This window comes from Mercenaria mercenaria, unplaced genomic scaffold (genome assembly GCF_021730395.1).
Source record: "Mercenaria mercenaria strain notata unplaced genomic scaffold, MADL_Memer_1 contig_4158, whole genome shotgun sequence".
Classification (NCBI taxonomy): Eukaryota; Metazoa; Mollusca; class Bivalvia; order Venerida; family Veneridae; genus Mercenaria; species Mercenaria mercenaria.
The window spans coordinates 1,580-69,803 of NW_026462366.1; the positions used below are offsets into that span (position 1 = coordinate 1,580).

A 68,224-nucleotide genomic window follows, 5' to 3' on the forward strand; every position below is an offset into this window, starting at 1 on the left:
GTACATTCTTGTTTGGTGAGTGTAAAACTGCTTGTGCTGGTGGCTACTATGGTACAGCGTGCGATAAAGAATGCGGACATTGTCTACCAAACAACGATGGCATAGCAGAGTGTGATATTTTAAGCGGACACTGCACAACCACTTGTGTCGATGGCTATTTCGGTAAAAAGTGTGATAAAAAATGCAATCATAACTGTATTGATCCTATAACAAACACAAACAAGTGTGATAAAGTTTCAGACAATTGTCGTTATGGTTGTGTATCAGGATGGTACGGGGACATATGCGGAAAAACTTGTAACAATGCCTGTTTCAAAAGGTCCTGCAACCAACAATCAGGCCGATGTGATGCTGGATGTGTCTCTGGTTGGTTTGGTTACACATGCCTAAATTTATGTAGCAAAACGTGTTTTGGTAGGTCTTGTGTTCAACATACGGGACAATGTGACAATGGATGCGCTCATGGTTGGTATGGAAACACGTGCAATAACTCTTGCAGCAACACTTGTTTCATGACGTCATGCAATCAACAATCAGGACGCTGTGATGCTGGATGCGTTCCTGGTTGGTATGGCGATATGTGTGAAAACTCTTGCAGCAACACTTGTTTCATGACGTCATGTAATCAACAATCGGGACGCTGTGATGCTGGATGCGTTCCAGGTTGGTATGGCGACACATGCAAAAAAACATGCAGTTTCAGGTGTTCTAATATATTGTGTAGTCAAGAAACGGGATATTGTGATAGCGGATGTGCTTCCGGTTGGTATGGTAATACATGCGAAGAGACTTGCAGTAATACATGTTCCAACGTTTCATGTAATCAGATATTTGGGCTGTGTGACGTCGGATGCACTTCTGGTTGGCATGGTGACATGTGCAACTATGAATGTAGCGAAAATTGTAAAGCCAGTATTTGTGATAGAGAAACGGCACAATGTTTGCAAGGATGTGAATCTGGATTTGATGGAAATTTCTGTAATAAGAGTAATTAACTATTAATTTTTTTTTCTATGCTTCTAAATGCTCCTTCTTCTCTTTACTAATATTAATGTCAAATTTAGATGGCTATATATCTTTAACTTTTGAATATGGCGAGTGGGAGTATGTACCATTAACCAGTTTATAATCCCTAGTGTTGTTTTGGCAACTGACCGTTTCAAGGTCTGTGTGCCATTATTTGTCTGTTTTTATTGATTTTTGTGCGTTAATTTCAATAATAAGTTAATAACTGATCCAGACATACTCTGCCATGATGGTTTTGTTTTTCAGAAAGCAGCGCCTTGTCCTTGATTTTTTACAGAATACAAAATGTAATTACAATTAGCCGTCCACTACTACTAATTAGCTATACAGGTCTGGAATTTATAATGCATCATACACGAACAGGCTGATGTAAACAACACTTTTATTTTCCAATCAGTTGCAACGCTCACTCATGACAGTAAAGCCAGATTTTGGCGATACAGTTTCTGCTAAATTTGTATTATTTCAGCCGTGAAAACTGGCTTTGATTCTACATTAGTCGGCTTAATTGGCTGTTTGATTGGTGTCACATCATCGGTTATATTAGCACTAGTTGTCGTGCTAATAAGAAGGTAAATACCCAACAGGTCCAAAAGCTATCTTGTTTCCAGTAACTGGCTGATTGGAAGGAAACTGCGAAACAGGTCGACTAGTTTTCATGAATCCAAGTCCTTTTATCAATCGCATGTGTGTAATGGCAGCAGTTTAAATAAATTGTCGTTACATCTGAATCCATGGGACTGATTTTCGCGTTTACCATTAGGTTGTTGATAACCTCACTGAGTTTTGATACTCTCACTGAACTTTGATAACCTTACCGAGCTTTAATACGGGAAAACCGAAGGTTTTTCCGTCTATAGATAATTTGTACGTGTATATATATGTCAAAGTAAACCTATATACCGTTCAACTTGGGAATATGTTCTATACCTTCACCGGTTTTGTTGTTGTTGTTCTCCAATAATTCTACCGGACCTGCTGCCGTGCTTGCGCAATAAATAATTTTCAGGACGACATTTGATAAAATAAATTTTCTTATGAACGATCGGGCGCCGCATTATTTAAACAAATTATTCTATCCAGTTGAAAATTCGCAGTATCAATAGAAATCGGTGTTATTCGGGTTTCTTCATGAAACGAGTTTATGGATGATTCAAGCGGCCCGCTTTTTGTTTCCAATAATGAATTATGATGTAAGCTACATTACTGCACTGTTTGAATAACAAAACCATTGTTTATTTATTTCTATGAATGTAGAAAAGCCAATAATTTCAAAAATGTCAATGTAAAACGAATATAGACACGCTGTCCTAACAAAATTTATTTATATACATAATTTTATCACATATTTATGCCACAAGTCACTGTGGTCCAGTGGTTAGCGCACATATTTTCCATGCGCGAGGTCCGAGTTTGAATCTCGTAAGATGCTTGATTTTTTTTTTTTTAGCTTAGGCCCAATTTAATTTTTTTTCTTTATATTTATCACACTTTTTTCAATTACTGGAACACAAATCAATAATAAGTATAGTTAACCAATGTTCTGTCTGTAAATTTTGAACAAAATATTCGAAGGCATGGAAAAGCATATATCGATATTGCTTATCTCCCCTCCCTTCCGCAATCTTTCACATACATTGCAGCTACTTTCTAAAAGTCAATTCATTGACTAGAGTTTTAGTAAAATTACACTTGGAAAAAAATGTTGGCTATAAACTTGAGAGGCTCACTACGATCACTATCAAGCTAAGAAATTAACCTTAATCATATTCAAAAAAAAGGTCCCAGACTGTTAGCAGTTAGGTAAATTAAATTGAATTTAGACCAAGAGTGTTTGTGTTATATATAAAATTCTGGTCAAGAACTTTTTACAATGAATTTGAAATAAAAATTTCACAAGTAAATGGTTGTTTGTCATTCTCACATACACGAGTTTTACCATAGCTGTATTACAGGAACACAATTTGTCCTAAAAGAGTGTCATTTGACAATAATGGCATTTAAAAGAATTAAAATAGTCCGTGTTTAGGATAGCAGGATTATGTAAGTTCCGGTATCTATACTACAAAAGAATATCAGAACAAGATGATATTGAATGTGATGTTACGCAGGCATAATGTGTAAATTGTTGTGTTTTATTTTTTGGATATTTTTGTCGTTTTTAGAAACTATTTGTTTGTAACAAATGAACTGAAAAGAATATGTGCATTTCCGGATTCAGAAATTTGTATTAGAGAAACAAATTGATAGCAAAGGCATGTTCGTTGTAAACAGAAACAAAATTGGTAATATTATGTATAAATAAATGACTTTCATTTATCTGTATATAATAAAATATTTATCCAAAACTACTGAGGAAGAGTGTGTTTTACGCATGCTCACTGACAACACATAAAGGCCTGATATTGGGTCACTTTTGAATGACTGTTGCACCATATATAATACTATGAGGAAAATTTTGTAAATGACAAAGTGTTCGAATTTATCAATGTTCGTACAGCCCCCATTTTACATACCCTTTCCGGCGCTCACTTCGTGTGAGTTAAAATTTGCTTACTAGATATAAATTTGAATTATGTAAAGTTTTCAGCAAAAGCATTATTTTGATACCAATAAATGATAACAATTTGCAGAAATAAAAAAGTGACAGGTCAAAAACCCCCGTTATCTGTCAGGGTTTATGCAACAGTTTCGTTTTTGTCGTGTTGAGCGACATGTGAAGTTTCCACTTTTCTCTATTTTATCATCAGTACAACTAATGGTGCGTTTTAGGGAGTAGATTCTGTGCACCCAAATATCACTATTATCTTTAACTCATGAACACTATTTTCCATTGTCTGTCTAGTCTTGATACATTTGAAGAAATGATTAGATCCATGTTCATTTAAACAAAACTTTTTAAAACATTTCCCCTTCTTATTTTTATAACAATAGCAAAACCATCAGGCTTACTGTCAAAACTGAAAGCCAAACAAAAAATATCAGAAAGAACAATTTAATGCAGAAAAAAAAGAAAGAATCCGTATCACTATCACTAGGTTTTCCCGTCAGATAGGCAGCGCCTAATTTCATATTAAACCTAAAAGCTTGAAGTTAGCAGGCGTCTCCTTTGTTGATAAGCAATTTGAATACTAGATCTAGTATGGAGTGTGTACATAGGAACTAATTTATTAGTACGTTCATATCATGTCGAATCTATCTATTACGTTTATTGTTATAGCGAGCTCGAGAATCGAGCTTTACGGTAACGCAAGTGTACTTTCACACTTGGTGGTGGATTTGAAAAGTTTCGTCGGAAGTTCTTAAAAAGCGCACCCTAGCGGACAGGTGCTCACAGGAAATACTTATTTCCGGAGTGAATACAGAACTTCATTCAATTGCAAAAAAGTTATTCATCACTCAACAATATTGAAAGAATGATTTCCAGCTGTTTGAAAAAAATATTATTTTCATTTAAAAGATCAAGCATCGGCCAGAAAAACGGAAAAAATGTCATTAATAAGTAGAAAGAAACGGGAACGCGGTAATGACGTCACCGTGACACCGGCTTTCCATAAATTTTGCAACGTATGATATTCACTATTATAGGTATGGTGACACTAAAAGTAGACGTTCTCCTGAATTCTTGTGAGTAGTGAATAGTTTCTTTGTGACAAATAAATGATGCATAATATTTTTAGCTAAATCCGATTTCTTTGAGCTCGCTTTGAGGCTTTGCCTTATATCATATTATACTCATTAAAAAATCGTTAAATTTCAATGGAACCTGAACGTCAATATTTTTACATTTTTAATATTTATGACGTCATTCATGACGTCAATTTCATTTGCGTTTAAAAGTTCTTTAACGGCGATATTTCCATTTCACTTAGGTCTAATGACAAATTTGTATCATTTATATAAAAATTTCAATTGTAGATGCGTAATTAAAAGTTTATTATACTTGCATCGAGGCGTTCTTTTGCGGAATAATAATGCGCAATATTTCCGCTGCAGAACTCATGTATATTTCTCGATACAAATCTGATAACCTATAAATATCGCCCGAGTCCGACGGACGAGTGTGAAAAGTAACAGAACCGGCGAGATGTGATACAAACTGTCCAGATCAACGCACAAGTATGATATTCCTTCTATTACTTTGTCCATCGACGGGTGTGATACGGAGTCGATGATATAGAGAATAATAGGTTAGTGCCGTAGATGAGAAAGTTTATCTGGCGAGATGGAGGAGGTTATCGGGTGAGCCGAAGGCGAACCTGATAACGTCCGGCGCCGAGCCAGATAAACTTTCTCCATATTAGGCACTAACCTATTATTCTATTTATCTTGTCATTACTTCATTTTCCGATATTTGGCAATTTATTTTACAAAAATAAGTGTGCGACAACCGTTTCAATGACGTCATATTCGTACTGACGTCACTTATATAATGACGTAATCACCGGCAAAATCGCAATAACTTCTTCGTTTTTGTAGGGATAATACACGTTTTTTTGTGTATTAACGTCTGCAGAAGCCCGCGGGATTGTTTGTGACCGAGACCGAAGGTCGAGGTCACAAACATATCCCAAGGGCTTCTGCAGACGTTAATACACAAAACAAACGTGTATTGTCGCTATTCTTGCATAAAAAAATATTTCACGACGATTTATGTATTGTTTTCATATGTGATGACTTGACAATTCCGGTACATTTTTTATTTACCATTCCTGTTGTTCTTGGAAACGGTAAACATGTTTTAAATATCCGTATCCAGGGCCCTGAAATAAACAACACTATTAAAAGCACATCCTGAAGGTTTTTAACCGATTTTTTTATCTCTTATTATTACAAACATAAATTACCAATAATTGTTCATATCATTTCACAATTTGGTGGACTCGATCACAATTTCAAGAATAATAACTTTACATTCGAGTTACTTTGAGTACGGACACGCAGTTGGAGTACGGATGAGTACGAACGTAGTGTCAAGTTTCCAAGCTGTTTATATAAATTCTTCGAGAAATTAGATAAAAACACCGACTGATACTTACCAAAATCATAAATATGATACCTAAAAACAAAGAATCACACAGGTAAACACGCGATTTTTTAACATTCACGGTTGTCTACAAAATCTGAATTGACGCCGAGTTCTAAACGGGGAGTAAACAAGGGAAGAAACGAGTACGAACAATGTTGTGGGCAGCGCATTTGGCGTTAGTTACTGATACAGTAAAACATTCTATGGTTTAGATTGCATCTTTAATGCTTCAAGAAGAGGTTTTTTATGAAAGAAACAAGACGCAGATACCAGATGTCAATCTGCGCAGAATTACATATACGTCCCTGGGAAAGCATTTCAAAAATAAAAATCGGGTATTAACAGCACGTGAATTGCCTTGTTTGCACACGATTTTTCTCCCGTTAATACATGGGCGGATCCAGTGAAAAAAGTAGTTTTTATGCAAGAATGAATAAAAACTCATTATTTGACCATTCATTTTCTTAGTTCGGACATTTCCAACACAATGATGATGGTTTCGTTGCAAACTTTCTATGACAACAATATCGATCATAAGTTCACATGATCAACTGACTGTATATCACTGGTCACGTGTCAACTGACGGAAAGATATACGGCACCCTGATATCGGGTCGAAAATACTTCAAGTGACAGGATAAAATACAAGATGGCGTATTAACATATTTGATATAACATGTGATAAAGGATCATATACTGGATTATATACAATTGGACTTTCAATTACTTTTCTATATCCTTTCATGGCTGATATCATGGTACTTTGTGAAAAAAATCGTGTCAGCGTAGTCACTTAATAGAGTGGCATATAGATGTTACATGATTCACTCAAAGGATCATGATTGCATGGCCACATTTTACTTAGAACAAACAAGTAACGGCAGACGTCAACGGCAGATAGATAGATAGATAGATAGAATGAAAAACAAAAACAAACATCACTACACTATGATTCAATAGTTTACATAATTAAACCAAGTCTGCTATTATTTTGCTTCATTGCATTCTATTCTAAGAGTGCAAATGATCTTTTCATAGATTTTATTACATTGTAAAAACATGTGAACTAATTATTTACATTATTTAATGGAGACGAGTGTTGCAAAATGATTAAACAATGCATCTTAGTAGCTTGCAAGAGATAGTTATAAGCATACTTCAAAAAAATTGCATGAATAACAAACTCATTAGTGACGTTAAGGTTAAACGGGACAAACAGTCAATGCTTTAGAATAGTTTTATATTGGTACCAACAAGTTTAAAGAGCTGTTGTTACGTTAGCTTGGTACAAGGTCGTGATTATCGTACGGATAGTTTGTCTTAATATTTATACAAAGATAGTTCTGAATACCGAATATATTTTATCAGGGTAGCACACAGAGAGAAGCGCTATGGTAACCTAGAAACATCTACGCAAGAAATGACCGAGCCAGTATACGATGAAATAGCCGATACTACTGGTAAGGGATTTAGAGAGACTAAAATCGTCACATACTAGTGGGTAAAAATGTAGAAAAACGCATTCAGCGTCAATCTTAAATCAGAGCTGCTGTCGTGGTAAAAAAAAAATGTAAGAAGCATTTATGGTTGAGGAAGACCCCAGGTGCCCCTACATGCATTATTTCATCATGAGAGGCTAGAACCCACATCGATGAGGGGCAAATGATTCGAAGTCCGCGACCTTAACCACTCGGCCACGGAGGCCACTAAAGGTTTAGATGGACAATTTACATAGATATTATATTTTCTGAACGAAATTGAAGTTAACTTTGGCAAGATAAAGTAAATACTTTTTGTCATTTTAAAGACGTAGGATCTATGGGCGAAGAAACTGAAAACCCTTCAAAATATTACGTCTCATAAAACATTTTAGACGTTGAAAAATGGAACTATTACTCTAACCTAATAATGTACATCCAGTAACGGATTAACTTACACCAAAAAAAAAAGTCATGTGAAGTTATATTACGCGAAAACAATTCCTTCTTTATTTTATAAACGATAAAACATCGAGACATTATTTTCAGTACTTTAGAGCATTTCGATGATATAATACCCATACGAGTATTTTGTAGCCATTATAACATGTCTTCCTTCTAAAAATGGAGAACAGATATTGAGAAGGTATATTACATATAAGATAGTATTCGGTTTTGGAAAACATTTCACTCTGAAAAAATGCTCCAAAGAAAATTGTTGTTGAGCAATTAGAGTTAAACATTAGACAATAAATAAAACTAAAAACTGGAAATGGACAATAATTGTGGTCTAGATTAAATCTGGTCTCTATACAGTCAGCAGTAAATCGTAAATCTAAAAAATGAATAGCTGTCACATCATTATATGGCTCATTATACTGGTACCGATGATAAACCCGGACAGATGAGTAAGTCGACCACCTTGGAAATATTTTATTGAAATCGGTTATTTATAAAATTGAACACACCATCTTATAGTTTCCATTTACAACACCAACTGGTGTAAATAAAAACAAATTTGGTAAATATTCTGTATAAATAAATGACTTACATTTATCTGTATAAAAAATATTTATCCAAAATTACTGGGGAAGAGGGTGTTTTTTTGCGCATGCTCACTGTCGCCACAAGAAGGCCTAACATTGGGTCACTTTTCATTACTTGATCAGGAATGACTGTTGCAGCTTTTTTTCACAATTAAGAGCATTTCAATCATACAAAAACTGTATTTAGGCAGTTAATATAACACCTCGTCTTTCTAACAAAAATACTGAGATGTTGTTTACATATAAAAAACTAATCTGTTTAGAAAAACAACACCGTCTGAGTATGCTGCAATGACAACTGCTTTGAGCAATTACGCGTATGAAGACCATTATTCAATGTAGAATTATAACCTGGAAATGGAAAATGACCGTGGTCTATGTCTTTTCTCAGTTCAATCAGCAATAAAACTAAACCAAAAAATTGGTTGTCACATGATGCAATATTTTATCAACAACATGGAACTATGTTCAGGGCTAATCTATATGATTTACTGAGTAGTCACTTTCTATTCGGTGTAAACAGACCTAGATAGTGTTCAGGAATACGGTGACCGGACCGACCTAGAGCTAAACTGTGCGTCTAGAGGTTCGGTAACCAAAGTTATCCATTTTTCTTTTGCAAATAGTGGCCTTCAGGGACAGGTCATGATCCAATTGTCTTAAAGCTATCATTAACTTCGTTTCTTGCAATTTTAGCACTTAGACGTTATTGGAGATGCATCAAAGCAATTTAAGACCTGTACCATTTTTAGTATGATAATGTATTTAAGAGGCTTGACTGTCTGGAAGTAAGTGTAACCCCTTCATAGGTCCATTGAATACAAAGGGCTTGGCAAGTAGATGACACCTTTTTGCAGATATGCTTTGATAAGGCTTATTTTCGTGTAAAACATTTAATTACTTTTTTTTAAATTTATGGTGTCACGAACTGTGTGTACTTATTTTTAACTGCCGGTTTTTATTTTATGCTTGTAGGTACAATAGAAATATGTGCCGATGGTTTGTATTCAAACGCTTCACTCGAAAGTGCAAATGCCCTTGATGTTGACAACCAGTCAAGAAAATATTATGAAATTCATGACATAGATTCAAGCATTCCTCTTAGCACGGAACCTGAAGAACAACATACGAATAAACCACAAAAAGTCCCATTATCTAGCTCAAACATTACTGGAAAGGATGCTGAAGCTACTGATGGTACTGAACCAGATTGTTTAAACATATCAAGTCGATGTCTCGAAAATTCAGATATTGGTATATGTTATATATCTCAATCTAAACAGTTTCCCGAACTTTGCGGAGCTGATATAATTGACATAAGTTCAAAGAACAAAGAAAACAAGAATACAGATATACATAAGGAGAAAAAAAGCTCAGAAGATATAATTCAAGAAACAGACAGTTCTAAAATCGATGAAAACTATTCAATTGAAAATGGCGATCATCAAGAAAAAAGGACTAAACAAATACTGAAAACGGCTAAAGAAACTGAATTAGACATGCAACTGCAAATGTCACAAACACCTGAAAATCAAATTGTGGAAGAGATTGACAGCCCTTACTACTTACACCCAATTGTTTGATGGAATTGATTACAAATGGCATCTTAAAACGAAAACGTTTTGCGTCTACTGGAATGTGGATAAATCGAAAGTGTTATACTGGAAATCGATGAATTAGAGTAACCGATACAAAAATGGATGATTTACTAACTTGCAGTGATACAACAACCATTATCAAATTACAAAAATATATGTAACATTAGTTTAGCTAATATAACAAATTCTCTAACTCTTTGTAGGGATAATACACGTTTACTTGTGTATTAACGTCTACAGAAGCCCTTTTGATATGTTCGTGACCTCCACCGAACATAGAAAAAAAGCCCCAAAACAAACGTGTATTGTCACTATTCTTGCATAAAAATCAAGACACGGCGAATAAATGTATTGTTTTCAAATGTGATGACTTTACTATTCCGGTACATTTTAATTACAATTCTTTTGTTCTTGGAAACGGTAAACATAATTTAAATATCCATAACCGGGGCCCAGAAATCGACAACACTACCAAAAGCATGCATATACTGAAGGGTTTTAATCGAGTTGTTTTTATTTCTTCTTTTGATAAACATTACATTGTCATTTATCATTTTAGGGATAATAAACGTTTGTTTTGTGTATTAATGTCTACAGAAGCCTGAGGAATTGTTGGTGAACGAGACCGAAGGTCGTAGACACCAACATAATCCAAGGGCGTCTGCAGACATTATTACAGATAACAAACATGTATTGTCGCTTTTCTTGGGTAAATATATGGCACGAAGACTAAATGTGTTGTTTTCATATGTGATAACTTTACGGTTTCGGTACAATACTTAATTATCATTCTGTAGTTCTTGAAAACAGTCAACATGTTTTAAACATCAATAACCTGGGCGAACAAATAAAAAACACCATCAAAAGAATGTATTCAAGTTTTTGTAACAATTATTTTTATTTCTCGTTATTTAAAACATGACATTAACAATACTTTTGAATATCATTTATTATTAATAAACAGTCCGGTAAACAGGAACAATGTTCCAAGAATAATAATTTACATATGAGTTGTTTTGAGTACGAACTGTTTCCAACGTGTTGACATGCTTCCAAGTATTAGATATTAAAAATATACTTATTGATATTTCCGAAATCGTCGATATGATTCCAAAATACAAGCAATCGCATAAGTGCGATTCAACACATTGCGGATATCGACGAACTTTTTCCTAACGTCCAATTCAAAAGACAGTAAACAGGGGAGTAAGCGGCACAAGAATAAAAATTCGGCCGTGACACAGCATTTCAAAAATAACAAGAATATCGGTATGGTCGATCAATGCTCCCAAAAAATGATTATTGCATATTAAAATCACAAAATCGGAATATTCATCGAATGGGCACATACTTCTCCTTAGCAGCGAAGCTTCCGAAAACTCCAGCAAGTAGTTAATACGCACTAGATATGCAGATCTCCTCCTGGGAGTAAAGCTTCCTATAGATTTTCGCTAAATTTCAGCGAGTTGTTGCTGAGAAATAATCCGGACAAGGCTGGAAAGAGTAAAGCTTCCAATGAAGAATCGCTGAATTCAAGCCAGGGGTTTCAGTGCATTACTCCTGACAAGAAATGGTGTAATTGTATACTAAAGTTGAATAACCAAACGACCATAACTCAGTGAAAAATCATCCGACCGGAACATGAAGCTAATATGCGCATCTCCTTTTAGTTAAGAGTAAAGTTTCTTATGAAGTTTTGCTGAATTCCCCCCCAGAAGTTGTTTAGGAATACTTCGGGCAAGAAATGGTATTATACTATATGAATTTTGAATAGTCAAAGAGCAAGAACTCAGTGAAAAAAAATCCAGGAAGATAACATGCTCATGTACACTTGCGAATGAAGTTCCTCAATGCAAGCCAGTGGTTGCTGAAGAATAATCCGGACAAGAAATTTTGATGCTATTGTATACTAATATTGAATGATTGAATGGCAGCAACTCCGACCGGAAATTAAGTTACCACTTGCATCTCCTGTTTACAATGAAGCTTCCTTTGACGTTTCACTGAAATGTGATTGATGAGAAATACTCTGGACAAGGATGACATTACAGTATCCTTATACTGAAAAGACAAATGGCAGCAACTAATTGAACAAGCAAATATCAGTAAATTGGTAATAGCCGCCGAACTCACCCTTGAAGAAGCATTATCTGCCTACAAAAACACTTAAATGCAATTGAATTATAGTCTTTTTGAAAGCTATTCACTTAAAATCATTGATCAAAAACTATTTTTGTATATTTAGTAACAGTGACCTTGACCTAAGCTACCAAAAATGAACAAAATAGACCAAACAAACAAAAATAAAAACAACAAAAAACCGTTTCTATGAAAACTACCTATTTACCAGGTTTGGTTTGCTCTCCTCATTTCTGACATTAACTAAATTTATCGTGAGAAAACCACTTTTCCTTTTTTAGTAACGATGACTTTGACCGTGACCTAAGCAACCCAAAATACAAATGTACATCTTAAACCATGTAATGACCTCTATGCAAGCTTTCTAAATTCCACGTTTGGACGCTATACGATATTCCCTACTGGTTATTGATCAGAAACAATTTTCTATTTTTCGTAACAGCTACACCTCAGTGACCAGAACGCATACTGTACGTCAGTTCCCAAGGAATGCAATACATGCACTAAGCTTGCTCACAATATCCCATAGCAAATATGGACCTTAAAAAGACATTGAATTTGCAAAGAAATGCCACATATAGTAAACATTATATAAGGACTAAGGGCCATAACTCATGTGTTACTGAAGCTATTTCACTGAATCTTGCAGGGCAACATTTCCCAACTACAAGTACAAAGAGCCATTAATCTCATTTTCTTCAAACAATCTATCTGAAACTTGTGGGCCGCATTTCTCTAGAATATCTAACATTTTTACCATGTATTATTGAAATCCATTAAAACATTTCTGATATATGACTCCGGACGGACAAAAATTGGACTGTTTGTGTATTATATATACAAAGGACAATAAATCTCGTTTTCACTAAAGATTGCAGGTCCATATTTTAGTTAACATTTCTTCCATGTTTTATCGAAATCCTACAAATCAGTTCTGAGATATGACTCCATACGGACAAAAGTGAAATAAAATCACAATATATGTACTATAGATAAAATAGTTAAGGACCATAAATCTTGTCTTCCTCAATCTAAATGAAACTTGCAGGGCTGCATTGCCATTAAGCAGTTAACATTTCTACAATGTTTTATTAAAATCTTATTGACTATGTCTAAGATATGACTCCAGACGGGCAAAAATGAAATAAAACACAAACTTGCAAGCTGGAATTTGCTCACAGCAGTTAGCATTTCTACCATGTTTTAAGTAAATACTCTATACAATGTCATAGATATTGTTTCAACGAACAGGCGGACAGACGGACGGAAAGACGGAAGGACGGATGGACAACGCCAAAAGCGTTCTATCGCCCCGCCTTCGGCTGGGAATAAAGACATAAGACAACATGCGCATTTTCTCTTTAGAGTGAAGCTTTCTGTGACGTTTCGCTGAATTCTAGCCAGTGGTTACTAAGGAATTAACCGGACGAGAAATGATACTAGAGTATACTAGTATTGAATAATCGAAGGGCAATAACTCAATGAAAATCCGACCGGAACATGAAGATATTATGCGCATCTCCTCTTGGGAATGGAGCTTCTTATGAAGCTTTGCTGAAGTCCGGCGAGTGATCGCTAAGGAATACTCAGAACAAAATTGGTACTATAGTTGTTTTGAGTACTCAAAGGGAAAGAATTCAGTGAAAATCATCCGACCGGAACATAAAGACAATATGCGCATTTCCTATTTATAGGAAAGTTTCTTACGAATTGTCGTTGTACCCCGCCAGTGGCTGCTGAGAAATACAATACTAGCAGGACGGACGGACGGACGGGTGAAGCGGCGGCTAAATGTTCCCCTTCAGAGAGCATAAAAAACATGTGTTAACAGCACTTGAATTGCCTTGAAAATACACGATTTTTCTCAAATTAATACATGCCAGAATTCAGTGAAAAAAAGTAGTTTTCATGCAAAACTTCTTCGTTTATAGATAATCCCTCCAGTGGTCCGGACAAAAGTAAGTGTAACGGAAATTCTGACAGACGGAAAAACTGAATCTTTATATCGCTCTTCCGGGATAAAAATATCATGCAATGTAGTTTTCAATGAACATGTTCTTAGCTGTAAATTTACCTATTCTATCATATGGTCTGTTAAAGTGCTTAATGTGTATTCTAAGACATTTGCTCATGATTGAAGCTGCTTTAGTAACACTTTGAATACTTTCATGTGAAGACGATCTAGTTATTCCGGTCTGTCTCGACGGGTCGGTACAGGATTGTTGGATAAAATCAACAGAAAAGACCAAAGCATTAAAATCCCATGGAGGCTTTTGTACCTTTCTCTCTGTGGGAGCAATTGCAAGTGGATTGGCTAGCTGAGAACTAGCTATAGCAATATATTAACCCAAAAAAGACTATTTTTAGATGAAAGTTGCTTCCTTTTTGCGTAACTGCTCGATGGTATACCAGTATACGTACTTCGAAGATCTTTCAGTCTCAGTTATGTTAAACATCAGCAAAACGGGTCGCTGGCAAGCTTTTTAAAAAAGCTAACCTTGTTTTATGTCATCTTAAGTTGATAGCTCTGTCAGTAAATTTTCCGTATATCGGACCCAATTTTTATTCTAATTCATGCAGATAAGTGTACATCCATCATCGTCTTCAGATGCAACAAATTTGTGAAACTAGCCTTAAAATTGTAATTTTAGATTACTTCCTTGGATACTGTTGTAGTAAGTGAAGTATGTATCAAGAAATCACTGTGATTTTAAATGTAATCAACATACAATATAAAACCAGTTTTATATACATGTATCTATTCTTACATTGTTCTAAAATAGAAAAGTGAGTCGTTCAAAAGTCTAATATGCTTTGTACATGCATAGCTACCAAACAACTTCTAAGACTAAACATAACACATAAAATATATATATATATTAATTGTCCAATTTCTGTTTAAAATGAATTTACATAAATCCAAGTCATACGTTTAGCAATTTTCATTGTTAGTTTATATAATTCATTGAGGACAGTACACAAAAATACTGGAGTAAGTAACAACAATAAAATTATCAGAAACTCGTAATTCAATGGTATGCACAAAGATAAAAATACTCTTCCTTCCAAAACAGATAAACCCCTATTCTAAGACGTTTGCTCATGATTGAAGCTGCTTTAGTAACACTTGAAATTGTTACAAGATTGTTGGATAAAAGCAACGGAAAAGAGCAAAGCTTTAAAATCCCATGGAGGCTTTTTTACCTTTCTCTCTGTGGGAGCAATTGCAAGTGGATTGGCTAGCTGAGAACTAGCTATAGCAATATATTAACCCAAAAAGACTATTTCTAGATGGAGGTTGTTTTCTTTTCGCGTGAACCAATATAGTCACTTCAAAGTTCTTTCGGTCTCAGTTGTGTTAAGCATCAGCAAAACAGGTCTCTAGCTAGCTTTTACAAAAGGCTGACCTTGCTTCGTGTTATCTTAAGACGGTAGCTTTATCGGTAAATTTTCCGTATACTGGACCAATTTTTTAAATTCTAATCCATGCAGATAAGTGTACATCCATAATCGTCTTCAGATGCAAAAAATTGTAAAACTAGCCGTAGATTACTTCCTTGGATACTGTTGTGGTAAATGAAGTATGTATCAAGAAATCAATGTGCAATTCAATTCAAATTCATTCAGGCATAAGATCATGAAACATATCTATATAACTTATACAGTAAAAATAAATGTATACAATGATCAATATAAATTAAAATGCTTTGATTAGCATTTTATAAAAAATTAAAATAGATCTGCTAGTTAATACATGAAAGATTACATCAAGTATATTTCATAATTTATGACATAGAATAAAGATATGGTCTTAACACCTGGGAAGACCCATCAAAGGAAAGTAAATTTATTGTGATTTTAAATGTAATCAACAAACAATATAAATGATAAAATCTGTAATTAAAGGTAAGAGGTAATTAAATATGCAACACCTCTTACGCTCCCCCACCAGTACCAGCATAAGCGGAACTCTATTACACACCAATTGAATGAACTCAGTTGGGAAAGGCTTAATGTAATGTTGTTAGAAGTTGTAGCCCAACCCATTTGCTTTTGTATTTTTGTAATTCTATGTATCTACTTGCATGTATATATGAGCAATAAAATATGGTTAAATCAATGAACTCAATGGTACCAAAGGACCAGTTTTATATATCTATTCTTATGTTGAATTTAAACATTGTTCTTTATTATGATGTGAATTGTATGCTTCTCATCTTATGGTGGAATAAAAGATATATCTATCTATCTATATCTGTTTAAAATGAATTTCCACAAAATCAAAATCATAATCTTAGCGATATTTATGGTAAATTTGTATAATTCATCGAGAGCAGTACACATAAAATATGAGAGAAAGTAACAACAATAAAAGGATAAGAAACTCGTAACTCAATGGTATGTCCAATGGTAAAAATACTCTTCCTTCCAAAACAGATATACCCCTGAACTATTGCGAACAAACTGCATTTAATGCACACGTGTAATCAGTTGGCTGATTGTGTTGATACTAACAAATGCTATGTGTAAGTATTTATTCCAGTCAGATAAAACATTCGATCACGTTGATTGATAGAGCTGTGGAAAATAATCATTAAATTGCATGTTCAAATATTGACCTGTAACAAACCATATGTATATTGACATTATTTTCGAGCAAAATAGAAAATTCAGCAGGTCGCCCCAGACGATATATTTTAAAATGCTGTTAATTTTTTTTAAATTGGAAACGAGGATATAAAATGGTATATTATAGACGATGACACTTTTTACCTATGCATTTATTCATTTTGGAAGCACTTGTTGTATGCTATAACTGATAATGAAATTAAGCATTTTCTGTTATTTGACATATTAAAAACAACTCTCATGTAAATTAATATAAGTTATCTTTAAAACAAAACTTCATTATTGCAGGGACTACACTGAGCCGATAAAAACATTTATTGTTACTTTTATATGCTTATAAATGTACAATATGAATCAATATGAAGATACTATACGTATACATACGATATGTAAACATCAACATCATGTTTTAACTGATTACAATTGTGCATTGAATTGAAGCTTACAAAATTGAGCAAATATCAATTTATTTCGCACTATTTCATAGGTGTATTATTTTTGGAACGAAGCTGTAATGAGTATCATGACCAGATGATACGGTTAATTCTTGTAAAATGTAATGCTTGCAGAGTCTATGAGCAATGATGTATGAACTCGCAGTTTCGTATTGCTTTTCACACCATTTGTAGAAATGAAATTTAATGGAGCTGGGTAAAATGTCTTTAGCAAATGCCTAACACAATGCCAAACGATCAGGAAATGTATGTGTCTGGTAGTTCATATTATGACATACAGCTGTGCTTGTTGTTTACGTTTTCGTTCTGCCATACGGTGTGTTGAATGTATTTAGTGAAATTTATTCCATATTAGTACAAAACACGCAATAAATCGCTATAAATGGACTTAATTCCTCTTAGATATTATAACACAAAACATACAAAATAAAGTTTCCTTCAACATCAAGGTACTAAATCATTTTGACATTAGTAAGTGAAATGTGTTGTTATAACTGTGTTTAACATATCTGTACAATTAGTCTCCTGTTACTGCTGACCACATCCTACCAAAAAATCCCTTTTTCTTCCACTCGCGCGCCTTTTCTTCGAGATCGCCTAATCGACTCATAAGCTGGTTCAGTTTTTGGTTGTCTTTTTCGTTTTGTGCTTTTTGCTCTCGTAATATTTTTGCTTGCTGCTCCTCCATCTCTTTCCTCTGCCTTTCAAGTTCCGCCTTGAATTTTTCATTTTGTTCTTTTGTTAATTTTTCCATCATCTCCTTGTTCTGTTGTTTCTCTTCTACAAGTATATTGAAAACAGAATAAAAGTTATAAGTAAAAATATAAAAGAGACACAAGTCCAGCAGTTAAAAGAAATCATACAGCAATCTGCATTAGAATGCTAACCCGTGCACAAATTTTCACGGATGAAAGATACAACATTTGAAAGAACTATATAAATCAGAGATAAATAAATTTGGTTACAACTTTTTTTCCAATAGTAGATTTTTCAAGCAGAAATGTCAATTTTTATGAATGAAATATAAAAAAAATCATTAAGAATAAATCACAACAATCTTAAAGTAACATTTGACCCATATTAGAAGAAAATCTACATTGACAGTAAATACTGCAGAAATACGGTGCCCGTAAGGTAACATGTGAAACACGAAATGTAATTCGTAAACACGAATACTTATTTCGTAAAAACGAAATGTATTTCGTCAAAACATAATCTCGTAAACACAATACATATTTCGTAGAAACGAAATCTTATTTCGTAAAAACGAAATGTATTTCGAAAAAAACGAAATCTTATTTCGTAAAAACGAAATGGATTTTGTAAAATCATGAAAACGAAATGTTATTTCGTAAAAACGAAATGTTATTTCGTAAAAACGAATTATTATTTCGTAAAAATGAAATGCTATTTCGATAAAACGAAATCTTATTTCGTAAAAACGAAATGTATTTCGTAAAAACGAAATAAGATTTCGTAATATTTCGTTTTTACGAAATAACATTTTGTTTTTACGAATTCTTATTTCGTTTTTTAATACAAAGTGTTATTTCGTTTTTACGAAATATTATTTCGTTTCAAAAAAAGTTTCACATGTCACTTTACGGGTACCTTACAGAATCACGGTCTATTTGTAATAGCTCAATTATATTTATCGTATTCTATAACAGACAAGTAGGTACATTTAAATTGTTTCTACCTTAGTTAAATTACTTTAGGCTACAGAAAATGAAGGAAAGAGCAGACATTTTTTTCAGTAGTGTTTTTATATTTTATTTTGAATGTACTTTACGGATATAGATAAAATCGGCAAAAAGACAGAAATTATAAAGGACAAGCTGTAAACACGCTAAGGTATGTCGGTCACACGAAAATAATGGTTTAGCACGAGCCTTGGTTACGAGTTTCAGGACCATTTTTTTTATTATTCACCGTTATCGAAAAAGAAAGTAGATTGGTATTTCACATAACTGATATGACTGTTCAATATTTAATTTAAAAAGATTATCTGAAATGGCAAAATAAACCTAATGCTTTTTTGCTTTTTTAATGTCACAGCTTTCAAGGTGACCGATTTTTCCACGTCACGGCTTTATGTCTACATAGCATGCAGCGGTGACTTCGAAATAGACTGAACTTATACGTTTTGAATAACGCTTTTACCACATAGATGAAACAGACTATTCAAATCAATATCTAAACTGTTGAAAATGTAATGCTACACACCTAAAAACAAACCATTATTAGAATAAATCTTATTAACAAAGTATAACAGCTGCTGAATCTTGGAAATAGAAACATAACGACATTTATTCCATTTACTATTAAAATAAATAATCCATCATCTTATGATCTAAAGCATCCAAACTCATTTAAATCAACTTAAGCCACCATCATATTTAATGTTTCAGTCATACCTGTAAATTTACTATATATAACTGTCAAGTGACTGTATGACCTGATGGACCCACAAAATTGAAGAAAATCGCGTATCCTGTTCGATCACAGCTTTTACAGCAGCGATGTTTGCCTTGGCAAAAGAGTTTTTAGGCCTATCAGAACGGGTATCATCCTCGACAGATAATTTCCCAGCTTCAAAAACCTAACTCAGCTAAAAACTGTGAGCATTGAAATTACCTGAATTCCATATATATACCACACAATTCATCATATCTGCTTTGAATCTATATCAAGCATAATGCGGCATTTATAATATAGCTACTAATTTCAGTCTTTTCGTTCATTTTACTATGTGACAAGTAAATTGGTCAGTGTATATGACTGCATGTATTTCAATTTAAAATAACTCGTTTATTTGTAAAGCAATTTGCACCAATCAAATAAACGGATATCGTTAGCTATCGGACACACCTTTCAAGTTATAAAATACAAATGTACCTGGGATAAAACTACGGAAGCCAACTAGTGATAGAACTTTTTGCAGGACCCTCGGACGCTACATAACGATTGGCCTCTAAGAGTGACCTTGATCTAGCGACATTGGCGGTGCACTCTGTATGATGTTAACAACTGATGATAATTTTATAAAATTCATTCAAGTCGTTTAAAAGATAAGGAGTAAACACGAATATAAGTTATCTGATTTTTGAGCTTAAGGGTGACCATGACCGTGTGGTGCTTTCTGCACTTGCACGTTGTCTTTAATGAGGTAAATAACTGATGTTAGTTTTATGAAATCGTCCAAACGGTTTAAAGAATATGGAGCGGACATGAAGTCAATCTATTTACCTCCGAGTGTGACCTTGTCATTGGATCTAGTGACCTAGCTTTGCGCTTTGTACGTCGTAGTGCGATGTAAACAACTGATGCTTATTTTACGAGAGGTTTAAAAGTTATTTAGTGGACATGAAGTTAAGCAATTTGACGTTTGAACTGCGCAACATTAACCTGTCAGCTCTGCATAAGTAGTAACAACACCTTTCTTGTAATGTAACATACTAATGCATTCTATTGAAATCAGCCTTTATCGGCATTAAGAAATGTTTGATATAAACTAAATTAGGAATTGGCGATTTATCACATCAAACACTTCTAGTGTCACAAATTGACATACGGGCCTTATTTTAGCTGTAGTGTAAATGCAGGTATTGCATCATCTTTTTGTAAATTTTTGAGTTATTGAGGTAAATGTCAGATTTCACGCATGAAATACCTCTCATGCTTTTCTGTATTTCATAACTTAAATTTTCATGTAAATTTCATTAAATTCTGTTCAGTAATAAGAAAGTTGATATTTTATAAACTTCAGTAATTTATGTTTTTATCCCCAAAACCACTATAATGGGCCTCAAATTGTCAATTTAAATCCGCGCCAAAGTAGTTAGATTCCCCGGCTATATCGTGAATCCCGTGGAAACACAAATAGTCGGAGTCCACGGCTTAGCCGTGAATCCCATGAAATTTAGTATTTGGCGGGACATTATCCTTTAAATAGACTGGACTAGATATGCCTTGCGCACACCACCTTACGACTTTATAGACGAATCTATGTCTGAATTATTTTCTTGCTAGAAATTTATGCTCGATCGAGGTAAGAAATTTATTTGTTAGATTTTTGTATGATTTTTGCATTACGATTTTTATTTGGTAAATTTTTGTTCATTCTACAGAATTCTGTAACATTTACTTTTCGGCACATGATTTTTGCTAGTTTCAGTATGTCAGGATAATTTATTAAATTTTTCAGACTTTTGTAAATTATTTCGAAAGAGGAATCTAAAATGTTTCATTTATATAAGATGTAAAATTTGTACTGAAATTTGTAACATGATATTTATAAAGTACTTTGTTTCAAAAACTTATGTCAAACATTTTTGTTAATTATGGAACGCCATTACTGCATTGTATGGTTATGTATAAATCTATATGGCAAGTCTAGTGCCATGTTTGTAATATATTATTGTAATATGAAATTGTGTGCCAGTCTATAGCACATCTAATTAATGTCCGTTGTAGTGTATGACATTAGATATTATATGGATGCCAACTATAATATAACGTTTGATTTACATTGAATTTTGTTAATTTGTAGTTGTAAATAAGAGCTGCAGTTTATCATGTCCGTATCTATAATGTTTCATCATAAACTTTTCATATCTTTTTCATACTTCAATGTTAGACTTTTAAGTAAGTAATCTTTGTAATAATGGAAGTAATAGGTGACGTATTTTTAAGCATGTGACGTTTGAACTTAGTAGCACATATGTTTTGTATAAGTAGCACGTATTATTTATGGGAGCCTACGGAGGTATGGTGTACCCAAAGGAGCAGTTTTATGCCCTGATTTATTTGTTTTGCTATGGTGCTTACCATATGTTATATATTTTAGCTTCTTCCGCCAGACGATTTTCCTGGTGATGTCATAACCCGGAAGTACAATGCCCGAGGTTCACTTGTCTTCACTCGCCTGGATGTGATATTCCCAGCGCAGAGCTTTCGTCCCATGGTTGTGCCGTAAACCGCAAAGACGATGATTTTTGTTATCCTCTGAAGTCAGCTCAGGGATGCAATCACCTACCACCATAGGGAGCCAACACGGAATCAACGTATTCACGGTTTAAAGGGACTGAATTTAGAAGCTATGTTTTGTTTGTGCTACTTAAAGTTCACAATTAAATTGAAGACCTGTGTCACGTCAGATTAGAATGGACTATAAGAACTTTTGTATCTAGAGATACTGAACTTTCTTTTTTTTCTTTCTTATAATCAGTTTTTTTTTCTTTTCATATCTATTCATTGTTAATAATCATCTTATGTAAATAAATTTGTAAATATTGTAAAGGGTGTTGATTTGTTTTGATGGTTACTGTCGCCGGTACGGCCTTTCCTGTCACATCTAGTACTACAGAAATGCTTTGGTAGCATGTTTTCAAGAATATTGATAGTTTGCATTTACACCCAAGTACAAATTGTCTATATATGATACTCTAATCTTTGCAGATGTAAAATATTTGTTAAGTCAGTAGAATATTCAAGAAGGTTTAATATACTAGTAGTCGGGTATCAATGTTTTTACGTTTACTTTTACTTTGATAAAAAACCGAATCTAGATTTCTAAATATTTAAGGTATCTGATCCGCAAATAGGTAAATTTTGATGTCTAGTGACACGATGTTTTCTTTTTAGTACTATTTGAAAGAGTTGCGTCCGCTGAACAGGAATTACGAGAGGTGTTCAATTTATTATGAAACAGTCTTAAACACAGCTTAATTATTTACTCGCATACGTTTTATTGCAACAGATGCTTAATCTGGGATCCATGGCAATAGTAAATCATTCTGCACCTTCTAGGCCAGCTTTCTTAAGTCCGGTTTATGCACGACTGCTCAAGTTTGTTCAATTCGTCTTTAAGAGCCTTTTTTTTTCGGCGAATGCCGTTATAAGAACGAATTCGTGACCTTGACCGGCCCATGCCACGTGACTTCAGTTTGCAAGTCAAACTACTTGATAACGCATTGTAGATAATTTATTAAAATGAAAGATTTATGCAACTCTCTGTCTGATTGGACGAGAGTGTCAATTTGTTTCACTCTGCTGATCGTGCTACGCTGAGTGAAATGTAGACAAAGCGTTTATCCTAAACGACGCTGTTCGCAGTTTTAAAGCTAACTTTTACTCAGTATATTTAGCAAGAATATTGATATATCTCAAAATGATAAGTAAGTTGAATAAATATGATAAAAACCTGTTCAAATACCAACATATATCAAATTAAAGAAAGAGCTGAATACGGTCTGCGTATTACATGAATAAGTGTGTGATAAGAGTCTTCTATGTAGAGAAGTGCTTTTTAAAAGATTTTCCTTTGTTACAATTGTCGTCTGTATATGAAAAGGTTTCTTGTTTATGTGACTTATTCAGATTGCATATTAAATGAGTACTTGTTTGCTTTGATTTATTTGTTATAAATTATTTAACTTATTTATTATATATGAATAGTATTTTTAGTATGGTATGCAAATATTGAACTCAGTTGAAATTGTTTTATTATGTATATGCTATATAATGACTGAATCTCGTGACATTGAAATGAAGGTACGCTGCATACAGTTTATCTACGTGATATGACTACGGTCAAACTTTGCTTATAAAACAGAAATATTGAATTCAGTTGTATGTGTCCCTTGACCTTCACTTTTTTTTTATAGGTGTGACGTCATTGTCCAAAGATTCATGAATAGCGAATATGCATTTGTTAAAGCGGGATCAGCTGGCCTATTTTAGGGGCCTCTAAAGCTAAAAATAAAAAATCCTTTAATTGATTTTTTCTCATGTATTCTCACCTCATCAAACTTGATTTGTAGCATCTTTATTAGGCCCGCAGCCAACTTTGTTCAGTTGGGACATTTGACCCCTTTTAGGGGCTGCTAGAGCTAAAACTAGAAATGCCTTTAGACAGTGTCTCATGAACAGCTTTATGGACCTTTGTCATACTTGGTCTGGAGCATCATTATAAAGTCCTCTTCCAAATTTATTTATATAGGAACTTGGGCCCTATTAGGGACCACTATAGCTAAAAGTAGATATGCCTTTCTTCGCATTAACCACTAAAATGTAATGGATTGTTATCAAACTTGGTGTGTAACAATATCGTAAGGTCTCCTGCTATTTTGTTACAAATGGGGATAGGGACCAATTTAGCTAAACTATAAACACTTTAAATGACCTCTTCTCATGAACCGCTTGATGAATCTTCATCAAGCTACTGCTGTAATTATTCGTCTAAGGATAAACGAAACAAAATTGCAACCCTACGAAACCTTTGTGAAAAATTAAAAGAGAACCATTTAAATTGTTAAAGTGCGGTGTTTAGTTTTGCAATTTGAAAAATGTTAGATGAAAGATGAATGTTAGATGAAAATTTCATAAACGTCTTTCCTTATTGGAATTCGCTGACCATCTTTTTCAAAGATATTTCTTGTTAAGACTAGTCATGGTATAGATCTTACGTTTTTGTAGCCCACGTTTCAGTATGCCCCAAATACCAAAGTCCATGGGAGCTGCATCTGGGCTTTTGGCATCCATTCTGCAGGAGTTATATAATTTACTTTGTGTTTGTTGAGAAAATCAATGGTCATTTTAGCAGTGTGACTAGAAGCCGTATCATTCTCTCTTCCAGGAAAAAGGCGCGGAACATCTTTTTTCTGAAATGGCTTTAGAACCTTGCCTATGTAATACTTTGCATTGACTTTCGCCCCTTTATTGATAAAAATCAAAGATGTCTTGCCGTAGAAACTAACACCGCCCCAAACCATAAACCCAGGTGCAAATGCATCTCGTTTTAAGAACTCAGTTTGTTTAGGTCTGTCCCATTAGAACGAACGTAGCAAACACGACGTTGACCATAACTACCACCCATATAGAACATAGCCTCATCAGTGGTGACTGCGTTTTTCCATTTTCCACAGTAAAGACGGAGAAATAGACGCCATGATCGAGCACGTCGTTTCAGAATCTGGGCCTCACTAAGCCTATGAACACGGCATTTTTTCCTGATTTTGGCTTTTATAATTCTGGCTATAATTCTGTGCATAGAGACGCTCCACACTTAGCTGCCATTTCTCTTTGTGTTGACGGATTCACCAATTTAATCATATTACGGATTTTCCGTACGACGTCAGCAGTAGCTGCTGTACGACGTTTGGTAAAAGTTCCTGTTTTGCGTACGTTATTTCGAATAACACCTTTACCATGTTGAATGCGATGCACAGTAGCAACATAAACGTTATGTCCCATCTGTTTTACTTGTTTCACAATGTTTCTATAGGACATTTTTTGCCCTAAAATAATGCCCTCAATTAATCATTTATTTTTGGTCTAACCATATTGGATGTGTTGAGTATGTGTACGATATATTACTTTACATTAATTAATCGCTTTACACGAGGTTTTGTAAGCTGAAAGATCTTATAGGTGTGTTTTGATAGTGTTTCATAATAAATTGAACACCTCTCGTATAGGTATCGCACAGTAATAAGGCGTTTTGAAATGTAAACAAACAAAACAATAACATAAATTTAAGTAAAAACACTACGTGTACAATGGAAACACTAATTCCTCGTTGGCCGAGCGGTGACGGTATTCGTGTTACACTTTTTCGTCTGGAGTTCGATTCCCAGACCCGTACAAAATATTTTTAAAACTGGTTTTAATTTTCTTTTCAACAAGATTCAACGAAAGCAATACGACTTGGTTAATCTAGCACTAACTTGTTCACTAACTAAATATGTCACAGCTGTTAACACGTAATCATATTTAAAAACGCTTCGTCTTTAATCACACCCTATTACCTGATGTCCACCACGCCGAGGGATGCGGCTGCCACAGAGGTAGGAAATCAATAACGGTGAATAGTGGTGTTAGTTTTTTGCGCTGTATTTTATCATTTCGACTTTCCATGAAGATATTCTGGTGCAGGCATATGTGTAAATGCCTTAAACATATTATATGATTAATCCTGGTCGCCAACTTTGCGAAATAAAGAAGTATTCAGCTGTTTAAATTGGACGTTTATTAAAACTGATGTGAAAATCATATTCAAAGGCCCAATTCGAAGTGTTTACAAAATAATTTGATCGGGTTTACCTCACACGTCAAACGACCAATCATCTGGGGATAATCCTGGCAAGTTTCAAGTCTGTCCGTACGTCTACACCGACGTTATGACCCCCCAAAGGGACCCGGGTACAGTCACATATGATAAACTTTACCGCAGAGGTCATTTTTAAATGATGCCCATCCCGCCGAGGAGCCAAAATATAGGATATCGTTTACGACAGAGGGAAATTTTGTGTAAAAATGTCTATTTTGGCTATTTGTTTTGCTTTTGAGACCTGGGAGGTCATGGAATTATTTGCAGTATGCATTGTTTATACTTATGTTTAATAATTGGCGATTTTCAATGGCGGACACCGCTGTAACACGGTGTTAATCAGTCTAGATTGAACTTCTATCTATCTCCGACGTTGTTTTGCTACTATAAGTCTTCGTTTTGTAAACTCAATTTTGTTTCAATTTCTTTTATAATGAAATATACAGAAATAATGATATCGTAAGTCCTGATGGTATCGGTACTTGCGTTCTTGCTGGATTCAGTGTTGAATTTACGGTTTATATTAAATGATAAATAGTTTTGCAATCAGTCTAGATTGTATATACATTGCATACAATCTGATACTGTACATGTATAGTGTTGTTTTACCACTGAAAGTCTTCGTTTTGTAAAATCATTTTTGTTTCTTTTTTTATCATAATATACAGACATTTGCTGCCAGCAATGAAATCCTAAGTCCTGGTACTTGCGTTCTTGCTGGTTTCAGTGTTGAATATAGGTTAATATTAAATATCAAATTGTTTTGCATTATCAAGCTTTCATACTAAGAGGCTACTGATAGTAACATAGTTGTACATAAAAGATCCGTTAGGCTAGAAAATTTAAATATATTTGTTGTCAGTGGCATAAGTCAAGTGATCGGTTCTAAATAAAGCTGTTATTCATTAATCGTTTACAGAAATGTTCTAAACAATTTATTTTGTATTCATTTTCAGAACCAAAGATGAAGGCATACACGTGTTATTACTGTAACAATGATTTTGAAGTAAACACTGGAGTGATTGACCATTTAGTTAATTGTCACGTCAAGAGAGATCTATCAAAATGCATTGGAAATAACTAAACCTTCTGTTATTACCGAGTTACTATCTGAAATGAAGATTTCATTCTGATCGATCTCTCTTGAAAACTTTAAAGATGTATTCAATTTTGATATTTTGCCCTGTAACTTCGATACATGCCCACACGCTGGTCACTAGAAATGAATATTTCACCTTCATTTGGAATCACGTCGGTATATATTTTCTGTCCTATATCCAGCATTCCAAATGTTTTCATCTTATTCCAGTTACATGTACTTAAATGGTCAACCACTCTAGCGTAAGCTGCAAATCAGTGTCTTAGCTTTTTTTAAACAATTCTCATGCATTTCAAATATATATGCTTAAATATACTACTCGACAAACTGTGTTTAACTATATGATCTGAAGTGTATTTAAATGAAAGCTGTATATGATAAATGCAAAACGATTTAATATCTAATATTAACCGTAACTTCAACACTGAATCCTGCAAGAACGCAAGTATCATGACTTAAGATATCATTATTTCTGTATATTTCATCATAAAAGAAATTGAAACAAAAATGAATTTACAAAATGAACATTTACAGCAGAGAACCAGTCTATACATGTAGCAGATAGTATGCAATGTCGGAGATAGATAGAAATACAATCTAGACTGATTAACACTGTGTTACAGCGGTGTTCGCCATTGAAAATCGCCAATTATTAAACATAAGTATATAAACAATACATACTGCAAATGATTCCATGACCTCCCAAGACTTAAAAGCAAAACTAACAGCCAAAATAGACGTTTTTACATCAAATTCCCCTCTGCCGTAAACTGTATCCTATATTTTGACTCCTCGGTGGGATGGGCATCATTTAAAAATGCCCTCTGCGGTAAAGTTTATCATATGTGACTGTACCCGGGTCCCATTGGATGGTCTTAACGTCGGTGTAGACGTAATGACAGACTTGAAACTTGCCAGGATTATCCCCAGATGATTGGTCGTTTGACGTGTGAGGTAAACCCGATCAAATTATTTTGTAAACACTTCGAATTGGGCCGTTGAATATGATTTTCGCATCAATTTTAATAAACGTCCAATTTAAACAGCTGAATACTTCTTTATTTCGCAAAGTTGGCGACCAGGATTAATTATATAATATGTTAAGGCATTTACACGTATGCTTGCACCAGAATATTTTCATAGAAAGTCGAAATGAAAAAATACAGCTCAAAAGACTAACACCACTACTCATTGTTATTGATTTCTGACCTCTGTGGCAGCCGCATCCCTCGGCGTGGTGGACATCAGGTAATAGGGTGTGTTAATATGATCTAATACATTTGAAGCTTATTTGAATGAATTAGAAACCAGAGAAAAACAAACTTACACAAAGTATATAAATTAAATGCAAAATTATTGGACGGGTGCGAGGTTCGAACCATCAAAACTATCACTACAAAATAATTACTAGTAAATGTCTGTCCACTCAACCTACTGCGCCATCAAGCCAACTACTGAACTAACTTCCTATATCTTTTGTATTTAAAACAGAGTGCTAAGTACTGACTGTTTATTTACATGTTGCTAAAACAGAAACGCCATAATACTGTGCGGTACTTATAGTAAACAAAATAACTATAAATGATATGCATAGACCGCTATATGTTTATTAACGGCGAAATGACAATTTTTATACTGTTATAACTGACTTTCTATTGGAGTATCATTGAAGAAAATAAAATAAAAATTCTGTAACATATTTTTGTAATTTAATTCATATTTTCTTTTTCAGTAGACGATACACTTTCAAATGATATCAAATTATATGAGCTTACCAGGCATCAATATTTGATATATTTTAATAGCACTGCTATATAGTACTTGCTTATCTATTTGTGGATCGGATGTCTTAAAACCAGTCAATTTACAATTTCTTTGCATTTCAGTGTTGAAATGTTCTACATTCTATTGCGTAAGACTACTGACTGATCCATCTTTTCGGTAACAAGGTTATAATGCAGTAATTCGGCCCAAAATGTGCTTCCGTGGTGTAGTCGAAAGAAGTCCCTAATAAATAGATCCTAATTTTTCCATTTTTCGCGCATTTGCGCGTAAATCGGGGGCCAAATGGGCATTATTTCACTCGTGGAATGAATTTTACATAAAATAGGACACGTTTCATGCTAATACTCGCATGTTTTTGAGTTGTTTACTTGAAAACGAAAGTAGGGTGTTTATTCTGAGGACCGCTTTCTGAAATGCGGCAATATGAGGGTACCTGACTTCAGTTGACTTGCATTTCACTGCATACTATTCAACACCCCTTTTTCTTTTCGTTTTCTTGAAGCAAATGTATGGATATCTTGTGGAAAATAGGTCTACGACGGAGTGAAAATCTAGAAACTTTAACAAAATTGTTCTGAAGTAGCTGAATTTTATATGAAACAAAGAACAATTTCTTTTATTGGTATATAGCCACAAGCTAATATAAGACATTCATAGGTTATTCATATTATATATCATTCTAAAGAACTCCAAAGGTGGTGATTACCTTTATAATTTTTTAAAATATCTTGATACGTGTTGAACTTATTACAAAAAACAGTTGTCAAGGCGAGTTTTTCATTATATTCAGCCATTTTGTTTAAAACGAAATTATTATCTAAAATGTTCAGAATTTTACACAGGGAAAAGTAGATTTTGGTCATTCATTATTATTTTTAAAGATAACAGATCCTAATGTCACTCCCAGAGACCTGTAGATAATGTATTAGGCCGTAACATTTCTATGAAAACAAACAATTTAGATACATTTGACTTACCCTGCTTTTGCTTTTCCGTCAAAGCATCATCTATTCCAATAATTTCGTTTTCGAGATCTCTCATTTGCTTCACAAACCCGAGCCATGACCCAAAGACCTAAAGTTTCAAATTTATATATTTTGTTTAAATACTTTAATTCATAAATATGTGAGCTAAGTCTATGGAATAGCCATATTATTACTGAAGATCAATTACAGATCTTCTTGAAAAACCTATTCGAATATATATAAAATAATTTATATCACATAACTGACTTAAGAAATCTTCTCAAAATGATAATCGATTTACCGTTATTAAATTTTGAACTACATTAACTGATAACTAGTCATGACTAATTTTCTGTAGTGTTTTAGAACTAGGAGTGAACTTTTCCACATCATTGCAAACCTATTGTTTTGGCGTAAAATCTCCTTCAATGCAATAAAACATAATGGGACAGAAACAAACTTTTACTTGACCTTCAATAGTGATCTTGACTTTTGACCGAACATCATGGGCCATGTGCGCGATACATGGTCTAATCATGGGGAACATTTCTATGTAGCACTAAAAATATTTCAATGCAAGTTTTAAATATAATGGAGCAGTAACAAAATTTTACACGACCTTCAATAGTGACCTTGACCTTTGACCGACTACCATGGATCATGTGCGCGATATATAGTCTAATCATGTGGAACATTTCTGTGTAGTACTAAAACATCCTTCAATGTGATTAAAAGTAAAGGAGCCGAAACAATTGTTTTTTTTTTTACCTTGAACAGTGACCTTGACCTTTAACCGACAAGCATAGGTCATGCTTTGACACAATGTCTCATGGAGAACGTTTGTGTATACCACTTAGATAATCCAACAATGCATATAAAAGATATGGGGAAGAAACAAGTTTTATGGAGTGTGTAAGTGTTAAGATGATACAGAATGGAGAAAACTTTGCCTATTTTCCCTAAAGCTTTGAATTTTAGAGTAAAGATATTCAGACAGCAGATCAAGTAATTTACGATAAAGATTAGACGGTTGGTTGTAAAATCAAGGCTAGTAAGAGTGCAATCCTATAATCCTATAGTCCCCGAAACTAGTTTTCAACCAGGTGGTCTCCATACACACAAACCTAAGTAGACAAAAACGAAGCGATCAAAAGACGGACAACACGTTGGAGGTATGCCAGATTTTGTCAGGACTGCCAGTGTCACTGACATGCTGTACAGCCTAAAATGGCGAAGGTTAGATCTCCGGAGTATTGTCACCCGACTCTTTCTATATGAACAAATTCTCAAATCAACTGGTTGCAATTCCCGTGGAAAATCATCTCACCCCACCCCCTAACAAGGCAATCACACCATTATCACCCGATGTCTTACAGGTAAATCTCTGCATTCACTGACTACTAAAATACTCCCTTTTCCCTCGGACTATAGTCCTTCGGAATACTCTTACACCAGAAATTCCCTTCATTCAAAACCCTTAGCAGTTCAATGCATCTAACATACTTTTCCATAAGCTTGCTCTTCACCCTAGTTATTACCTTGACGCGCACGAAAGTGTCTACTTCCCTAATAAGGGACGATAGATAGATAGGATAGGATAGGATAGGACAGGACAGGACAGGGCAGGGCAGGACAGGACAGGACAGGACAGGACAGGACAGGACAGGACTAGACTAGACTAGACTAGATAGATAGATAGATGAAACCCTGCTCATTTTGAATTTCCCAATCAGACTTTCAGCGCTTTGATACTACCCATACAGACTTTCAGCGATTTTATAAAACTCATACAGACTTTCAGCGCTTTGATACACACCGTACAGACTTTCAGCGCTTTGGTATAACCCATATAGACTCTCGGCGCTTTGATACTACCCATTAAGGCTTTCAGAGCTTTGATACAACCCATACAGACTTTCTGCGCTTTGATTATCGAAAGCTGCCTGTGCCAATTTGCCTTAAGGCTACAGCCGTTATGTGCTGACACACAGGTTACGTTTCAAACACTAAACATACAAATCATTAATAAAGATAATAATAAGTGTTATAACTTTTTTATATCTGATTTAAGAATGTTCAATCGGAATGATGGTATCCAATCAAAACACATCTGCGTATTATATTGATCAGACCGTCGTCTTGACTTTATTTATTATACTTTACCGTCGATATTTATTCACTGCCATTTTGGATACCGAAGTGTAAGGATCTGCGCGAGTAATTTGTGTTCAAAGACAAATACCGCTTCCAGTTTTATTGACATTATCTAAATATAGCTTATGAAGTAAAGAGTAGATTACTCACCATGGAACCATATCATCTAAATATAGCTTATGATTCAATAACGAACAAAATATGATAATTAATATTTTTGTCGGTTCAATCATTGTCACGGCGCGTATAGTTATTACTTTAGCTGAAGTTTTCTTGGAAGTCGTGCGTGATACTATATATACGTGTCTGAGTTATATACCTTATGCCTTAAGGCAAATCGGCACAGGCAGCTTTCGATAATCAAAGCGCTGAAAGTCTGTATGGATTATATCAAAGCTCAGAAAGCCTTTATGGGTAGTATCAAAGCGCTGAAAGTCTGTATGGGTAGTATCAAAGCGCTGAAAGTCTGTATGGGTTGTATCAAAGCGCTGAAAGTCTGTATGGGTAGTATCAAAGCGCTGAAAGTCTGATTGGGAAATTTAAAGTGAGTAGGGTTTCATTTCTTATCCGATATTATTCGGATAATGCGGCAAATAGGTTGGCGGGTGGCGGCGGCGGCGGTGGTGCGTGGCAGTGGCGGGTGGCGGTTGGAGGTGGTGGATGGTGGTGTTGTTGGCGATGGTGGTGGCGGTGGCGAAGGGCGGGGTGGTGGCGGTGGCGGGTGGCGGTGGTGGTGGTGGCGGTTGGTGGTGGTGGCGGGTGGTGGTGATGTTGTTGGTGGTGGTGGTGGCCGGTGACTATGGCGGTGGTGGTGGTGGGTGGCGGGTGGTAGTGGTGGCTGTGGCGGCTGTGGCGGGTGGCGGTGGTGGTGGTTGGCGGCGGTGGTGGTGGTGGTGGTGGAAGTAGAGGTGGCGGGTGGCGGTGGTGGGTGTCGGGTGGCATAATTAATTGTCTAAAATACATTTGGATGTTATAAAGTTTAAACAACGTGCTTACATACGGATGAAAAGTAAGATTTCGTAGCTATATATGGTCTATAATGGTATATACACATTAAGATTTTAATTATTTAAAATATTTCCTATTAGAACAAAGAATAAACTCGCTGTAAAATAAAATGTATCACTCTGAATTTTAAAAATAAAATATCAATCAATTTTGAAACCAATAAGGACATGATTATTGGCCCACTAAACCGAGTCGTAACTGTGACAGATTCTCAAAAAATATGTCGAGACCGTGAACGAGCTAGACTTGTAACTATGACGCAAACGAAAAAGCACGGGACTGTGTTTGATAAGAGACTAAGAAATGGGCGTATATCTTACCCGTATGGATATTGAGTATATTTAAATATTGTAATGTATTTTGAAATGCTATTGGTAAAAAGAAATGATAAAAAATGAACAGAGCAGTATTGTTTGCTATCTTTTCATTATTCCATATTCTAAAATGGCGGTTAATTATATGTCATTTCGTTCAAATGAGTCCCATCCTGAATACTGACTGGACCCAATCCAAGATGGCGGCTTTATATAGACAAAAAAGAGAAAAAGTGTTTTAGAGTGCCATCCTCCACTACTTGTAAGAACGCTTCATTTTCTAAACGCTCTGCCAACACAATGCTTTAAAGGCGCTCGCGACAGTTTTTCCGGACGGGCCGATATTTACCGCAACACCGTGCCAATTTGGTTATTCCTAATCGATGTTTCTAATGACAGAGATTGTGCAGCCGTTCTGCGCATGACCGGAATGGTTGTCAACTAGCCGCGCACGGAAAAATCACGCAAGTTTGTGTACAATATGCATAATATACTGACTAAAGGTTAGGGTTAGTATCACTATGGTTACAAAATATATACATTTAAGATATTTTCGTTTAAATTAAGTTAACCGGGTATATACCGGAGTCTGTACTATATCACAGGCGCACCAGCTCTGTTTTTAGTCACAGCGGTTTCTAATTCCGTACCGTACCCATACCGTACATCCGTATTCGTTAACTATGGGTTTTGTTCGGAGTAATGCGGAAACTTACATTATTCTATGACATCTAAAAACTTCAGAAACACGTAAAAATCAGCTTATTAAGAAATCTGCCGTTTGGTAATTTGATATATCTATAAATCATTTGCTAAAACACTGAAAGAGTTTCCGTAGCATTTGTCCAGAAGCCTTTAACCTGCATTGTTCAAACCTAGTGAGATGAATGGCTAAATGGGGTGGATAACACTTATTGCTTCTAAGATCAATATATTAAAGGTAAAGGATGCGGGAGCCGAAATAATTTCTTCCTATAGAAATACAGAAAATAAAGTTTCTACAGTCATACTTTCAGCGAGTTTATTCCAAATGTTACTGAGGTGAGCGACCTTGGGTCATTTAATCCTCTTGTTAAATGTCTATGACTTAATGTCTATGCTAGGGGGCGTGGGCAGTGTTGCTTTTTCCATTACTGCCCATGAACAGACTCAATCAAACCGAGTCTGAAATTTTCACTATTTGCCTTGTTCTCGGTGCTTCCGAGGGATCTACTTTCCAGATTTTAAGCTGTGGACAAATACAGAATACTGTCAAGAGTTTAGCTAAATATATGGCCTTGTTTGAAATAAAAACTGATGACGTATTTCCTACCAGCCTGCGTTGTATAAATGCCCGCCACATCCCATCTCGCTGTAATTTGATTTAAGCCAAATCTAATATGGTGATCTATGAATTTTCTTTTTGTGTTAGATTAGGTAGACAATACCAAACGTATGTGCAGAGTTTGATTTAATTCTATTATGTGAAACTCGATAAAATAGCAGAAATACCAACTTAAAATTGCCAAAAAATATGCAAAAATACCCCTTGGGTCTGCTCAACAAGTATTCCCTTTTTTTACAAAATCATTTTCTTTTGATTTTTCTGAGCATGTTTCAAATAGATATATTGTTTCCGTTATAAAAATGCTAATATATCAAATTTATGCCGGTTATTGTACCTTACTGAAATATATTTTAGGGGTATAGAAATTTTGAAAAATGTTAAAAATAGCATCATATCTAGTGGCAAATAAAATTGAAACAAAGCTGGTGACCTAGCATTTTTATTTTATTTTTCAATACATCATAACATGATCTTGTAATACAGAACATTTCATCAAAATCTATTATTGGGAAAAAAATTACGAAACTGTAGCGAGCGTCCTTAAAGTTGTTTTTGATGAAAGTTGTTTGACTGTTGAATCCATGGAAGCTTTTTGTGTCAAATAATGTCGCCGAGAAAATGCATAGGCATATGCTCTTACAACTCGGAAATGTGTTGTTTTTGAATTTTTTGTTACTCGTATTCAGTTTTATAAAAGTTGATCAACATCTTCTTCCTCAACAATTAGAGTTACTTTTCGACAGTTAAAAAAGGGTACCCAGATATTCCACAAAAATATGCTTCAGTCCCTGTACATAAAGTACGTAATAAAATAATTATCATCTGACACCTTCATTATATACGTATTTTGAAGAAAGAATTTACTATTGCCATTGCTTGAATGTAAAGCTTTTATTTACACTGCCCTGTGACTTGGTTGGGGTAAGAGTGGGGTTAGGTGCACCGTAAACTAGTTTTAGCCTCCCTCCCCACTTTTGGTGATTTTGCCACTGACCGTTTCAATTCTTTGTCCCACTGTGTTCCTTTATTTGTTCGGTTTGTCCTCATGTGTTTGCTTTGGGTATGTGTAGGTGTGTGTGTTGGTTATGTGTCCGTCTGCGTGCTGTGAGATGTGATCTAGTGAGGCCGCTCTAACCCGAGCATTATTGGCTTAAAAAGCTTTTTTTCAAGTATAGCATCAAATCAAAACAATAAATTTCTTTGACATTTTGTCACTGTTTGAACATTTAGTTTCTCATAACCTTTGGTTAGATTTTTTGTTATTGTATCTTTTGTGGATCCAATGTAGTTGTAAGGTATATAGTTTTCATTCATTGTTTTCTCTGATATGCAACATTCTTTTAACTTACTATATGTTATAGAGCGGATTTGTGGCACTATACTAAACCAATTTAAACTGCCAAGTAGGCGCTTTTCCACTGACCATTCCAAAGGGTTGCACTGTTGTTTGTTACTTCTGTGATTATCATTGTTGAATTCATTTGCGTTGATGTAAACATGTGCTAAGTCTTTTGCGAACATGTATATATTTGCACGTACCTATACATTGTATTTCCATATATGGGTGACTGCGATTTTTGAATGTGCCTTTTGTCTTTTTTATACTTTCACTTTTTATATTATTTGTTAGGGATAGCATCTTCTTGTGTTGAACAAGGTTGAAACTTGAAATTTTACAGACCCTATAAATTAGAAATAATCTGTCACAGACTGAGGAAAAATAGAGCCATATCGGGACTCGAACCCGAGTCAGCGTCATACCGTATCGATGCTCTACCGACTGAGCTACCGGGTCACGTTCTCATTTACTCTGCGACTGTTTTAATAATGCTGTGGCATCGCTATTTCTTACAAGTTTGATTCAAGTATATTAGATATGGCCTAGAATTCTTGTTAAGCTTAAATGTATTGTATATAACTAACCTCATGCTCATCGAAATCATTAAGTGTATGAAAGTATTCTTCCCTCATTTGCTCAATATCACGTTTGTAGTGTCTAAATCCTCCGGCCTTATGGTATGCTTTATTTTTGATGTCTGGTGCAAGAATAGCTTCATTCTTCTGTTGTACAGTGATCTCGCATAAATCTCGTAACTTCTTAGTATTTTCTTCCTTCTTTTTATTCCAGATGTTGTCCATTTTCAACTGAAATTTATCAACTTCTTCAGCGGGCACAAAACATTTGACAGACATAATCATTTGCAGGAATTAAGCAGGCATAGACAATGTAACTTAACGATAGAAATATATTGAACTTTTTTCTTCAATGGAAAATTATTAGCATATTCTGTAATTGACTTGCATTCTCAAATTAATGTTTTTAACATTGTACTTTGAGATTTCCTGATTTCATATAAATCTGTCAAGATCAGCTTGGCTTTGTCAAAGAAAAGAAAAATACATATACTTTCTTTAAATGTCACCAGTAATAGAACAAATCAAACAAATAAATTTGCTATTCGACTATTAAGCCACTGTATTGTTAACAGATTTAATTCAGTTTTTTTTTCAATAAAGCAAAAAAAAAAAGAAGATGAAAACTGCAGGAATAAATATTCGTAGCCATGAGGCAAATGAATTAGGAAAAGCATTTGTCGCCCAACATGACATAGTTGTATCTCCCATGCTTTCACTATTTCTCATTGCAATATTTCATTCTATCAAGTTACACTCGAGTTCTTTAAGTGTATTGAAAGGTGTCGTCTAGAATGTTTATTATTTGAAAAACTCAACAACAACAAATAAATGTAAAGCAAAAAGGGATACAATGATAACAGCAGACAAAGAAATTCCACTGTGTATCATTGCTATCTTTCACTGCATCAAGTAACTTTAAATTTCCAGAAATAAAGTCAAAGTTTTATTTATATAATAATAAGATGTTTATCAAAAATGCAATACTTTTAAACGTATCAAAATGTAGGTATGATTCTTGTGCTCTACACTTTCTCACATTGCAATCTATCACTGATTTAAGAAACATTAAAGTCCCTTTTTAATGTTCAAAAAGGTGTATAAAAAGGGAGAAAATTTAACTAAAAAAGCTACCAGCTTAATCGGACTTGTCATGTCAACTTGCTGTATGGTTCCAAAGGTTAATGTTAAGCTCCAACATGTCTTATGATCATAAATGACTGGTTTAAGCTTAAATTTTATATCTGTTTCGCTGGATGGTAAAAATGTCTTGTTTTTAAGTTTCAAAATAATATCTGTATTGGTTCCAGGAAAACGATTTTGAACAGACTGGACTGGACGTTTTAGGAGTGCAAATATGGACAAAATATTGACAAAAGAAAAGTCAGAGTCATATGACCTGCTATATAAACTTCCTTAAAGCATGTTTTAGTCCAAAAATATTTGTATCGGTTTCAGAGATGGTCAGGAAAGCTATGTAAAGGTTATAAGACTTGACATGTTTAGAGTGCTTACAAAGAAAATATCAAAAGAAAAGCCAGAGCTATGAAACCGGGTATCCAAATAGTATATTTTTAAGTTTCTAAATAAAATCTGTTTCAATCCAGAGTTTTGTAATAAATACAACAAAACATGACGGGACGGGTTATTTGTTTAGAGAAAAACCGTGAACAAATTTTGTAAGTTTCAAAATGGTATTTTTGTATTTTTGTCGGTTTCTGAGATATTCAAAAGAAAAAGGATGAGACGGAACATTTTTTGTAGTAAATAAGTGAAATAATTCTAGAAAAGAAAGCTCAAAGTTATGAAATCTTGCATATGAACTTAGTTGATGATCCTTAAGGTCATTTTAAGTTTCAATACCTCATCTCTTTAGGCTACTTTGATAATTAAAGTAAACAGTTCGGGACGGACGGGATAGGACAAAAGTGTTTTTTATTCAGCTTGGCGGAGCTATTTAAAAAGACACACAGTATAAGATGAATGAATGTGTTTTAGTGTAATAATACACTTGATCTAATAGTTGTGTAATAAAGTTCCGTTTATGCTAGGGGGAGGGGGGTGGGGGTTAGGAGAGATGCGTGAGAGATGTTCTACATTACATTACCTCTCATGAACACACTCTGCCATTATTCTGCTTCCAAAGGATCTTTTTTACAGATTCTTTAAACTATCACAACAGTGCCGTGTGTGTGTGTGTGGGGGGGGGGGGGGGGGGGGGGGATTGTGGGGCTGTAAAATGTCTCCCCGTTCTTGGATTCAGTCTTGTTATATTTTCTGGTCCTTTGGGATCATAATGTCCATTCAATAGATGTTTAATAGAGTTTCACTTAAGCCAGTGCTAGTGGGCGTAAGAGGTGTTGCACATTTCATTACCTCTCATGAACAGACTCAATAAAACCGAATCTGCTATAATTGTGCTATTCTATGCCTCTGAAGGAACTTTTTACAGTTTTTATTAGCAATTTTCCTACATGATATATCGTATATCATATTGTTGCACATCTTCAAAATTTATTTCAGACCGGATAATTTACTAATGTGATATCAGTTATACAAACAAGAGATCACAGAGTGATCTTGGCGCCCACCATTGAGCCATTTTTGAATGTTCCAAATTTCATGACTAGCTCAAGGTCAAAATCAAGGTCAAATTTCATTTTGATACACAACACTGTGCATGTGGTCCATGCATGTGGTCCATGCATGTGGTCTAAATTTGAAAGCTGTAGCTTGAGAAATGTGAAAGTAGGTCACTTGATCAATTTCAAGAAATAAGTTCATTTCGGTACACAAAACTATGCATTGCTTCAAATTTGAAGGCTGTAGTTTAAGAAAAGTAGATACTAGGTAAAAATCAGAATCCAAGTTCAATTCAGAACACAAAACTGTGCATGTGGTCCAAATTTGAAGCCTGTAGCTTCAAAAATGTGAAAATAGGTCACTAGGTCAATCTCAAGATCAAAGTACATATCAGTATACAAAAGTATGCATGCGGTTCAAATTTGAAGGTCGTAGCTTGAGAAATGTGAAAGTAGGTCACTAGGTCAATGTCAAGGTCAAAGTTTATTTCGGTACACAAAACTATGCATGTGGTCCAAATTTGAATACTGTAGCTACAGAAATGTGAAAGTAGGTCACTAGGTCAAGATCAAGGTCAACTCATGTTAAGGTTCATCTTGCCACTCAAAACTATACATGTGGTCCAAATTTGAATGTTGTAGGTTATGGACAAGAAGTTTTTAAAAGTTTTTCCCTATATAAGTCTATATGAACAATGTGACCCCTGGGGCGGGGCCATATTTGACCCTTGGGAGATAATTTGAACAAACTTGGTAGAGAACCACCAGATGATGCTACATTGCAAGTATCAAAGCCCTATGCTTTGTGGTTTGGACAAGGAAAGTTTCAAAGTTTTTCCCTATATAAGTCTATATAAACCATGTGACCCCCGGGGCGGGGCAATATTTGACCCCAGGGAAATAATTTGAACAATCTTTGTAGAGAACCACTAGATAATGCTACATACCAAATATCAAAGCCCTAGGCCCTATGGTTTTGGACAAGAGGATTTTCAAAGTTTTTCCCTATATAAATCTTTGTAAATTTTAAAAATAAACAAAGGGCCATAACTCACTCAAAAATTGTTGAACCAGTCTGATTTTCAGGGAGACACAACTAGGGTACCAATACATCATTCTGACAAACTTTAGTCAAAATCCCCCTGGTAGTTTCTGAGGAGATGCAATAACGAGAAATTGTTAATGGACGGACGGACGGACGGAAGGACGACGGACCACGGACGCAGAGTGATTTGAATAGCCCACCATCTGATGATGGTGTTCTAAAAAGACCTTGCTGGAAATGTCATCAAGTATATATAGTGCAGAGGTCGTATCATAAATATCAATGAAATTTCTGTCCAAAAAAAATATTATATCTATAAACACACAAAAGACATACACTATCATCAAATTATGTGAAACACAATGAAACAATTTCAGAGTGGAATATATTTTTAGCCGTGATAATCTATCAAAAGCATTAACAATACCTGGCATTAAAACTAAATCATGCTTGCCAGCGGGTTTGAAATAAAGAAAGTTAAATTGATTTTATTTATGTCTTGAATTACTAATCATTATACGTACTAATGTTCATTGTATTTAATTTTATCATTTTAGATATTAGTATAGACCTTTCTTGATAAATGCCAATAAAAAGAAAATAAAAGATTGAAATGCGATCTATTTTTTTCTGACAGCGTATGATAATGTACGTGTGGTAAAATTGCGAGTAAACGTTTTTTATGCCTACATTTCATCAACTGTAATAAGGTGAACAGTAAGTTTCTTATATTGTATTTTGTAATTTGCACAATCCGATCGGAAATCTACATACACCTGGTTAGGATAGTAACTGATTTTTTTTGGTAAGCTTAATGAAATACTTCGAGTAAATTAGTATCACTAAATGATTGATTTATTTCTTAAAAGGAATCTCTGAACTTGTACCACCTCATCACAATACTGTTATCAATACAGTCCTTCATTACATCAATCAAGTGAAACATACCTTTGTTTTATTTTTACAGATGTTGTTTCCATCAAGCACAACTTTTGGGTTCAAGTAGTTCAACGCCAGTTGCTGAGCGTTTCTGTAAAGATCTCCCAATGTACCTGTTGGTATTGGTAGCTCAACTGATTTCATCTGAGATTCAAATATTTCTAATGCTTCAGCAGCCATTCTAGCATTTTCTTTTTTAGCCACGGCAGTAAAAGCATCGTCTACATTTGGTACTGCATTATTTTTAAGCGCTTCAACATACTTTGTCGTTAGAACTTCAAACACTGAAGAATATGACACAAAAACATGTTGTAATAGTCACTAGTTAAAGAACTTAGTTTATTGCATATTTCTCTTGTTTTACAAAGATATTTCTTTTTTTCTACGGCTTTCTTACATTGTATTTGCTGATATGAACCAAAATGTTAAAATATAACATTTACGATTGCACGGTAAGAAATACTACAAATTGTACGGTAAACAAAAACGATGTTGGACAGTGCATGACGTAAAAGACTGAACAGTAAACAATGCTAGAGATTGCACGGTAAACAAAACATTGCTATTGATTGTACGGTAAACAGAAGGTACTAATTTTTGTTGTCCGTTTTGACAGCAAATTTGACTTTAATGAAGACTCACTAGTGATGATTCATATTCTGTTCAGTTGGTAGTCAGTATACATGTCCGTTTAAAAATTTTACTACATAGGCATATCTTTTTTTCGCATAGCTATATGGGCATTTAGAAAAGCATGTAAAAGTCGTTGTAAACTGACCAAAACTATGACATGAAGAATCCATCCTTAATTAGTAAATATGAAACATAAACTTGAATTACAAAGATTCATAATGTAACTATTTTTGTCTTGTGTCCTGGTCCAAACAAAGTGTACCTTGATGAGTGTAATAGATCAAGTTTACTGGATAAAACATTTGTTTATGATCAAGTTAAATTAACTTTTAGTTTGACTTCAATTTAATAACGTACTGCTTCTAAGCAAGGGAAACTTAATTCAGGAACAGTTTAACAAAAGTTTTGTTTTTGGACCTGGTTTTAAGTCTTTTTTTTCTGAAAATGAAATTCGTTGATCAATATTGGACCAATTATATAAAACGAAGACGGCGATCAAAATGAGTTTTATGTTTATTCCGCGTGGCGGCTGTAAAAAGTCTCCCTCCCCGTATTTGGATTTAGTGTTGTTATATTTTCTGGTCCTTTGGGATCATGGAGTTCATTCAACATATGTGTAATAGAGTTCCGCTCAAGCCGGTGATAGTGGGCATGAGAAGTGTTGCACATTTTAATATCTATCATGAACAGACCCAATCAAACCGAGTTTGCTATTATTTCCTTGTTTGCATTCTTTGCTTCCAAAAGATCTTTTTACAGATTTTATAAACTATCACAACAGCAATCTTTAAGTGCCCTGAGGTGGCTATTAAAAGTCTCCCCGTACTTGGATTCAGTGTTGTTATATTTTCTGGTTCTTAAGGAGCATGGAGTCCATTCAACATAAGTATAATAGAGTTCGGCATAAGTTGCAGGTGCTAGGGGGCGTAAGAGGTGTTGCACATTTCATTGCCTCTCATGAACAGACTCAATCTGCTATTATTCTTCTTGCTTGTATTCTTTGCTACCAAAGTATATTTTTACAGATTTTATCATTATGATATAATGCACTAGGATTGTTTCAAGATTGCATAAACCACCAGGAAAAAGACACGAGTTGTTTAAAGCTGCCAGCTATTGTAGTGTTTGTTTCTGATAAAAGAGCTAAGGATTAATTGATACGCCATGTATTTGATAGCGTTTGTATAATTCCTTAATTAAACATTCCGTTTGCCTTAAATTCAAGTCGTCATTATTGTTATTCGTACATATTTTCTATTTATATATATAATAACTTTCTAAAATGGAATTTTTAATTTAGGAAACGGTAATATAAACACAAAATGTGTGTGTTTACGCGTTTTACATTCAAGAACAAAATAATTTAAAATATTTCACATGCCTTTTCAAAAGGATTTTAAGTAGTTTTGCACCAGTAGTTCTTTCAAATCCGCTTGAAATTTGTGGATCTTTTAAATCATGGGCAATTATCTCAAAACTAAGCACACGAACCTACACATTTTCTTTGACAAATTGACAGTTTACAACTTCTATACTTTAGAAATTTTATATTTGCGAAAATGTCACTGAAACTGTGATTTTCCCATAGACTTCCATTATGAAAACTTGCTTTAAGCTGTAATTTTTAAATCAGTCTAGCACAAGATCAAAAACACAAACTTTCCTTTCTTATTTGTGTTTTTGTCTTGTGAAGTTTTGAAAATCGGTGTTTAATCTAAATCTGCATCTTTGAACGAAATGATCCGAGAAAGCAAAACTACATTAGTTACACGCAATTCCATGTGGTGCCGAGTCCTTTTATTAAGTGTATAATATACAATATAAAACATGGTCATTTCTGATAACGTAAAATGTAAAAAGATACAAAGATTATAATATATCGTTGGATAGATAAGAGCATACTTTTTCCGTTTACGGGTTTGCTCACAATGAGTTCCTTTGGATCTTTGCTGTAGATATAAGATACAAAACGGGCAGTTGCTTCTTGAAAGCTCTTGGAAAGTTGATCAAATTTGCGAGTTTCAAGCTTTGCAAGAGTATCTCCGTCACATGGAAATGGCAGCGTGAAGCATTTTTTGCTCGAAAAGAAGTCTCGAATACACTGTATTGGTTTGTTATAACTTTCATCCATATTTTCTTCATGCTTTAAACAGTATGCAAGATATTCGTCCTCCGTCAGCATTCCCACTCCGTCTACAAAAAGCGAGAAATGGAAGTCTCTTAGACAGAGGACGAATTCTGGAAGAACTGCTTTGAGAGCTTCATTATTTTCATCACATCGACCATCAAAACGTATGTTTCTTGACATTTTGGTAACAAACCTGTGAACGCTACTGTCAAGGACAACAACACTTTTGTCTTATATCGGCAGGAAACAACTCACTTCAGAGAAAAAAAAATTAATATCAACATCTTGCTGATGAAACTGTAATATGAAATTTAAAGAGCATCTTTGTTTTGTTCAATAACTGAGCTTTTTCTGATTTAACGTTCATTTTAACGTTTTTATTACTCAGTGTGTTCTTTGAAATTTGATACTGAAATATTTAGTTTATACTAATTTGTTTAAGCTTGACTGTGATGACAGTTTCAAGCTTATTGTAACCACTCTCGAGTCCGCTTTCTGGAAAAAAACAGTACTGGTGTCATATGAGAAGTCATGGTCGTGACCCAAGCGGCCGACACCTTAACCACTAGACCACCTCTTCCCTTGAAATTTAAGGATCTACGGGCGTGTTTCTCTTGATATCTGCCGTTTTGAAAAAAAAATCATTAAATAATTCTTCCAAACAAACTTTATCCCAAAAATAAATGCTAAATCATCAAAATATGACCAATAATGTAATGAAGCAGATTCTACTTGTAGCGAAACAATCATATTTACTTTTTGCTAGCATCTGCCTTGATCTGTTACAAAATGCACAATGGGGATAGTGATCGGTAATTTCAAATACCTATTAACCTTTAGTCTGCTGGCGGCAAGTTATTCTGCTTTTGCGACCAGTGCAGACCAAGATCTGTCTGCACATCCATGCAGGCTGATCATGGTCCACACTGTTTCAGTCAGTAAATTTTCAGTGAACACCCCTTGGAATAATAAATAATATTTCCCATATTGAATGACGGATCAGTCCATTTTAGAGATTTAGCAGGGTAAAGATTAAAGTCGATTAGGTTTTTTTCTGGTATTTTTCTGACTGATATAATGAAAACCTAGAACTAAAATAAAAGTTTTCAACATAGCACTTATGTATTCTAGCAAGTATCAATAGAAATAAAAAAAGCTAAAGATATATAAGTTTAATCAGCTTTTAATCTTTTTAATATCATATATATATATCTTAAATGCACGGTAACTCCAACCTTTTTGTTTTCCATTTTGAAGCATTCTCAACTTGAGTTATTGTTCGGAAACTATGAGTTTGGCAAATTTTAAGTTGTAAAGTGGCAATATAAGTACGTAAAACTGGTGATTTGTAGGCAAAGTCGAACATGACCAGTATTTTATGATGCTATACCTGTGTACCAAAATTTATCAAAATATGTCAAGCCTTTCATATGTTGTCCGGAAACCATGAAAACCAACAGACCGACAGGCCGACCGATAGACAAGTCCACTCCTATATACCCCCCACAATCTTCGTTTGTGGGGTTATAAATACATGTATAAAAATAAGGAACATTTTTAGTGTTATGTAAATACTTACGGACAATTATTTGCTATAAAAGACGATCAAAACTTAATGGTTTTCATTATCTTTCATTAAACAGGCCGTAAAGTTTACGCTTTTGATGTGGTCCATATTTTACAATATATATAAACCTCCAACGAAATTTATTGATACTGTCTGTGGCAAATAACAGCTTTATGAATCTAACAACCATCCATTACTTACTTTGCACTGGAAATTGATATTTTGTCATAAATTGACTGTGTTTGTATTTAAGTGGGATTCTTAAAACAGTATAACATTTTGTCCTAAATCTCAAGTAAGCGAGACTGGGAATCCCTTTACATGTTATGCGAGGTAGTCTTCGTGATATTAGTACATTATTCATTTAGATCTGAACTGAATTAACACAGAGTCTAGATCGCTCTCTTGATTTTCTACTACTCACCTAGGTATCAATTTTGGTTGAGCGGCATGCAAGAAATATTTTTGCCAAATTACACTGGATAGTGCCTTGCATATTCAGAGGAGAAGATGTATTGAAAACAAGCATCCACATAACAGTCATGTTTGTTTAGATTTCTGTAAAATAATTTTGAAATCCGAACAGCTGTTAACTAGGCGACAAATATACTCTGAAAGGGTTGTTCTTTTTTAAAAATCAGAATTATTGGAATATTATGGTAGACTGTCGGACACAAGGAGCTTTTTTTTTCTAAATTATTTATAAATATGAACTACGGGTGAAGAATAGATGTTTGTTTGAAGGTTTTCTATTTCCAGCTCTAACGAACGTCTGTTTAGACGAACTGGAACGTTAGGATGGAGTTATTTTGGAATTTTGTAAGCAGGTTTTTTATTGGGTTTAACGTATTTTCGACTCGACACAATTATAATCATATGGCTACTTTCCAGCTTTAAAGGTGGAGGAAGACCCAAGCTGCCCCTTCCATGCATTATTTCATCACGGGCGGGCACCTGGGTAGAACCACCGACCTTCCGTAAGCTAGCTGGGGGATGTGATTAAATTCAGAACAGTTCATACGTGAGATCCAAGAGGATACATCTTCGCATTATAAATTATTATATAAGTAGAGAGAACTTAAACGAACTATTCACCACCGCAATATACCAGACCAGTTACGACAAAGCGTTAAGCATTACTAACGAGCTTGGCTTGCACATTTCACATCAAGTCTACTAACCTAGTAAGATTAGTTTCGATGTAAATACTGTAAGGAACGACCTCATCCAAGTAGGTACGTTTTGAAATGGAAGTGTTTGATCAATTCTTGGTAAATTGACACCTGAAGAACAATTCCACGAAATGATCTTGAAATCTGATAAGTATATCCCCGCCTTATTTCAACAATGCTGAATGTTCATTTTGCGAAAATTGTCATTTTAGTGTCATAAGATAGGCTTAATTTTAGTACAACAAGGTTGTAAGTAGTGTAGACATTAACACGCAAATCTATATACGTCATTTCCAAAAACTACCAAAAAGCTAGTTACGGCCTTGTGGAATCAAGGGGACGATATGCCGACAAGAAAAATAGTGCCACCTTTCTGTTATCTATTCAACAGAAGTTGTGGATGGTACAATTTCGTTTGCGTGCAATGCAAGTAACTGCATCATCTTCAATCAAGTGATTTTAAGAGGATACCTTTATTTAGTTTATGACTGTTGACAATTACTCAAAAACTTGAGTTCTTATCATTTTTTTTTAGTATAATGGAATAAAAAACCACAACTTTACCTACACCACATTAAGGCGTAACATTTATTTGCCATTGAAATCAGGCAATAAAAACATACATCGTGTCGGCGTAAATCCGTATCGATCCGTACCTCAAAGTAGTAATTCGTATCAATCCATGCGAACACTCGGTCAAAACGTATTCAAGACTTATCCAAAACTTGCAAGTTTCTCTAAAGCTACAGTCACACATACGGATATTTCCGTGCGCTGAGGTACGGTGCGGATGGGATCGGTCCGTAGGGGATATAACAGATAGTACGGACAGGTGCGGCGTACTACGTTAAACTACGTTTCACTGCGCCTGGCAAATTGCCCAGCGCGTGGACGGGTCTACGGTGAACTACGTTGATCTATTCTTAAGTACGGGCAGCCTCGGATAACTACGTACAGCTACGGATCAATACGCTTGACTATGTTTGCGGCAGGTTTCATATTAATAGGCCACGTGTAGCCAGCGTTTTCATTACGAATATCTTTGACATCATGTTAAACTACGGCAAGGTACGTTTCAGTACGGTTAACTACATTTAGTACGTTTAACTATGGAAATATAACTTTCAACCAAGTTGGACTAAAGTCACGTTCAAATGGCAACGGATCGCTCAAACATTCGTGCATGTTCAAAAGTTGGAAAAACTTGCAAGTTTGAGCCAAGTCTTGAATATGTTTTAACCAAGTATTGGTACGGATTGATACGGATTACTTCTTTGAGGTACAACTCAGGTACGGATCTATACGTATTACTACGTTTCTATCCGTGGCTAGACGTAGCTATCCGCACCGTATGTGTGACAGGGGTATAACTTTTGAACATGCACATAAGTTTGATTGATCCGTAGCCATTTTGAGCGTGACTTTAGTCCAATTTCGTTAATAAATAGGTTCATTACGTTGTTCCATTTGGACTATCGTGACTTTTTATTCGATCCTAAACCGCGATGTACGATGGTACTATGGTAATAATGCAATTGTGCGATGGCACGATGATGAAACATCGATGGTACGATGATGAAAACGCGATGGCACGATAATGAAATTGCGATGATGCGATGGTACGATGGTGAAATGTCAATGTAATATCGCATTTTCATCATCGCACCATCACGTTTTCACCATCGTATCACCGTACCATTGCGTTTTCATCATCGTACCATCATATTATCACCATCGTGCCTTCGCGTTTTCCCCATCGTGCCTTCGCGTTTACACTATCGTGTCATTGCGTTTTCACCATCGTACCTTCGCATTTACACTATTGTGTCATCGCGTTTTCACCATCGTACCATCGTGTTATCACCATCGTACCATCGCATTTTCACCATCGCCTTTCGGTGGTCATGTGCAGTTGTATAGTATATGTGTCAGTAAAATACAGGTTTGATACAATCTCATTTTCACATTGCACTATGTACCTTCTACATCCTAACAAGAATAAGCTGAGTTTAAATAGTACCATGTTACTATTACATCCAGCTTTATATTACTTTCATGCATACACAAACTACAAAGAACGTGGCCTTGACGAAATTTCACAGTTTCAAGAACAGAACACTGAACATTTCGTAAAACATTTGGCTAAACAGCAGAATCTAAATGGTAAAATTCTTCTTACAAAATACATTGAGATATATTCATCTATTGTTGATAAAGATACAAATGCACGAGACTACCATTTCTAATCGGAAAGCTGTGGTACGATGGTAAAAACGCGATGGTACGATGGTGAAACCACGATGGTATGATGGTGATAACACAATGGCATTATGGTGAAAACGCGATGGTACGATAGTGAAAACGCGATGGTACGAAGGTGAAAACGCGATGGTACGATGGTGAAACCACGATGGTACGATGGTGATAACGAGATGGCATGATGGCGGAAACGAGATGGTAGGATGGTGAAAACGCGATGGCACAATGGTACGATGATAAAAACGCGATGGCTCGATGGTGCAATGGTGGAAACGCGACGGTACGATTATGAAAACGCGATATTACACGGACATTTTACCACCGTACCATCGCGATTTCATCACAATGTTATCGCGTTTTCACCATCGTACCATCGTTGTTTCATCATCGTGCCATCGCGTCATTGCGTTTTCGTCATCGTACCATCGTGCTTCGCGGTTTATTGTTAAATGAAAAGTCACGATTTTCCAAACGGAGCACCGTAGTTCAGACCAGTAAAAGTGATCTTACCTTTTATATACTAAGTATACAATACTTAAAAAATGGCGCAAAAACTTTCATCATAAAAATGTGCAGTTATTGTAAACTGAGAATAACATAAAGGGATGAAATCAAATTATTATGTTTTATCTATAGCATATTCATGATTTATTATGAAAATATGAAAAATATATTTAAATTGCATAACCTTCGTCTACATAATCAATTTTAAGATATTATATTTCTCAAGACTGAGTACTCTCTCTTCACTTATGGTTCGGGTGTGAGGTTTCAAAACGTTACGGGAATGTAATAGTAGGCTAACACAGCCGTATAGCCGAGTTGAATCGAAATAACTATTACCAGGTACACTGAAATGTAAAGCCTTGGACTGTAGTGATTACATTAACTTTGCAATTAAGGATACGTTAGTTTATTTACAGCATCCTGGTCAAATGCACCCTTCGTATTGTAGACAAGAGTGTTGCAAAGCAAAACGGCTAAAGTGAAAATTCGGTTGTCGTGGTTGGGATCTCCCTGTTAAAAAGAGACAAGACGTAAGTTAAATATATGACAATATATGTTAATTAATTTAATATCAATTAAATATCACTTCTATCAACAGTTATGTTCATAGCTTCATATCTACTATTCTTAAACTTTGGCTGTTTCAACTTATCACTTTAAATTTTACAAGTAGTATTTTTCACTGCAGAGCCTAAATTGTTCAGCTGTCGTCTTGTAGTGTAGCTAGTATTAGTTACTTTATACTCGTATTATCAGATTGATTTTCATGAAGTTTAGGTGGAGGTAAAATAAGTCACTAGGTTTTGGTGATTACACGTTTTTGCCCAATCATAATTATTAACATACATTGTAATTTATTGAAAATCACAAATACTTCATACTAAGTGTTATTTTGAGTGTTTGTTTAAAAGATAATAGGTAAGGGTAGATTTCTCGGAAGCACAGAACACCAAAAACACAGCCCCAGAGCCAAGCATTTGCCAACAACAAAAAGAAGCTGTAATGGAAAAATATTTCAGACGGGTTGCTTCAAACAACCAACAAGTACATATTAATTCATGCTTAATATTGATAGAGGAGAAGGAAATAGTAAAGGGCGAAATGGAGTCGTGGGGTTGGGGGAGGGGGGGGGGGGCGGGGTGTAAGGAACCCGAAGGGTAAGTTGAACAAGGACGAATGTATAAGGGAATGCCATGTTCTTTAGAAACAGTCGCACTACAACGAAAACACAATAGCGTAGACACTCATGTACCAAAGATAAAAATACAACTATGATCAACTGAATTAGATAGAAAAAACGAACAAACAACACATAAGAAAACTGTAGGGCACCGTTATAGTCTCACAAGTATACAAACGCACCCACATAAGTAGGAAAAAAACAATAAAGTAACGTCTTAGGATTCGGCTGCCAAAACAAAGGAGAGCCACAATAACTTACTAAAGTAAAGGGGGAGGGGATGCAAAAAGTAGCGTAAATGCAAGGGAAAGGAGCGAACAATAAGGGGAGGGAGGCGGAGGACAAACGCTTAATACAAACAAGAAAACATACGCAACAGACAATACAAGATAGACAAAACAACCAGTTGAAAATAGGGGCACCGCCTTCGAACGGTCAGTAACCTATATAAAGGAAACTGGGGGTTTAAACGCGTTTAGGTCATGCCAACTCCGCACTTACCCTATTTATTAAAGCCATAATGATAATCTATGTATTTCATTATGAAAGCGAAAGAAGTGTTCGTTTGATAAGCACTAACTACAGAAGCAGACAATAACAAATTTACTGAGCTAAACTTGAGCTATCTTTAAAGACGATTCATCCCACATTCATAAGGGCTGTTTGATATTTGTCTTGTATAAAAGAACCGCTTGAAATACATTAAATTCCCTCAAGCGTGCCAAAATTTTTATCTTTTATACAAAATTAATAATAACAATTGTTTACCATAGTCCTAGAATATCCATAATAAAAGGAAACATCTACGGTTCAAAATTAAATATCCTTTGAAATTTGACTTATGCTGGCCTTGACATTCCCTGATTATTGATCGGAAAACTTGTACTTTTTAATGCCCTACTAACAACTAACACGATGAAAGTTGTTTAAATACCACGGACAATCATTTTATGAAGTCTGACAGCAGTAGGCTCAGATAATCTGCAGGTATTGATAGGAAACCATTTTAGTCCTAAGACTAATGTGACATCGGCTACTGACATTATTTCGAGCGTCGGTAAGGATATATAATATTCTCATTTTGTGACATTGACAGTTCTTAAAGTAATTGATCAGAAACAAAAAGCGACCAACACACCGACTGGAGCGACATGAGCAAAGCAGTACTAATAAACCTCTTTTCTTCGGAGGTTGGATACATAACCTTTTTAACATCACCAAGTCCTTCAGTGTCAAGCAAAACTAAGACGGTGTTCGGTTTTTTAGGATGAATACGACACCAGACCCATATGCCCTTTGTTTTCGACTGAACGGTATTGCCAAGGGCAAACCCTGAAAAAGAGGGATATTAAGTTTGAAATATCAAATACAGTGAAAATAACCTTATGTATTTATTTTTCACAGAACACAATAGCTGGGAGTGTACAATATGATTATCAACAATTATTGAACAATTTAGGTCTATCTTGTGATGCTACAGACAAAGATTAACGCAGATCAATCAAGTACTGTTTCGCAGAAAATCATTTTTGCGCTTATTTTATGTTAAAGTGGGCAACAGAACTGAGTTTTGCGGGAATCCAGAAGAATTCAGTTAAAGAGCTTCGTTTCTATATTTAGTTCTGGTGGCCTCAATCTGCACTCAACTCAAGCGATTTGCAGAAACGTTAAGGGAGTTCCATATATGGAATATACATCCCACGTTACGAGTAATTCTGACATTTTTTATAGGGAGAACATGTTTCAGTTGAATGTTTCACATAGGACCTTTTACATCGTATTATTCACCTGTACTAAAATCTTATCACAGACCTATAGTTTGGATGAGCAGTGAGCATAAAAGTTTATCTGATAGCGTTGGATCAATTTTTTGTCTATAATGTTAAACAATGTACTCACCTTCATCTGCCTGTGCTAACCTATTCATTAGGTAAGACTTCCCTGTTCGGTAAAGTCCAACAATGGCAATTATAACCAATGGACAATCTATTCTCGATATTTGCTCCAGTACGTCTTCTTCAATCGATAGAACATTCTCCTTCTCAGTACTTATTAAGCACATTGGCCTTTTGAAGACGTCCATTTCTTTATGTGACCAACTTCTGTAAGCATACTGAATAGGTCATTTGCTCTTCTTTTGATATTTAATGGTATTGAGCGTTGGAGAAATTAATCCGTGGTGTAGCATGCATGCACTTCTAGTTTCAAAAACAATATTTGATGATCCAAACTTGTAACACTTATTGGTTATGTTTGGCAATACCTTTAAAATTACAAAAAAGTATATTTTGAAATGTTAACTTGTCCAGGAAAGTCCTTTAGCAAATGTTTCCATTTGCCTTATAGCACAGGTCGTTCGTTTACAGGTCCTTCGTTTACTATAGATATTTCTGACTTTTTTTCCAAGTGGGCAAAGTTTGTAAAATGAATAAAATTACATCTAAGGTCTTTATAGAATTTTCTATACATTGTTATCAACATATGTTTAGAAACGTATAGGAATTTTCATAAATGTATTTCATTACTATTATTGACTTGACTTAAAAGACTTGATTAGATAAGAGTTCTCTTCAAAGTTGAAAGTACTTTACTGGCAAAACTAACTGGTAATTAGGACAATATTATTGTTTTCCTGTATACAAGGTCAAGATGACCACTCAAGGCCGTTGTGAATACTAACGCTTACTACCATTTGGTAATATATATTTCTTCTCAGTGGGGCTCTAAATCACTGCAACCAACTGTTAAATGAAGATACTAAAGCATCTCCATTAGATACAATTATGACTGCGATATTTTATGAATAATTTAGATAACTTTTTATCTTATTGTAAGTTAAATTCATTAGAAATAATCTCAGCACATACGATACGAATTTTTGTTCATCCTACATAATCAAACTTATTTACAGTTTAAACTTATCTAATTGCACAGCTTGTCTGTAGCTGTCTCATATTTACAAACGAGGAATATCGTGTAAATGTAAAAATAATGATATTTACTCACGTGTTCTTTCGACATGATACCTCCTCTATCTTAGCAAGCAATTCACTTTCAAAGGCTCGTGTGATGCTGTAAAAATACGTTTTTATCCGTCACAATATATAGGATAAAACAACAATAACAATTATAATAGTAAACATAGCTCTTGAACAACAAGAATTTGTAAACAGAGGTACTAACGTACCCAGCCTAAGAACATATATATTTAAAAGATAAGATGTAAGGGTAGATTTTCATGAAGTATAGAGCACCCAAAAAACAGCCATAAAGTCATGCATCTCAAAGTAGGCCCACAACAAAAAGAAGCTGTAACGGAAAATTATTGTAGACACGTTGCTTCAAAGAAGAAAGGAAAAATATTCAAAATGGAAAGACACGTGCCTTTAGCGCAGTATGCCTACAATGTCGCGTGCACGCACGCACGCGCGCACACACACACACAACAGCATATACAACACAAATTACGATACGGACTGAAAACAAGTGAAAAATAGTGGCACCGCATTGGAACGGCCAGTACCCTATAAAAGGAAACTAGGGGTCTAAACGTGTTTAGGGCATGCCAACTGACCCTATTTTCAACAAGATAGACATGACAGTGTAAGTAAAATCACTCCCCGCTGAGAAAAGCTCTAACATAAGAGACAAAATACCAGATTATATAAAGTGAAACATAAAACTATGGTCGATCTAAGATATAATTTTACCAACGTACTCAAGAACTTATCTGAAGTTAGAGCATCAAGAGCTTAACTTTCAAGGGCACGACTAAGTAAGCTGCATGACAAAATTCCAATCCCTTCGTCCTTTTTCATAGGATTTAGGAGAACAATATCGAGGAGTATTACACTTTCTTAGTCATCGCAGCATCAAAACAAGGAAGAATATCCAAATATCCATCAGGGAAAGCCACGTTCCAAAAACGCAGCCTCCAAAACGCACACACACACGCATACGCACACACACATATACACACACACATATACGCATACACACACAATAAACACACAAGGACAAAACAAACACATTCAGGAATACGGTATAAAAAGGGAAAGCGTAGCGATTAACTGTAGAGGGGTCAATCACCAAACATGCACTGTGTTTAACGATTTTCGCATTATATCCTCTTTTGATAATTTTTTGACACATTTTGCAAATATTTGATTAAAATAAGCAGTATGTTTAATTTTTCGAATTTTATAAACTACAACTTCTTAATATACCGGATATGTAAGACCAAGTTTTAAAAGTGTTTTAAGGTTTTTGTTATATTTGTTTAAAAGTTCAGACGATCTGTAGTAAAATTTAGTGAAAGCTTTCCGTAGTTTATGATATCGGTAACCATGTTGTAATATTGTTTTGGTGATATGAAGATTTCTACCATTAAAATCCTCTAACTTTGAGCAAGCTCTTGCAAAACGTATAAGTTGCGAAATGTATACACCATATGAGGTCGATCGAGGGGCATCTCCATCAAGGTGGGGGAAGCTGACAATTTCAAAATTAAAATCGTCTCTTTTATCATGCATTTTTGTTTCTTTATTACCATTTACAACAGATAAATTTAAGTACAAAAATGACTCTTCTTAATCTGAAGTATTAGCCATGCTAAGCTGTAACTCTTTTAGATACATGTGTTTCACCATTTTTGAAAAGTATAGGTTGTCAATATTTAAATTATCATCAAGGTAAATTTAGGCTCCATTAAAAGCTTCAATAATATCGAAATGTGTTTCAATGGACAAACTGAGCATGAAATCTAGCTCATAACAGTATAATAATAAATCAGCAATGAGTGGAGCGAAAATAGTCCCAATTAGGATACCAATTAGTTGTCTATAAGTTTTATTGTCAAATTTAATAAATATGTTATGTAACAGAAACTTTGGAGCTTCTTCTCAAACCTGATTACAACTCCAAATGGTGTATCTTTTAAATTTATTGTTGGCAAAAATGCTCTAGTTCCATTACATGCCAGATAATCAACGTTTTCTCCTGCAAATGTTGTCTCAGTTAAAGCTACCAGTTTATCTTTTATGAGATTATGTGGTAAATTAGTATATAGAGTACAAAAATCTGATAGTCGAACATTTCTAGTGCTTGTTTATTAACTTATTATTAACATCTCTAGAATTGTCGTCGGACCTAAAAATATACATTCACATCCCACTCGAGTTGTCATATACTTTGGAGCAATACTTTTGTACGTGGTCTTTTATTGCAGTTAGACAAGAAGTCAAAACACGGAAATAGTTTTGTAGTGCATAAGGTCGAAGGGAAAGGTTTGAGCAAGGATGAATATTCAACAGGGAAAGCCATGTTCCTTTAACGCAGTATTCCTATTTGTATAATTCCTATTTGTAAAATGTGTTCATATAGCCAAATTTTAAATTTCTAGAGAACTAAATTACGATATTCATACAAGTTCCAAGATAATTTAGTAACTGGTAGCAATTCTATGGTATTATCAAACATGGAGTGATTTCAGTATGACTAAGCAGTTACCTTTCCTGTCTTATTCTCGTGTCCGTCTTGGAAATACCGCAGCCAGAATGCTGTTCGGTCCTGAAGGTGACAGAAACAAACAAAGGTATAGTAGCAGTCCGTATCTGTATCTGAACAATCAATGAAAACCAACATTATTTATGGCAGAAGATTTGTGTCTATGCTAGATTTTACATTATGTTCAATAATCGGACACATTTGTGTTATGATTGTTTATATTTCTGTTCGAGGATCACATACAAATAATTATTTTCAATGACGTTTGTCCGATGTAAAAGACAAACTATATTTGAATATCGCACTGATTTTGTATTTAATTACACTGATATGTCCAATAATTGAAGACATATTTAGTACAGATTTCAAAATGTGTGTTCAATAATCGAAGATTTATTAATGCATATGTTACTTTATATGTTTGATAATCGAAGATATATTTAATACAAATCACTACATGTGTTCGGTAATCGAAGACATAACCATCTTTCATAAAATTCATTCGTTTGGCTTATTGAAATATGTATATAGCGAACATAGATATATTTAGTCCGGGAAATATGGTATCATTTTTGTAACGTTTTAACTACCGCCCGCCTGTGCGTTCGTCTGTTTCTGAAACACCATTATCGAAGTTCATAACACCTGGGTGAAATGTTTATCTCCTGAAGTCAGTCGATGTTAAGAACTTATGTTCAAATAATATCTGCCTAAAGTCACAGAACTGGCTTGAATAAGAATTTGTGCAAACCTGTTTTCTTCTGATGACGATGAGGTATCTGTCTCTTTATACGGCGTTTGAGGAGACTCGGGTCTTGATTTGAAAAAAAAAAAGAATAATATATAAGGCTACACAACCTTTCCAAGAAAATGCTTGATATTTCCTTGGCTTAAACAATTAAAAACCATGAAACATCGGTAGGTCAAACATATGCTCCAATCATGACAATAATTGATGTACATTTGTATATATGGCAAAATAACATTAAGTTATCTAACTCTATCACTCCTTCTCTTTTAGTAATTTTGAGTAAAGGCATTTCATATTCGAATGCCGCGAGATTTGGGATGCAACGAGTAATGTGTCTATGGCGTAAAACTTTACCACGTGTTTGATGTCACCAGTCACGTGTTTCTAATAGCCTCTACTTCTTCCAAACTATCACTTCTGTGATCTATCTTTATTAAGGCAATTTAAGTAAATAAATAAAAAAAGTCTTTTAGTTGATCTAGTGAAATATAACATTTTATCCTACCCGCGTTTGCGAACGACATTTTGATTTCGGCGCTTAAATCAAGCATTTGAAACGGAATGTTAATGAATCAGATCGTCGAGGAAACGGGTAACTATTTCTCCTTTCAAGTGGCATTATTGTCTGTCAATAACTTTAACCCAGGTCTAACGACGGGTATCCGACTAGTAACTGCATTTCGGGTAAAACTCAACTTGGCAGCAAATTCAAGTTCTGTCATCATGTTTTGTACTACACAAAAGTCGGGTACAAAACGTAAGTTTGGCCTTAGTTTTTCATCATATATGTTATAATGTTAGGGATTTTAAGAGCTATTTACAAATCAAATTACCAAAGAGGCTGTGTTGTTTGGCCACAAATATCAGCGGCGCGCTAATTTCTAGATTTGTGTTTAATCAGACACCTACCACGTTGGTGGATTCTTTTGATTAGGTTACTGTATTATAAATTTAAATCTATTTTGGGAAGTCGGAGAAAATATGAAAGCCGTGGCTTTAGCGGATACTTCTATTATTTCGTAAACAAACCTATAAAATTGAAATTTATAACACAGTAACGTAATATTTTATATTTCTTTGATCTAGTTAAATAATCAATTTATATGAGCTAATGATGAGGTCCAGACCTATTTTGTAGCGCACTCAGTGTACCTTTTTTTATTTTTAATAACCTCCTCGGTAGCCTAGTGGTAGAGCGTCCGCTTCGATTCGAGTACGGGAGGTCGTGGGTTCGATCCCCGGCCTCGTCATACCAAAGACGTAAAAAATGGTACTAGCAGCTTCCTCTCTTGGCGCTCAGCATTAAGAGGGTATTGCTAGGACTGGTTAGCCCGGTGTCAGTATGATGTGACTGGGTGTGGTGTCCGTCATATTGATAATTACAAGCCCAAAGATTGCTTCATGAAAAGTCAGATAAAGAGTAACAGTTATATTCGAAGCTTTGATACGTGTTTAAATAAATGAAATAACTTGCTTTAGAATTATAATATTTTGAAGCTACAGTAAACGAAAAAGATAATTTTTTCAAAAAAAAATATACGTGTAAAAGCAAAATATATATGATATTTTAAACATCGCTGTTGCCTTAGTAACATTGAAATAAATCAGATACCATGTAAAGTGATTGATACTCTGCTCATAAAAATACCATTATATTCTATTTAGGTTTTAAAGGGAAAAGCACTGAGGCCGTTAAAACCCAATATCATACATATTTGCCCTAAAAAATGAGAAAAAAATCGCTACAATGGAAAGACTTGTATTAGAAAACTAACGCACATAATAATAAAATTATCAACTATACAAATTTTTATGGATAACAATGAAACCGAAATGCACTAGAACGTATGAAATATCAGTGTTTCCTTTTTCTTTCAACATAAGAGACCTACTGAGGGTCATGTACTTCATGTACTTGAAGCGACACAGATAAAGTAACTTGAGACTGTCGCAGCTAAAACATTCACCAAGAATAAATTGTTACGGTTCAATTAATTTAAATCTACCTGGTGACTAGGTATACTATTATATTTAAAAAGGATCGGAAAAAACAAACACATATAACAGCGATCACTTATGTACATGTCTGTCCTGGAGGATAAATATTCAAATGAGACAAAGTCAAGATAAGCCAGTATACAATTGGAAACTAATGTAACAAGACAAACATTTACAGGCAGAATTTAGTTAAATTTTATTTCTCTTACCTTGAAATGTTGTGTTTTGAAACAGTCGCATGTCGTGCTGTTGTACCTGCAGCTTTAAAACAAAACATTGATTCTAATCACATGGTTTCAGAATAAATGTAATCTACGGTCAAACAGTCACGAGTGTCAAACCATCGTAGAGGAATCAAACTAGCAAACTCTTGATACTTAGTTTTGTGTAATTTCTGCTGAGCGAACAAAGTTGGTTGAAGATCAAGGAACGAATAGCATTTAGAAATAATCACATAGTTATCATTTTGTGTACAAATAATTGATACATTTGCTCACCTTTAGGTAATTCTTTTGGACTTTGAGTATCCTTGCCAGTTAGAGCCTGTGATGAATAAAATTGACATAATTGTTCAAAACACTGATTCCTACTTCTGACAAATGAACAGTATAATATACAAGCATCCAAAAGATAATTTCAAATTGGAAATAGAAACATTTAAGGCTATCGTTGGTACAGCAATAATATGACGGAAGCTGTTTTTTCTAGGGGGACATCCAAGTACTATATTGTTGTTGTTGTTCACTTTTTTTGATAAAGATAAACAAAAAGAAAGAAAGAAAGGGCAAAGGGAAGGACGTTTGGGCAAATTATTTTCTTCTTTTAAAAATTTATTCTACTAAATGTACATACTTGACTTGGTTTTTTTTTACTTTCGAAGTCTAGATAGGCTGCCTTGTCTGTCTTTATGCCGTCTTTCTCTGCCATTTTCTTCTTCTGAAAAAGTACTTATGTGAAACGTAATTGTACAAAGATTATTTAAACTCAACAGGCTGCTCGGCTTCGTGCGACGCAGTCTAGCAAGTGTACGCAACAAGAGAAAAGTGAGTCTTCACAAGTATTGGACCCAGCTACCTTCCGTCAGATTCTAGCAAAACATCAAGTTCAGAGGAAGGACACTAGACTTGCGCATAACAAAATTACAGACTGCATCAAAGGAAATGTCACTCAGATGGTAAAAGGCACCGACAGGTAGAACCTACAAATGCTTCTTTAACTTGCCCACTTGAACATGCTTTTCAAGATTTAAAATTGTATGTTCTTCAACCTCACCAGACTGACAGACAATCACCTCAAAGGCCACATCTCTCTTCTTCTCTGACGGGCAATCAACCACATAAACCCTGACAACAAAGATACTCAGGACCAACGTCGAAGCCCTTGCATAAAGCCAATGAATTTATATATATAAAAGCAAGTTTTAATGAAAGGTATTAAGACAATGTGACAAGATAATCTACATTACACGACAGAACAAGAAAAAGAAGCAGAAACATAATAAATATTGAAACAACATTAAACAGGACTGGCATACTCCACTTATATGACATCATTATATAATAAGGATAATATAAAAATTTGGTACAGTCAATGATAATTAGAAAATTTTCAAAATATTCTATTACAGTGTAACGTAAACATACAGTATCTTATTACATACTGAGCATATTGTAGTGATAAGTTTACAAAACACGAAGATATAGATATCATATAGAGCTACATTAAAAAATAAGTTGAAGCTATCACTTCGTAATGAAATACAAAAAATGTGTAGTAGAGTATGCATTCATACATTCATATGTGAGGTTAAAACTCAAAATATGTACTTATCTATTTGATGGAAGTAAGCATTTCTTTATTTTGGAACGACGAAACATGGAACATACCTGGATGTGGACAATATTATTAGCTAAGAAATGTGTGGGTCATTTACTGGATATTATAAAATTATATCGTACACAATTTTAGGAAACTATGAAACAGTGATTACATTCGACTGACGTAACAAGAAGGTGTGATGTACAAACTTTCCGAGTTTCAATAGCGCTGAATAGAAATACAGTACATGTTTAAAATATATGTGCCATGCCAATGATAGTACATTTGAAAACAACATATTTACTTTTGTAAAGAAAGGAGCACCTTCTAATTTCAATAAATGATTTGTTTTTATTATTCTTTATTAAGCACTATTTAGTCTTGTTAGCGTGTACACAGCATTTGGTTGCAAGTATTCGATTTTTGAAGTTATCAGACAGTCCTGGACAAATGACTGATGAAACGGGTGTCATACCCTTGCAATGTCATGATTTTTCAAAGATTTATTTTTATTTTCCAAAAATGGGTACTCTGAATTGTACAACATTTACTTCAAGCAAATGAGAAGCTGCATCTTTATGAATAATTTTGGTAGAATACAGTGCTGTAATATGTCTTAAGACTATAACTTGAGAAACGAGAACGAAAGAATTGTTGAGAGCTCACGAATATTTCGTCTAAGCTCGAGTGCAACAAAATGTGTACTACGCTTAGACGAACCAATGAGTTGATGTACACAGAAAATGCGGGCACACATTGTATCCAAAAGCAGAATCTCCTTACACAATTAAGTGAAACTTATGAATTTAGTAAAACTTGGTAGTTGTTCACTTAAACATGTTTATTTCATTTCGACCCTACTATGAATAGATGAAATACTTAAATGCAGATTTGGGCACGTTTTAAAAAGGTTTTGTTTTAAAAGAGATTAGTTTGAAATTTGAAACTTCCATATTTGTTATTATTCAAAATTAAAACAAATATTTATCGACGGAAACAATAAAAGTCTTCAAAATGGATGCATACAATTATAAATACACAATTTAGAATGAATTAAAACATTAAGTTAATGCTCTACAGTGGAAACATGTTTTTCAGGCCTTACGTATAGAAATATTTTTCTTTTAGTTTAAAAACCATGGAATGTTGCAAGCATTGGAGCTGACTTCTAAATATAGTGTTGCTCAGCTTAAATATAACTGATTCATTCAGTTTTAAAAATTGTATATATGTCATGCATTTCAATGTTTACATTTTACGTTACAGAACGGGTAGAGAACCTGAAACAAAACGTGTCTAATGTTTTAATACTCGAAAGAACACAACAGTTTATAATTATTCACTTAACTGCATTTCTTTATCCCTTGTCTTTTTTTAAACACGTGCATTTACTGAAATATTTCATTATTTTGCTTATTTTCATCTGCCAATTTCCTTTAGAGCAGAAATTCACGACACTTGTGCACTTACTAAGATCCGCCATACTTATTGCATCATCTTTTTACTTTATTTTTTCTAATTCAACCCATAAAAGTCGCACAGTAGCTCTAATCCCCTTTACTTCCACGTATTATTGAATCGACCTTTTCCTTTCTATAAACTGAAATTCTTGGAAAGACAAGCATTTATTTTAATCCCAGGCAATTTTGTATTTTACTGAGTCCCTTTCTCTGAAAACAAAAAAAAAACTTACTCTTGAACTATCTCATATAATTATTATTCATATCTTCTCCAAACTTATTTTCGCAGTGACTCAAGTATTTATGCGTGAAGATTTCGTTATTTAACTACATCTGTTTATTCCTTTTAAGTCACAAGTAATTATATCGTATGAATTTACTGAAATCCCGTATAGTTTTATATTTTTCCATTCTTGTGAAAATTTTTTGCTTCTTTGCAACAGATATGCTTTCAAAGGATCTTCTTATAGAGTTGATGTATGATCTGTAATTTTACAAAAAATATTTAAAAGGGCATTGTAAATTTAACGCATACGTAGTAAGTGAAAGGCCTCCGTGGTCACTGATTTCGAATCAGTTGCCATCTCAACCATGTGCTTGGTTGTGTTACACTTAACACGATAATTAATAGGGCGCAAATAGGTATCGCACAGTATGATGACGTTTTGAAAAGTGCAAAAGAAAAAAAAACCCAGAAAACCCCCCCCCCCCCCCAAAAAAAACCAAAACAGTAACATAAAAGGAAGTCAGTACTCAACGCGTTCGATGTTGTCAGTGATTCCTCGTTGGGCGAGTGTATGCTTTTTCGAATTGTACTTTTTCTACGGGAGTTCCATTCCCAGACCCGTAAAAATTGTTTTTTAATTGTTTTAACTTCTTTTTCCAATAAGATCCAACGGACACAAAACTATTTAGCTAATCTAGTTCTAACTGGTTTACTACTTTATATACGTCACTACTGACACATAATTATGTTTCAATACAAATCGCCTTTGATATGATCTTATGTTTTTGAAGCTTTCTTTTAAATATATACGGGTTAGGTTTAAAAACTTTATATCCATCTTACACTGCACGTTAATAAAAACATTACCCGTATTCATTGAATGAATGATACTAGCGATTTTATACGAAAATAAGAACTAAACAATGAATTAGAAACCAGAGAAAAACAAACTTACACAGGTTACGTAATGTAAAAATGTAGGTTGGTCGGATGCAAGGACTATCACTACAATCCACTCAACATACTGCGCACCAAGCCAACTATCTACTTCGTATATCTTTTTACATAAAACGAGATTGCTACTGACAGTTTATTTGCATATTGCTAAAAATAAAGACGCCATTATACTGTGCGATACCTATATATGTACCGCAATTTGTTATGACGTCTTTATCTTGAGCAATATGTAAATAATCAATCAGTGGCATTCTCATTTAAAACAGGAGACATACGAAGTAAGATCGATAGCTGTTGTTTTATTTTGGCGCAGGAGATGAGTTGATGGTAGTGTTATCTTTTTGTAGTGATCGGAAACTGATGTAGGACGAAAGCTTTTGCATTAATGCTTCATGTCTGTTTTTCTCCAGTTCTCTAATTCATTGTTCTTATTTTTGCATTTAATCAATCAATTCGTACTTTTATGGCCGGACAGTGTTGTTTAAAGTGAGGTACAAGATTGTTAAAAATATATAAAACTAACCCGTTGTGTTTAAAATATCACAGGAGAGCTTCAAAAACATTACATCATAATCAAGGCAATGTGTATTGAAACATTAATAATGTTGATATTTCAGTTCTACGTTAACTTACTTGGATTTTATTGAAAAATGAGCAATATATACAGTTTTAAAAATAAATTTTTTACTGGTCTGGGAATCGAACTAAAGTCGAAAAGGTATGAGACGGATACTGTTATCGCTCGGCCAACGAGGAATTACTGTTTGCATCGGAAGCGTTTTGTACTGACAATTTTATGTTATTGTTTTGTTTGTTTACATTTCAAAACGCCATAATACATGCGAAACCTATACCAGGGTTTATTGTTTTTGTAAAATTATTAGAAACATGTATACAGTCAAACCTGTCTATAAAGACCACCTTTGGGAGAGCCAAAATATGGTCTTTATTTGGAGGTGGTCTTTATTCACAGGTTAAAATACACTTTAAGTGTTAAAATGGGAAACATCACATGTGGTCTTTATAGCCAGTTGGTCTCTGTTCAGTTCAGAGGTGGTCTTTAACACAGGTTTGACTGTATTACTATTACGCTAAATTTTGCCGAGTCTTCGAAACTGTTTACAATACTCGAAATGAGGTTGTTTTTTTTTTTGTCACCAGAATCTAGTGTGAAATTAACAAATAACGAGTTATACATTGCAATTTTAGTTACATCAATATTCTATACAAATTCTTTGTTTTCTTATATATAATAAGAAACTGGAACAAAATGTGGACACTAGTGCATTGAATAAAAACAAGTAGGCTTTTTGGGGCGGTGTGTAAGCTCCGCTTCCAATTTCTGTCAAGCGGTGTTTTTTGCGTGTGTATAAGTCACGTCATTCGTTTGCTTGCTGAGGATGGGTAATTCTGGTATGCAACTGAACTTCGGACAAAATTTTACTTGGCAGCAAATCAAAATTATTCAATAATGTTATTTAAGCAGAACAGAGAGGTCGGGCACAAAGCTAAACAAGGTTAACGTTGGTTTTTCATCTCTTATGTTTTAATATTTTTGATTTAAAAGGCTCTATTCAGCTGTTCAGTTATTTGTGTATTCTACTGTCCATTCTACTTTTAAATTTCTTGTACAGGCGCGCATTTGCACATAATACTCGTAAAGAGGGGTGATGCAGTATAAATAGATAACGGTTTGACGTATTTATTTTCAGATTTCTATGCAAGGTAGTCGAAGGTCTTTGACGATGATCATGAACATTTCATTTCATCGTCAAAGCCAGTTGTTCTTTGAAAGTCAACAGATGTACGACTCCAAAGTAGTCGCATTCGTTTTATTACAAAACGAACATTTTTACAAATTGGTATCCCATCAGTTGGACCACATGCTATTAGAGTACACTGTCACTGAAAAACAAAATGTTTGTGCAATAAATACCACTCCAATTAACTTTTTCCCGACGATTTGCCACTTTCGGAATCGACAATAACGGAGGTATTCTGTAAACCACGTAACCGATTTTTGGTTTCCCAACCTTTTCCATGTCGAATTAAATCTTAATTAAGAAAGAAATCAACCGTTGTTTGTAGCCGAAGTTTTTCCTTATGGAATAGGAGAGATCGCCCTGACATCACGCATCAACACTATCTGGTGGTGGGCAAAACAAATAATTTTACATTGTGTATGGGATCAGAATTTTTAATTCTTAATAACTGTTTCGTTCATTTATGGATTTAAAAAAATCAAAAAGTTTCGAAATGCTTATGATATTCATGTTTTGTTATTCAAATATCTTTTGTAAATGAATAACCACTTTAAATGACATACGATTTAAATTGCGCCGTAGATGCCCTCAACTTTTAGGAAAAACACTGTAAGTTAAGTGTTCATAATATTAATCCGTTTTATTTCGAAATAATAATTAAAAGTTATCAATAAATGCTTATTTTATATCCTTTCCATTGTTCAAAAAATTATTGATTATCATTTGTTTTTTAAGAAAATATAAGCCGTTAGAAAAACATCACTGTTAACTAAAAACATGGACGCTCGGCGTCTGCCCATCCGATCTTTTCTTATCAGTTCTATAAATAGAATATACAACAGATTTGTATACAAACACGATCTCCCCTATTAAATCTCAATTGATACATAAATCAACATTTTCCATGAACACATTTTAAACTGTGTATTTGGTGATGTTGATGCAGTCTATTTTTAACTAATAGCCTCTTCTGTTTTAATCAAGGATTTTCCAAAAACGGCACTGTGGCAGAGAAACTTCCCAAAATGCAAGATAATTATTATTAACATTTCCCAAAATCACACCAACAAATGGTTTAATTTTGTTTAATCTTTAGTTTTATCGGGGGAAGCGGTTGTAAGATCTATTTTTTGTCTTACTATAGCGCAAAGTACTGCGCGTTGCACATTACCAGTCTAATCCGTTATGTTCCGTGTCCCGGATTTTAGATTTTAGTCTGTGATTCAGGGGAAATAAATTTAATTCATCTTTCTCTGTTTACTTCCGGTTGATTATTCTCCCAACAAAATGTCATATGACAGTAAATATTACTGCAAATCAATCAAATGCGTGGTGGTATCAAAAGAAATCAGAGGTCATGGTTCGACTGTGGGGTAAATAAGCGTAAATTTGAGGGTACCGGTAATAATAACACCGAAGACACCGCCTGTGATTAGATTTGTGAAACTTGGAAGTCTTTAAAATATTTATTATTGTTTAAATTTTTACACTAACACCATCTTTCCATAAATAGTATTTTTTTCCTAATCTGGACGGTTATCGCGCAGAAATTTCCCAATTTTAAAGGCCTAGGCCTCTCCCCAATTTGCTGGTGAAAAGCCCTGGAAAATAATGCAATTTTCAGCATAAAATCATTATATGTGGGTTTAGTATCAAAATTCTTTCGACAAAACATTTGAATAATATTACAATTATATGTAGACATTACTTTTTTGCAATATTCTAACAGTAAACTCGCATTTTATGTGCTGATCTTAAATAGTTGATTTTGAAAGAGGACAATTCCATAACTAAAAGATCACCGTCAGTATATAAAAGACCTTATTTAGTTATGGTATCCAGAATTATATGCAAGGCAGCCTCGGATCAAATTGGTTGTAAAGTTTGAATGTCATAAAAAATGATTTTTGAGCCTCATTTTTATCTCACCTGAGCACAAAGTGCTCAAACGTGAGCTTTTGTGATCGCCTTGTGTCCGTCGTCCGTCGTCGTTGTCAACAATTTGACTGTCAACACTCTAGAGGTCACAATTTTGAGCCAATCTCAATGAAACATGGTCAGGATGTTACCCTCAATAAAATATTTGACGAGTTCGAGATTGGGTCATCTTGGGTGAAAAGCTAGGTCACCAGGTCAAATCAAAGGAAAAGTTTGTAAACACTCTGGAGATCATTATTTTTGCCCAATCTTAATGAAACTTGGTCAGAATATTAACCTCAATAACATCTTGGACAAGTTCGACATTGGGTCATATGGGATTAAAAACTAGGTCACCAGGTCAAATCAAAGGAAAAGCTTGTGAACACTCTAGAGGTCACAATTTGGGCCCAGTCATAATGAAACTTGGCCAGATTGTTACCCTCAATGAAGTCTTGGACGAGTTTGATATTGGGTTATCTTGGTTCAAAATCTAGGTCACCAGGTCAAATTAAAGGAAAAGCTTGTCAACACTGTAGAGGCCACATCTATGACTGTATCTTCGTGAATCTTGGTCAGAATATTAATCTTGATAATCCCAAGGTTTAATTTGAATCTGGGTCAGGTAGAATAAAAAACTAGGTCACCAGGTCAAATCAAAGGAAAAGCTAGTTTACACTGTAGAGGCCACATTTATGACCATATCTTAATAAAACTTGGTCAGAATATTAATCTTGAT

At 34.6% G+C, this 68,224-nt stretch overlaps 2 protein-coding genes across 2 annotated transcripts in view; one reads left to right on the plus strand and one right to left on the minus strand.

The window, feature by feature from the left end:
- The window catches only part of LOC128553666 (multiple epidermal growth factor-like domains protein 10), an 8,167-nt gene extending 610 nt beyond the window's left edge, over positions 1-7,557 (plus strand). Inside the window, exons 1-3 of the mRNA XM_053534838.1 lie at positions 1-987; positions 1,496-1,598; positions 7,424-7,557. The exon at positions 1-987 is cut by the window's left edge and continues 610 nt beyond it. Coding sequence (XP_053390813.1) covers positions 1-987; positions 1,496-1,598; positions 7,424-7,553 — 1,220 coding nt within the window. The 3' untranslated portion in view covers positions 7,554-7,557. The remainder of the gene's footprint in view (positions 988-1,495; positions 1,599-7,423) is intronic.
- Positions 7,558-33,071: 25,514 nt separating this feature from the next.
- On the minus strand, positions 33,072-60,290 carry LOC128553667 (guanylate-binding protein 1-like). Its single transcript, XM_053534839.1, has 12 exons — positions 60,197-60,290; positions 59,842-59,887; positions 59,554-59,605; positions 57,347-57,409; positions 56,599-56,658; positions 52,990-53,192; positions 52,295-52,422; positions 50,311-50,420; positions 44,180-44,610; positions 41,654-41,928; positions 37,088-37,309; positions 33,072-33,467 (listed from the first exon to the last, which is right to left on the minus strand). Exons 1-12 carry the CDS (start codon positions 60,269-60,271, stop codon positions 33,072-33,074), a joined length of 2,061 nt encoding a protein of 686 aa, XP_053390814.1. The 5' UTR covers positions 60,272-60,290.
- Positions 60,291-68,224: the final 7,934 nt, after the last annotated feature.

Excerpts from the sequence above, each read along its gene's own strand:
- LOC128553667 (XM_053534839.1), bottom strand. The coding sequence starts at position 60,271 with ATGGCAGAGAAAGACGGCATAAAGACAGACAAGGCAGCCTATCTAGAC. Across the intron at positions 59,606-59,841 it reads TCCAAAAGAATTACCTAAAG|CTGCAGGTACAACAGCACGA; the intron begins GTGAGCAAATGT and ends TTTGTTTTAAAG. Across the intron at positions 50,421-52,294 it reads GACTTGGTGATGTTAAAAAG|GGAGATCCCAACCACGACAA; the intron begins GTTATGTATCCA and ends TCTTTTTAACAG.